The sequence below is a fragment of the Lolium rigidum genome, chromosome 1 (genome assembly GCF_022539505.1).
Source record: "Lolium rigidum isolate FL_2022 chromosome 1, APGP_CSIRO_Lrig_0.1, whole genome shotgun sequence".
Classification (NCBI taxonomy): domain Eukaryota; kingdom Viridiplantae; phylum Streptophyta; class Magnoliopsida; order Poales; family Poaceae; genus Lolium; species Lolium rigidum.
The window spans coordinates 65,535,146-65,604,745 of NC_061508.1; the positions used below are offsets into that span (position 1 = coordinate 65,535,146).

The window sequence follows — 69,600 nt, forward strand, 5'->3', positions numbered from 1 at the left end:
GAGGTTTGTAAAACAGCAGCAAGTTTCCCTTAAGTGAATCACCCAAGGTTTATCCAACTCAGGGAGGTAGAGGTCAAAGATATCCCTCTCAAGCAACCCTGCAATTACGATACAAGAAGTCTCTTGTGTCCCCAACACAGTATAGGTGCACTAGTTCGGCGAAGAGATAGTGAAATACAAGTGATATGGATGAATATGAGTGGTAATAACAATCTGAAATAAACATGGCAGCAAGTAAACATGTAACAGAACAGTAAATAAATGGAGTTTCGATATTCGGAAACAAGGCCTAGGGATCATACTTTCACTAGTGGACACTCTCAACAATGATCACATAAATAAATAAGTTCTCTTCTCTTATGCTACTTCAACACTCTCTTGTTGGATAACAAACTCCATTCATTGTGTAGGGCTACAAGAGCTCCCTCAAGCCGGAGTAAACAAGCTCCACAACATTCGGAATTCATATTTAAGTAACCTCTAGAGTGCATAATAGACCGTTGCAATTTAGACCGAGTACTAACATAGCATACACACTCGTCACCTTTAAGCTATGAAAGGGGGAATAGATCACATCAATACTATCATAGTAATAGTTAACTCCATAATCTACAAGAGATTACAATCATAACCTATGCCAAGTACTACATGATGCACACACTGTCAACATTACATCATGGAGGAGGAATAGACTACTTTTATAACATCACTAGAGTAGCACATAGTAATAGTGATACAAAGCTCATGATCACATAAAGATCACATGGGAGAGAGAGATGAACCACATAGCTACCGGTACAGCCCTTAGCCTCGGGGGAGAACTACTCCCTCCTCATCATAGGAGACAACAGCGTCGATGAAGATGGCGGTGGTGTTGATGGAGATGCCTTCCGGGGGCAATTCCCCGTCCCGGCGGCGTGCCGGAACAGAGACTTCTGTCCCCCCGAATCTTGGCTTCGCGATGGCGGCGGCTCTGGAACTTTTCTCGTATCGTGGCTTATTATTTTAGGGTTTTCGAGGCGGAGAGAATATATAGGCGGAAGGGCAGCCTCGGAGGAGTCCTGGTGCAGCCAGACCATAGGGGGGCCGCGCCCCCCCCTTGGCCACGCCGCCAGGTGGGGTGGGGCCCCCCAGGGCTCCCCTCTGGTCCCTCTCTGGCTCTCTGGAAGCTTCCGTGAAATATAAGACCCTGGGCGTTGATTTCGTTCAATTCCGAGAATATTTCCTTTGTAGGATTTCTGAAACCAAAAACAGCAGAAAACAGGAACTGGCACTTCGGCATCTCGTCAATAGGTTAGTTCCGGAAAATGCATCAAAACGATATAAAGTATGAACAAAACATGTAGGTATTGTCATAAAACTAGCATGGAACATCAGAAATTATAGATACGTTGGAGACGTATCAACTGGCTTTATGCAAATGCACTTAGAGCTTAGCACCCCCTTACCATAGTTGATATTACTTACACTAGTATTAGTTTGCGAGTACTTTAAAGTACTCATGGCTGTGTCCCTGGCTATTCAAATGGCCAGACTATGAAGATGAGCCCCAGTACCAGGATGAAGGACAGCAGGACGTCTACGACAACTAGGACTACTCCTGACGTCAACAGTTGCCTGTGGAACAGATGGACCTCTACTACGTATTTCCGCTATGTGTTATGTAATTGATCATTAGATCAAGTGTTGTAATGAGACTGGATCATGTGATCCTTTTTGATGTAAGACTATTATGGTGTTGTAATGAATGATGTTCTGTGATATCAATCTATTATGTCTCGCAAAAACAATATTCCTGGAATTGCGATGAATGACATAATAGGCATCTGGACTTAAAAATCCGGCTGTTGACATTCTTCCACTACAAACAGTGGAACGATGCCTCCTCATCTGATAATGAGTTTCACGACCTAAGGGATTCTGGCGGGGTCGTTGGTCATTACGCACCCGTGGAGCTGGAGTCAGAGTAGTGATTTAGTCACTTGGCTATTGTGCTCATTGTATATAATGACTTGGTCACTAGCTTGGTAGGCTTTAGCTAGTGTAATGATTGGATCTATATATTATGCTCAATGCATGTAATGACTTGATGCCTTGCGACGACTTTGTAGTGTTATTAATGATTTGATTACTTGGTTATTATATATTTGTGTATCTGCTGCTGATTGCTAATGGTTATATATGTGTGCAACCTGCTGTGTAAATCAGGGGATAGGTAAGAAGCAATATACAGCGGGAGATGCGGAATACTAGTCGTGTGCCATCCCGTGTGCTGCCAGTATACTAGTGGCAGCGGTCGGCCGGCGCACGCGATCGGTACTGGAAGTACTAGCCGCGTGCCGGTCCAGCATGCGACTAGTAGCTAATACCGCTGGCGAGTTACCAATCACTCCAATTTGGCACACGACTGGTAGGTTTTTTCCTACTAGTGTGTTGTAATAATAATTAGATAATTTATTTATTATAGATTCATTTTGTCTGTTTGATCTTGTTGAATCTATATTTGTGTTTGTCTGTTGTTGAATCTATATTTCTGTTTGATCTTGTTGAATCTATATTTGCGGCTGCGATAATTGTAAATATACTAGGACAATGCCCGCGCGTTGCTGCGGAAGAGACCAAGAATATTGATTTAGAAAAATTGAAATACCAATTAGCAACATATATCCAGAACATTTTGCAATTACATATTATCATCAATCTTTATAATTCACAAAGTGTCGTCGGTCTTTTTAACAGTTGATACGTTTTCATTATAACATTTTACAATTATATATTGTTGTCCATCTTTATAATTCACATAGTGTTCGTCAGTCTTTACAAAAGAAATTTTAAAAAGTATCGTCGATCTTTACAGTTCAATGTAAATACATATTTTGATTCTTTTCTATTATGTACGCTAGGTAAAGGGGCTCTCTGATCAATAATGCTGTGCTGCAGTGTATCTGTCTAGGTACATTCTTTTCTTAGATATATTAATATTTTCATATAATAGTTGGTACTCTCTGCATTTTAATAGGATGCCTATAATATTTTGACAAAGTTAAATTTCATAAAATTTGACCAACTTTATAGAAAGATATGTCAACATTTATAATCCCAAATTAATCAATGTTTTCGGAACCATCATGAAATATATTTTCATAACACATGCAGTAGATTTTGTAGATGTTGATATTTTTTGTATATATTTGATCAAACTTCAAAGCATTTGATTTTGACAAGATATTATAGGGTGATGTTTTAATAATAGGAATTATCTCCTGATTTTCAAAACTCATACATGTTTTTAAATATTTAAAAATACTTCCCAGTCAGCAGTCTAGCGGCTGACCATGGCCCGTCCACAGGGCCCTGGCCGACCAGGCCTAGTCGGTTGACAGCCAGCCGACGAATTCATATTTTTTGCAATTAATTAAAAACATGTATTGTTCTTAAAATTTAACAAGAAGTTTGTATTACGAAAAAAAAAATCTCGCAATTGTAGGCACCCTACTCTGTGAAAGAGTGAGTATTTATCAACTCTTTTTTCTCGGTAGACACCTCTCCCTTCGCTATTGAAGAAACTCTCGGCGAGATGGTCAATCTCAAATTCCAATCCTCGACGCCGGAGGCAAGAGACCCAACGTACGCGTCCCCGCCGGGGGCCAAATTTTCTGTCGACGGGGTTATTCGGTCGGCAGCCTGTGCCGCTGTGCGCCGTCATCGGAGCTCCCCAAATCCTCTCTCGCCGGCTATTGTTCAGGCAGCCTGTTCATCCCCAAATTCTCTCTCGCCGGTGATTTCTTGGCAGCAGCCCGTTTCTATCCGCTCTCGAGACTCCCACGGGCTCTCATGTTCCTCAATTGGATAGAGGCCAATTCCTCACAGTTCCGACCCGTCCGCATATGCAATCTTGGCTCTTGTCTCTCACTGCCATTGGTCCATCAGCTCATGTGATTGCTTGGTGATGGTTGCAATTTCGAGCGTATATAAATCGGAAGAAATCGCTATAAAAGGTCGATGTGGGACTATTCAACAGAGAATATCAATAAACCTCTCTGTTATGTTCTTAGGCCGGGAACCACCCTAGTTAATTAAGCCCAGATCTGACAGCCAAGTCGAGGCCCACGAACGCTCCCTGGTCTGCGGCCACGCATCGGCAGCGTCAAACCCACGGCCTCGGCCAGCATGCTCCCGTATTGCTCCACTCCAAGCTCGACACCGTGGATGGTGGCCATGGTCCGGAATATCTCCTTGGTGATGCCCAGGAACCCGCCGCCCGCGTGGCGCACGCGTTGAGGACGCAGATTAAGGTGTGACCTCGTGGGGGCGCACCCCTCGGTCCTGCATCCGGCCGAACAGGCCGACAACCTCCCTGCAGCGGCCGTGGTCCGACAGACCGGATATCATGGCCATGTAGGCGAACACGTCCTGCTCGCGCTCCGGCATGGCCGCGAACACCTGCGTCGCCGCCTCCGGGCTCCCACACTTGGCGTACATGTCCACCAGCGCGGTGGCCACCACCACGTCCATCCCGCTCCTCTTGAGAGAAGCGACGAGTGCGTGCACCCAACGACCCTGCTCCAGCGCCCCGAGCGCGCAGCACGCGGCCAGCGCGCCGACGACGGCCGCCCTTTTAGGCCGCACGCAGGCTCTGAGCATCGCTCTCCAGGCGACGGGTGTCCTGCGGGGCATTCCGTCGAACAGGGCGCGCGCTTCGTCCAGCTGCCCGGCCCTGGCGTAGGCGGTGAGGAGCGAGGTCAAGCAGCAGGCGTCCCTGCTGCAGGCGTCATCTAAGGCGCGGCGCGTGGAGGCGAGGTGGCTGCGGGCGACGTAGGCGTGGATGAGGCCCTTTTGAGACGTAGAGGTGCGCGTCCCATCCGAGCGCGACGGCGAGCGCGTGCAGCGAGCAGACCAGCCGCCGCTTGGAAGAGGGAGGAGCAGGGGTGCAGCGACGACAGTGAGAAGGAAGGAAAAGGTGTAGTTGCTGGGTAGGAAGGCCGGGAGGATGCGGCGGAGGCGCGGGAAGAGCGTGAGTGCGCGGGGAGAGTAGAAGGCCTTGGAGAAGAATGTTGGGCAGAAAGCGGTTGGCGAGGTGGGTTGAGGAGGTGAGCAGGTGGGCGTGGAGTTGCCGGAGTTGCGTGGCGGTCAGTAACGGCCGACGGGTGCAAGAGCAGCTGCATGCTGCAGCCACGCGACATGGCGAGCCGCCCGCAGGAGCAGCAAAGACTTTGCGCGCGTGGTGGATAGGGAGGTCGGCTCCGAGCGTGCTAGTCCACTTCGACGGGACGCGGCTCATGCTCCCATCCCGCCTTCCCGAGCAGGCGGAGCTCAGCTCGCCGGCGACACACGCCTTAGCTCCCTTACAGACGCGCGCTGCCGCGTGGACCAACAGGCTTGCCTAGCGAAACGTTATAAACTGAACCGGTACGGTACGGTGGCAATTGACTGTATTATGCGATTTGGTGGGAGGGCAAAACGGTCCAAAAAAAGCGTTGACGAAACTTTTTGGCAGAAATCTTAGCTCCTTTATTATTAGGTATAGATTTCTGCTAAAACAAAAAAGCACACTCAAAAATGAAAGAAGAAAAGAAAAGAGAAAAAAAGCTCACGCTCACCGCACGTGAGTGGCCTCAACCTTCCTTCCCTGCCAGCAGCCTTCCTCCTCCGATCTGCACGACAACTCCAACTTTCCATCATTAAACTAAGCTCGCAATCAATCGCAGCCGCAGCTCGCTAAACCCACTCCGATCACACCACTCTCTGCTCCTTCCTTCCCACCCACGCAGCTGGGGCTCGCTCGATTCCCACTCCCACCAAACCCGAGATCCAAATCCGCCGCTGCGGATGACGGAGGCGCCGCTGCTCCCGCCGCCGGCAGCGGCGAGCTCACCGGCCGCCTCCGCGCTGCTGCGGGCCAGGCGGCGGCGCAGGCCGTGGCGCCGCCCGCGCGGTCTGCTCTGCTGGGGGGCCCTTGTCGCCTTCTTCTTCCTCATGAACTGGTGGATGTTCTCCCGCCTCCAGGACCCCGCCGCGCGCCCGCGCTTCCGCCTCCGCCGCCACCCGCCGTCCCCGGCCAACTCGTCGCTCTCCACTCTGGTAAATGCCACTGCTTCGTGGCCTTGCGGGCGTGAAAGCTTAAACTTGTTGCTCGTCTCCGCAATCTGGCTTTGGTACAAGAGTTGTTTTAGGCGGTGGACGGATTTTAGTCTGTTGCAGTGCTACCTAGTAATTCATATGCTTTGAAATCAAAGTTCTTTTCGTCAATAGAAACTTTGTAATTTTATATCGACTGTGACAAGCTTACAGTAATGTGCTTTAGGAGTACTGAGCCCTGAAATGTGCCCTCTTAAGGTCATCAGAGTTTCTGGGGAAGGATGAGAGCGTTTCCGGAAATGTTTCCGCCATGCCAGAAAAATTCAAATCTTTATTCAATCCACACATTGACAAGGAATAAAAAAAAATCATGCTGTCAACAGAATCTATGCGCTACTTATTCAAAGCCAATTTTGAATTAGACACTTTCCATAACATGATTTGCCTTTCTTACTATCATTGTGTTGTCGAATTCGGATTTGAATCAATTTATTTACATGTTATTGTAGATGCATGCTGTATTAATGTCGATTTTTTCCCAACTGTTTTTAACGACCTTTAGAAGAACTTTCTGGGATTTTGGAGTATAGGGAGTACTCTAATGCCTGGAGTTTTCAGTTACTGGCATAGATTTGTATTTTAAGATAATGTCATTCTGGAAGGACATATAAGGTACATCTTGTTTGAGGGAATAAAACTTTTTTTTGTAAAGAAGATAAATATGTACTCTGTTGGATATAGTACCGCATCTCTGAGGAATGACTTTTACTGCTCTAATGTTTCAAGGAAGAGGTGCGTGCTGCTGACAAAGGGAAGAGGCCTCATAAGGTCATGCTCACCCGCCTGCTTGCTTTAGCAGCCCATGCATTGGCAGAGGTAGTGTTCATAAATGCAAATGTCTGTTATTTGCATCTTCACAAAAGCTTGTTGTTTGTAATGTATAATGTTAATTACCTAGGCAGAGAGTAGGCCGGAACCCAAAGACTTGTGGAAAGAGCCGATAAATGCTACTTTGTGGAGACCTTGCTCTGACCAAAGGGATTCAGAAGTATCAGGTAGAATCAGTTTGTCAGTTAAGCTTCACTGTTGTTGTTTTACAATTACACACACTAGTATCGATTTTCTGTATTTACACCCATTTTTTATTGTTCTGTTGTTTTATTATACCTCCTTTTTGATAATTGCAGAGGGAGTCAATGGTTACATCATCATCAGTGCAAATGGCGGAATAAACCAGCAAAGGGTAGCGGTGAGTAGCTTTGACTAATGTGTAACATCAGGTGTGTTATATTTATTCCTTGATGCTTCTTTGTACTATCAGGAGAAGATTATGTTCTTTTTTCTGTTCCTTGATGAAAGCATGGTCATTTATTTAAATTCTAACATTCTCTGGTTGATTCATTAGATGAATAATGACAATCAGTATCATACTACCGTCATTCAGTTCAGAGGCTCATATATTTAATTCATATATTTTCCAGCTAAGTAATCAGTTATGATTTATGACCTAGGTTCTGTACTTATATTTTTTTTATAAAAAAGGTTTTACATAAATACTATGTCAGAGCTTGTCCAAGGATGGCAAACATTCTTATTGGCATAAATCCCAAATCCAAGGCTTTTAATTGACAGTGATTTGGGGCAAGAGGATTCAAATGCTAATACTAGAACATGTTTGTATCTTATGTGATTTGGAACGACGCTGGCATAGTTTAATCAAATTTCTTGAAGTGAATTGCAGATGAAGTTTAGATATTTTTGAATTGCTATTCAAACTTATTTCATTAATTTAATTGCATTTCATTTTATCTTTTAACAGATCTGTAATGCTGTTACTGTTTCCCGATTGCTCAATGCAACTCTTGTCATTCCCAAATTCTTGTATAGTAATGTTTGGCTGGACAAAAGGTATATATCTTGGTCTTGTGTGTTGATAGATTGTTCAGTGATTGAATAATTCTATTATGTCCTAAAATGACAAATTAAATTCAATATCTTAGCCAGTTTGGAGATATATATCAGGAGGATTATTTTATCAAATATTTGAAATCTGATATTCGGATTGTGAAGGAGCTTCCTTTGGAGTTGCAATCATTAGACTTGGAGGCGATCGGTAGCCTTGTAAGTAATCTAAATTTTGGTGGAAGGTCTAGAAAGGTGGAAAAAGGGTTTTGGTACTCATCTTTTATTGCCCAACTCTCTTATTCTTCTGCAGGTCAATGATACAGATGTCATGAAAGAGGCAAAGCCAAGTATATATGTAAAAAAGATACTACCAATTTTACTGAAGAACAGAGTTGTCCACTTTGTGGGATTTGGTAATCGTTTATCTTTTGACCCAATACCTTTTGAACTTCAGGTATTTCCATTTTCTATTGGTTGCTTCTATTTACCTGTAAAGCCACGTGCATGTGAAATTCTTTGACTTATCTTCAAACTTTGTTACTCTAGCTTGCATATATACCGGTAGTGGGCAGTGTATTATGACAAGACGCATACCACCTACTTGAGCTATGATATGAGTTGAAACTTGAAACTCATGTGTGGACTGAGATATTATAAAGAAGCTATAACTATTCCTGTCAAAAAGAAGAAGAAGCTATAACTATGTTGTTCGCTAGGTTTCTTGTTGCTCTGTTGCCGATTTAGCTACATATACAAGAAACATCTATAATGCATTAGAATTTCACTATGTTGCTAAGAAAATAATAATTCAAAAGCATGTTCTGACTATGTATGCTTACTGTTTTACAGAGACTGCGATGCAGATGTAACTTCCATGCTCTTCGGTTCGTACATAAAATACAGGAAACTGGTGCATTACTTGTAAAGAGACTGCATGGTCACATGCCCCATTTGTCACCTTTGGAAGATAATCTCTTAGGTCACTTTGCTAGTAAATCCATCCCCGCTGGGAACAGGAATGAGTCCTCCAAATATCTTGCTGTTCATCTCAGATTTGAGATTGATATGGTTGCATACTCATTGTGTTACTTTGGTGGTGGTAAAGACGAGGAAGAGGAACTAGAGATGTACCGTCAAATCCACTTTCCTGCACTGACTGAACTTAAGAAGGCAACAAAGTATGTTTTCCATCCAGTTTTTTTTTCATGCTCCTTGGGTATTCATGACTGTGAAATGGACAGATGTTCTATGCCAAACCAATAGGCCATCCAATCAAATTTATTGTTCATTTTAGAAAAAGTATTTATTTCTGAAAGTCCAACTGCTCTTTCAGGTTGCCCTCAGCTGCTTTCTTGCGATCTGAAGGCAAATGCCCCCTTGCACCTGAAGAGGCTGTGCTTATGCTTGCTGCTATTGGTTTCAAGCGCCGCACTAGTATATACATTGCAGGTGCTGAAATTTATGGTGGGAGGCATAGGCTGGCCGCCATAAGTCGTCTGTATCCTGCTTTAGTAACTAAAGAAACACTTCTCTCTCCATCGGAGCTTGAACCGTTCAGGAACTTCTCATCGCAGGTAACTCTTATAAGATATTTATTTTGATTCTGTATAGGTAGAAAAGAAGCAAATACATTGTTGTCAGACATGAATATGAATTATATATTAGTAAACATGCTTGTTGAAGTTGTCAAATTCAGATGGGTACGAACTACAGAACATCATGAGAAAAAAAGTGTTTCTTATATTTACCCTACTATTTGATAAAACTGAATACAAGATTGAATGCGCAACACTAGACATGCTCTAATTTTATGTGCTCCGCTCTGAAGGTGACTCATGTGGGCACGAAAGTATTTGAGAGAATAGCCACAATACCATTAGTCAAAACCAAACTTGCCAAAATAGCACCGGAAAAACCACACTTGCCAAAATACCACACAGTTTCGGTTTCTTGTGCCAAAATACCATTATGCACTAACTCAGACAAACACCCACAAAAAAAGACTTACATGCCCTTGCCTCTTCAGACATGGTCAGCAGCAACAATTTCAGCACCAGATCGTGTATTCCAGAAGCATTTGGACAACATCAGTTCAATAACATTGAGCACCATTTGACATCTATTTCTACACTGAAATCGTCCATCAATTCACGCTGAAACACACAAACAGCAAAATCTGAATTTTCTGGGTGCAGTCTACGAATAACAGTACTCTGTAACCTAAGAGGGTAAGAGAAGGCTGAGAAGAAGCAATACCGTAGAGGATGCAGCAAAGGAGCGTCGGGCAGAGCTGGGAGGGGCGGGGAGAATCGCGCGCTGGACGAGCACGGCAGGGCGCGGCGGAGGGCGCCTTTCCTCGCGTTGCCTGCAGGTCGCCTTGCCGTGCCCTGCGTCAGGCTTAGCCACGACGGGATCGTGGGCCAAGAAGGAGAGAACTGGCAGTGGCGCTAGGCTGCAGCGGTCGGGCACAGGAGTGGAGCTGAGTGAGGGATTCCGAGGGGAGAGAGCCACGGCCGGCGCTGGGATTGAGCTGCCAGGCGCGCTGCCATGGTCGGCCGTGAGAAGGAGACTGGAGAATTTTGGTCTGGTCCGGTCGGCCATGAGAAGGAGCTGATCTTTTTTTGCTTGGTCTAGATGAGGGTAATTTGGGCATTCCAAATAAACTGACAACTACCACTCAGTTTGACTAACGTAATAACTTTGACAACTCACGGTAGTGGCATTGTGGCATCAAAAACCTAAACGGCAGTGGTATTTTGGCAAGTGTGGTTTTTCCGGTGCTATTTTGACAAGTTCGGTTTTGACTAATGGTATTGTGTCTATTCTCTCAAAGTATTTTGTTATGTACTTATATTTATTTATTGTCAGCTCCGTTCTAAGATGACTCATTTGAGAAACACAAGTTCCAAGTTTGAACTAGTAGAGTAGCATACGGGACAAGGAAATATCAGAATTTGTGTTATACTTCCTCCGTTCCAAAATGTAAGCCTGTTTAGAAAGTTAATTTTTTTTAGAAAGCTAAATTAGCTTTCTAAACAGGCTTACATTTTGGAATGAAGGTAATATTTGAGAAATTCTGATTTTACTTCACAGAATAATTTCAATTTTGCTCTTGCCATTTGCAGTTGGCAGCTCTGGACTTTATTGCATGTGCATCAGCCGATGCATTTGCTATGACTGACCCAGGCAGCCAGTTTTCTTCTCTCGTTCAAGGATACCGTATGTACTATGGTGGTGGGGACCTTCCTACAATAAGACCAAACAAGCGGCGCCTAGCCAGCATACTTGTGAAGAACGCCACAATACAGTGGAAGGAATTTGAAACTAGAGTAAAGAAACTCATACAACAAACTAAGCAAGTCCATGAGAGGCCAGTTGCAAGAAGCGTATTTAGACATCCACGTTGTCCAGAGTGTATGTGCAGATCAGATAGTTGAAATCTTTTCATAGTTTCTTGTGCCTACAGCAGTATTATGCAGCTAAAGCTTATTTTTGGTGCTTTGGCTGATACACATGGCTTGCCCCGGAAGTACTGTCGGAATCAACTTAGGAAATGGGGTGGCTGAGTTCTCACTTGAGATGAACAACAACTGTGCATTCATTAGCCGATCGCCCTTGTCAGCTTGATATCATCTTGGATTTGGATTCTCTGGCAGATTTTTGCCTCCTGTGTGATGGGAGTAGATCAAGAACTAAAATTTTGCAGCCAAACTACGGTGTTTTTTCCAAGAAAATGCAAAGGTCCTTTGCGTGATAGGTCTCAGTAGGGAAAACCATTGCGGCTGAAAGTGCATTACCTGTATCTGACCAAAGGAAAACCAACTACATTATTTCTGCTATGACTTCAGGGTTAATCTACCATTTGACAAGTCAGGCTTCTAGCTTTCTGCATTGGGGTTGCCATATCTATTGTGGTTTCGGCTGCCATGTGGTGAATCATATTCTGAAATGTCAACTTGATGCAATTTTGCTCACATTCTTCCTCAGATGAGTAGTGCTGTGTTATAGGAGCCGAGTACATACTTTGTAAATTGTAACTTTTGTACCAAAGAACAAACTTACAATTACAACGAGGGCAAGGCTATCCTTTTTGTGTGTGTATGAATGTTGTATCATCCAAAGGCAGACTTGCAGAGTTATGAGTCATGCTTGTTTCTCTTTTAGAATTTCCTTAACTGATGTTGGTGGCAAAAATACTGTTGAAATTTCTGACCATTCTATCCGATCTACTTACCAGCCATTATTCTTCTTTTTCTAACTTGTACATCTGCATCTCCAATTTGGTATGTTCAACGATTGTCTGAATTGCTGCAGCCTAGCAGAATCCGCCCCTTGATGCATACTACTTTGTGATTTCCATCTAGCTAAGGGTGCATTTGGTTTTGTTGCATTCTGAAAACGTAGCAGAACTTAGCATTTGGTCCTCAGGAATCTTAACAGACACAATCAAATCCAAGTCAAACCACATGAAATGGTACAATTAGACTGCTATTATGCTGCTAAAGTCTTCGATCTTGTACTTAGCGCGTAAAGATTCTTAAAGGGGGTCAAGTGAATGTTTTTCTGGGGTGCATTCTTTTGAACCAAAGGGACGAATAGTGGCATGAAATGAAACAGTCAATCATCTTATAAATAGTAGAAATTCATATCTCAGCAGTTGATCTCTCTATTATTGGCAATCAATTTCTCGTTGGAGGGAGGTGTTGAGCGGGAGATGGAAAATAATTTTATAAGACCTAATCCACAAATTTGAGACCTGGTCCACAAGTTTATCCCGGTAGACCAACTCTACAAAGAAAAACGTAGGATTTTTTACTTCCTCTGTCTTGGGAAAGTTGTCCAAAATTTGTCAGATTCGAATGTACCTAGACACTAAAGCATCTATATATATCTAAATTTTGATAAACAAATTCGATGGAACGGTGGGAGTATTTTGGATCTAAATTGCCACACATGCCACGCGTCAATGGCTGAAGGTGGTCCATAAAGATAAATGGGAGATAAATTCATGGACCAGGTCCTGTAAAATTAATTTCCGCTGGACATCCAGGCGAACAAATTCCAGCGAAGTACTCAGTAGAAATTCATATCTGAGCAGTAGATCTCTCTCTTATTCGCAATCAATTTTTCATTTTTTTTGTTTCAGGAAGTGTGGGTTGCATCTGGGTTCAAAATTTGTGTGCGCCCGGTCGTTAGGGCATCTCCAGCGACGCGACGCAAATCAGTGTCCGCGAGCATCCGTTTGTGTCGCGCGGCGGACGCGAAAAAGACCGTTTTCGCGCGTCCGTTTGCGCGTGGGGGTGCCTCCAGCGGCCCGAAGCATTTCCGCGTCGGCATGAAATATGAAGTTTGAAAACAACAAAATAAAGAGATTCAACTAAGTTATAGTCCTTATTACATCTAAATTTTAAAAAGTCTACATGAAAATAAGATGGTATTCCTCTAGGCATGGTCTTCATGGCCAGTCAATGCCCACTGAGCCGTTTGCGCACATTCTCGTCAGTGATTTCAACATTCATATGCAGATAGTTCTTCCAAGATAAAACCCGAGGGAGTGGCACAACTAGCTCACCTTGAAAGTCCCAGTGGTTCTCATTGCGGCCATTAGGACGCTCGTTCTCAACTATCATGTTGTGCATGATCACGCAGCATGTCATCACCTCATGCATGGTCTTCAGCGACCAAGTTCTTGCCAGGTGATGGACAATTGCCCACCGAGCTTGGAGCACACCAAATCCGCACTCCACATCTTTCCTGCAAGCCTCTTGCATCTTGGCAGACCTCCTCGTCTTCTCGGAGTTTGGATTACAGACAGTTTTCACCAGTGTGTCCCAGTCAGGGTAGATGCCATCAGCAAGATAATATGGCTTGTCATATTCATTTCCATTGATCTCATAGCTCACCTGGGGAGTTTTGCCTTGCATGAGCCAGTTGAAAACGGGTGATTGGTGCAACACATTGATGTCATTGTTGGAACCGGCCATGCCAAAGAATGAATGCCAAATCCATAAATCTTGAGATATGACAACTTCAAGAATGACAGTACGTCCCTCCGCATACCCGCTGTACTGACCCTGCCATCCAAATGGACAGTTCTTCCACTCTCAGTGCATGCAATCTATGCTGCCAATCATTCCTGGGAACCCTCTAGACTCGTTGATAGACAACAACCGCCTTGTATCCGAACACGGCAATCACGGCTCGGTAAAACCGGTACATGGACTCAAGGCAGGTCAAGGCAGGTGCTATCACCCATTCGAAGATACTCATCGAATATATCAGCAGCCATTCCATATGATAGCATGCGAATAGCGACGGAGCGTTTTTGGTAGGAGGTGAAGCCTAACACACCTGTTGCATCGGGCCTTCATTGGAAGTACGGGTCGTAGTCTCTGACGCCCCGAAGAATGACCAAGAATAGCTCCCTTGACATCCTGTACCGGCACCGGAACATTTTTTCCTTAACACCGGATCGGTGAGGTGAAAGTAGTCCTTGTGGAGTCGGAGCTGCCCTTGCACTCTGTTGCGCGGCAGGTTTTTTGAGCGGCCCTTGACAGAGTCCGGGTGCACCGGCCCCTCATTTGAAGTGAACTCGTGGATCATGGAGGCCGCATTAGTTGCCAATGTCTGCGTCGACTTATCGGACTCCTCGTCGGAACAGGATTCAACGACCTCGGCGTGGAACTTCTGCAACATCTGTCACATGTCCATCTGCGTGGGTACGAACCGTGGATCAATGGCCGCGCACAATAGCGCCGGAAACAGGAGAACAAACCTACCGGCGCAATTGACCGAACAGGTCGTGGGCGGCGCGGAAGGGCGGCGCAACCGGCAACGTTTGGCCCCAAAACAGCCGGCAGGTTCGCGCCCGAACCAATCCCGAGTACGATCCTGCTTTCCCGCGCGGCGACAACCGAGCCGGACGGCGAGTACTGCGGCCCCGCGGCGGGACGTCGGCGGCTGGGGTTGGGGTGGTGGCGTCACACTAGGGCAGCGAAGAGGGGAAAAGAAGCAAATCGAAGCGGTCGATTTCGCTGTCCCTGACTTGCAGGACCGGGTAGGAAAAAAATGACGCTCGGCGCGACCGCGCAGCGTCTACAGAGATACAAACCGTCGATTTGTATATTTAAACTAGGTTTGTGTCGATGCGGACGGCCCAATCACTATGCGTCGCCCCGCTGGAGGAGACCCAGACGCATTTTCAGTCACGGCAGACGTAAACGATGGCTCAGCATCCGTTTACATCGCGCCCGCTGGAGATGCCCTTAAACCTATGTGCCGGTCCGGCCAAGGGATGCACAAAGTCGAGTAGTCGACCATAGGATATGTACGAATTTCGACCATTGGAGAATCCACTACTACTACTACTAGCACAAGGTCAAAATATTCGGCGAAATTTATTCCCTCAATCAAAAAGAAAAGATTCAGCGAAATTTAAGCAGATCACGCCGTCGCTACGGAGCCGACGAGACGACGACTCCCACGTTGAAACCGCATTGAAGCCAGGGAGGAGATCGGGGCCAACAGATTCCATCGCCACCCCCGATGGAGGTGGCGTCGCTGTACCGGCGGGTGCTGCCGTCGCCGCCGGCGGTGGAGTTCGCGTCGGCGGAGGGGAAGCGCCTCTTCGCGGAGGCGATGCAGGGCGGGACCATGGAGGGCTTCTTCAACCTCATCTCCTACTTCCAGACGCAGTCGGAGCCGGCCTTCTGCGGCCTCGCCTCCCTCTCCGTCGTCCTCAACGCGCTCGCCATCGACCCCGGCCGCACCTGGAAGGGGCCCTGGCGCTGGTTCGACGAGTCCATGCTCGACTGCTGCGAGCCCCTCACCAAGGTCAAGGCCGAGGGCATCACCTTCGGCAAGGTCGCCTGCCTCGCGCACTGCGCCGGCGCAAGGGTCCAGTCCTTCCGCGCAGACCAGACCACCATCCACGACTTCCGCGCGCACCTCAGGCGATGCGCGTCCTCGCAGGACTGCCACCTCATCTCATCCTACCACAGGAGGCCCTTCCAGCAGGTAGTAGTGTACCTGAATTATTATTATCTCCCTTCAGCAATTCATTCCCCCAAATCCCCTAATACACCGGATTAACACTGGTTGATGCAGACTGGTACTGGCCATTTCTCACCCATCGGGGGTTATCACGCCGGCCAAGACATGGCGCTCATCTTGGATGTCGCGCGATTCAAGTACCCTCCTCATTGGGTTCCACTGCCGCTGCTCTGGGAAGCCATGAACACCACTGATGAAGCTACTGGACTTCTCAGAGGGTACATTCCCTTCTAAATACTAGTCTCTATAAGATGCTGTTGAATGTACTAGTTAAGATTGCTAGTAGTATCTTGTCACCTCGTACCTCTTGGATTAAGCAACTGCATTTGGGCACTACTATTCATGTTTGATTTTCATGTATTTTTGTGTGGCAGTTAAGTTTGCAACATGCCCTGTGAACTGAAATTCCATTTATTAGGCTATAGAGAATTGTTACTGCAGCGAGCTTCTCGATTTATCCACTTGCAGTTGTTCAGTTCTTTTCATTTTTGCCTTCCTAGTTGGCTCAAAATGCAAAAAGATCTTTGTGTTTCATCTCATTTCATTGAAAAGGTAGACAGAGTTTGCTCTAGCTCCGCTACTTGACGTGCCTGCTCATTTTGGTTGTGATGTATTCTTATTACTAGTTTAGATGAATGATAGGACAATTGTAATTCTTATTTCTACCATGTATGTGTGTTGTTTCCGTTTTATTCCTTCCACTTTAAGATGATGGTTTCTTCATATTTGCTAGGTTCATGCTTGTCTCAAGGCACACTTCATCTCCTTCATTGCTCTACACAGTGGTAAATATGCCAATGCTTTGATGTACCAAATGCAAGTGGACACATTCAGCATTTTCTATTTTCTCATTGCTTCCAATTTTCTGCAGAGTTGTGGGGATGAAAGTTGGAAAAGCATGGCGAAGTATTGTGTGGAGGATGTGCCCAATCTTTTGAAGGATGAGAGTCTAAATGATGTTGCAACACTTCTGTCCCACCTAGTGGAATCTCTTCCGGCCAATGCTGGAGATTTGATCAAATGGGTTATTGAAGTTAGGAGAAAAGAGGAAGGTGAATCGTCCTTGAGCAAAGAGGAGAAAGAAAGGCTTGCTCTCAAGGTAAGTTCCTTTTTTGTTTTGCTTTTCTTGTCCTGATTTACCATTTCCCACTTTCATAACACACAATATGATCTGTTCGTTTACAGGAAAAAGTACTACAGCAAGTACGTGATACTAAGCTTTTTAATGTAGTCCATGAGCTGCAGTATCCCAAGGGACCATGTTCTAGTTGCTCATCTTCAAGTGATGAAGATTCCCTCTCCCAGATTGCAGCCAATGTGTGCTGTCAAGGAGCTGCATTCCTATCTGGTAACCTTGTTTCTAGATATGGATTCTGCTGCCGAGAAACATGTATCAAATGTGTAGAAGCAAATGGTGATGGGCTAAAGACTGTTATCTCAGGCACCGTGGTATCTGATGGGAGTGAGCAGGGTGTTGATTTGCTTTTACCAACATCCCCATCAAAAACAAGCTTATGCAATTCAAACTTGAAAAACAAGGTTGTCAAATATCCATCAGGCGCAGATGTTCTAACTGTCCTACTGCTGGTTTTACATCCGAACACATGGTTTGGCATAAAAGATGAAGGAGTGAAAGCTGAATTTCAGAATCTTGTTTCAACTGATAACCTTCCAGATCTTCTTAAGCGGGAGGTGCGTTGATTCAGTCCAAGTATCTTATATATCTATTTACCGTTGCTCTTTAGCAACATGTTTTTGTGTAAACCAGATTCTTCTTCTTTTTTTCTTATGCAAATCTTATTAAGCTTTGTGCTAAATGGATCATTATCCTGTAAATACATACTATGAAACCTGCCATAGGTATCCGAAACCACCACTACAAACCACAAACAAATAGAAAGCACCAAGGGGAACAACAACAGAATGGGATTTTTTTTTCCAATTAATGATATTTTGTAAACCTCTTTACATCATTGAAGTTAATATTAGGTACTCCCTATATAAGGTGTAGTAGTCTGGGATAATGCAGGTTTTGACACTGCTGAATGTGTTAGTCTAGGATAATGCAGGTTTTGACACTGCTGAATGTGTTAGTCTAGGATAATGCAGGTTTTGACACTGTTGAACTGGGGTTATCGTAGGCACTGATAGTCTGCTACATGAGTCTCACAGCTTGCACACCCTATTCTAAGTTCCTTTTGTTTTCCTGATATGGACTTTGGTTTTCAGTGTATCTTTGTTGATGTCTTTTATGTAAATTTATCTCGCCACATTTTGCACTTTGAGCCTGCTGATTTTTACAGATGCAGGAATTTGTCGACATGCCTTCATATAAGATGTACATTCTAATTATATCACTTCTACATATAAAATTCAAGAATGACTTGTGAATCCAAATGTTATGGCAACATACATGAATTTCACCTTTCCGGAAGAATATATGTATGGACATAGGTTATTATCAGCCAGTTACTGTCTTATTGGTCCTTTATGCATTTTTCTCGTCAAAGTGTGTGTTTCACTGGTGATTTATGAGCATCGGCTTCAAGGTTTCACCGTGTTGAAACACCTCTTTTCATACCGGTACAGCTGTACCATCAATTCAATTTTCCAGACAAATAAACCCAAAGAAGACTGCAATTTTGTAGCCATCTTTGTACATGTTCCCCGTCCTGGGATAGGCCTTCATTCCATGGGACAGTTCCATTCATGCCATTAAAGAAAATAAAAAGAACAGCTCATTTATCATGTAATGTTGCTTCCTCTTTTAACACGTGAATGCCAAAAGCCTCTTTCAACTAGACTCTCTTTCTTGTTGACAGATACTGCATCTAAGGCGACAGATCCATTATTTGACGGGCTGCAAAGGAGAGGAGGCATGTCAAGTGCCCATGCCACCATCTCCTTAGCAATGATGGGTCACGATCAACTCACTGACTACAAGAGAAGCCTTCATAGAGAGTTAGAGACCACGCTGGCCTGCTATCTCAATGGATGTCGAAGGAAGTACACGATTCAGTGAACAAACTTACTTCCCAAGGCAGCAAGGCATTCTAATGTTCAAATAATAACCAGACTACTGGAGCCATACTGATGGCTGGCAATTGCTTGGTTATAGGTCTATTTCAGTTCCTTGTATATGCAGTTTTTTTTTTGCTTTTACATAGTATTTTCCTCGGAGTATGCAATTGTTTGGTTTTAAAACTATTAGCTCCAAGATTTCACTGAAGCTAGTAAGCAACATTTTTTGGCCTTTATGAATTCTGGAATGGCTTGCAAGACAATTCTGTCAGTGCTTTTGTGCAATACTGTTCGATTTTCAAGTAGGAAACTGAAAAAAAACTGATTAAGCGAAGAATTGGAAAGTGGCATTCGCGGGAGTAGACCCTGAATATTGCCCTCATCCTGACATCATGCACCAGGGCCAATCTGTTCATTCATTCTCACAGCGCTTGTGCTGGTTTGGCTTTACGCAACACATGCTTCAGAGTTCAGAAATTCAGACTATGCTTATTTTTCTTGGCAGCTTACTATGCTTGGTTGGTATCCAACCGTCAAACCAAAGCTAACATGGATATAGTAGTGCTGGTTAAATGATATTGTTGATTGTCACTCAGTCTCCCACTACCTGGTCTACTTGCCGTGCAAGCACTTCTTGATCCCAGCTTATCTTGTAGAGGTAGCATATCAGAAACCTGATGCATATAAGAATGTTGTTGGAACCAATTGCCATGCAGCAGTTAGCAGCTCTTATTAATGCACTGGCATAACAAATTCTGGAGTGCAGCTACTTGTTGACCAAGGCAAAGAAATCGTCAGGTGCTGCCTTTTTTTTGACATGTCAGGTGCTGCCTTGTGGAAGGGGTATCGAGATGAATCGACTTTTTTTCGCACTGGTCAGGAGGAAACGACTTGTTATTTACTTGCTTCCCAAGAAGTTGGTCCATGAGCGATCCACTTACTCTGTACTTCTATTTTAGTACGTAGTAATAATGTTTTAGTAGTTGAATACAAACAGTTGACCCTCCTTCTAGAGAGCACATTCACGTACTCATTTGAGAAAAGCACACAGTTATTCATCTGAAAATTCTTGAACCATGAAGGCTCCATTTTTTTCTCATAATCTCCGATATTTTCTTGAACAAATAGCTCCGATATTTTCGATACTCTATTCTGGCATGAAACCCTTAATTCTGAAATTTCATTTTCAAAATTTTGAAATGCTGTGCGTCAAAACATTACTCAAAAGTTCTTATCTGGAAACTTGGAATCTTATGGAAGCTATATACAAAACAATTACATTAATGAAATTTCAGTTCATAATTGTATTACTCCATCCGAACCAAACTAATTGATGTCGCTGAGAAGTACATTTGTACTTGGACCGAGCAGGAATAATTTTCACTTATCTCCTTCCTGGAGATGATTTTGAACTTCAAATATCAAATATTTCAATATCACCTTCCTAACAAACCATTTTTGGGATATTTTATTTGAAAACTTTGGAATGATTGTTGTTCCTAGCAGGTCGTCGGGTCCTTTCTAAAAGTGAAAATCATTTAGAGCATCTCTACTCCCCGAATAGAGCTATTCTGGCGCCGAACTGGAAATGGGCTTCTAGCTGCTCAACGACATGGCCCAATAAAGTGCCCCACCTCCCACGGCGGTCCATACCCATAGGGTCGCAGACGAGAGACTCCTCTCCTGCCCACCACCGTTTTGATGGGTAGGCGCCGCCATCACCGCCGGCGGCGGCGGTAACGACGGCCAAGATCGATGCGAGGGAGGGGGCTTAGGGTTCGATAGGGGGGGGGGGGGCTCTGGAGTCGCCCAGGAGGGAGGCGACCTCGGAGGATCCGATGCACTTCATGATGTGCTTTTGTTTCGTGACTGAATAATCTAGGATAAATATTTATGGCCGGAGAGGGAGTATATGTTTACTCTGTCGGACCCAAAACGAGGTTCATCTACTCTCCAACCCATAATAAGTGTCGAAAATTTAATTTAAATTTGAAGCTGGGACACTTCTTATGGATCATAATAGGACACAGTACCCTCCACGTCACTACTTATGCACGGCCGCGCGTACAAAAAGACCTCGCCGCCTCCGACCTTTCCGCAAACCGCTGCTACACACCAGCTGCTCGACCAATTGCTCCGCGCCTGAACAAGGCCACTACACCCGCCGCCGCCGATGAGCTTTCTCGCGGGGCGCCTCGCCGCTCAGGAGGGCGCCTACTTCCTCCAGGAGTCCAAGCTCGCCGCCGGCCGCCTCGCGCAGAAGCTCCCCGCATCCAAGCTTGAGCCCCGGCCGGCGTCCCCGCCGCCGCCGTCGCCCGACGTGCTCCCCGAGATCCTCCGCCACTCGATTCCCATCAGGCCGACGCCGCCTCCGTCCGACCCCTCGCTCTATGGGTCCACCCGCTGGGCCCTCCCACCGGGCGGCGCCGAGGCTGTCGGCGTGTCCCCCGACGTGCTCAACCCGCTCAGCTCGTACGTCTCGCTGCCGCAGGCCACCTTCGGCCCCAAAAGGTGCGGCTCTCGTCCCTTCAGTTTTGGCCCCAATTTTTGCGCTCACACACAGTATGTGTTGAATTGGGGAAAGAATATACGATCACTCATGCTGGATACTCCGTAACACACTTGAATCCCATTCTTAGAAGATTGGTGGAGGCTTGTATAGTAGGACTACTTCTATTTAAGGGAAATTCTATTGAATATTTAAAGTTGCTAGTAGCGTTCCCCATGGTCTCGGAACCTCAGCTAGTCAGCTATACCGTGAGGCGACTAGTTTATGCTGTAAAACATAAATTGGTTATGCATTTTCATTTATTTTATGTTTTTTTTTGTTGTGGATTTGTTTACAGATGGCAACTTCCAAATGAACAGACTTACTTCTCGTCATCAACCGCCAATGAGCGCCGGCGTGATATGCATCCTCCTCCCATGGACCCTGAGAAGTTGAAGGCTGTAATTGCTGGATACTCTCAGGGTACGTATGTTTGCCAGAATATTTTTGATGTTGTGTTGGTAAAGATATGTGTCCTCACCTTTTCATTGATGCAGTTGGAAAAGCGTTTCTTGCTGGGACTATATTGGTGTTTGGAGGAGCGACAGCTGTGCTGCTGTACACGGCGAATAAACTACAGTTGCATTCAGTAAGTCATGCAATAATGTACTTCCTATCTTCAAGAAAAAGGAAAATATTCTGTATCAGATTTGTTAATAGAAAATATAGGTGGTTGGCTAGTGCATGCTCTTCACCCATTTTGTTTGAGATCTATGATTTGTATCAAAGCTCTACAATTTCGTTGGTTTTCCTCTTATCGGATTTTCATTGATTAGCTAAAATAAAGGTCTTAGTTTGCTGTTATGCTGTTCATAATGTTTCAGCATTCTTAATTTAGAAATTAAACACAATATTTTAGCTCTTGGTATAGTTTTCATGGCTATTACCCTTGTTTGTTCCCTTGCCTCATCTTTGTTTTCATTCTGGCCATGTATGGTAAAAAATTGTTGCATTACTTGCTTGCGAGTTTTCACCTTGCAACACAAAAAAAAAGTTTTGAGTGATCAAGGTGCTTAGATCAGCTGGGAGAACCTTGAGAATGTCAACGGGTTCTTCAGTTCAGTTATAGCTGTGAGATCAGAAATTTTTCAATACAAAGAATCCCAATCCGATGATGCAGCAACTTGTTAAGTCTTCAATCCACGTTCCCATGGAATATACTACTGAAGATCCCACTATTTTCGTGTATAGATTTTCTTCACAAATAAGTTCACCAATAAATTCAAATGTTTTTGTTCACTTTGCTTCATCTCATTCAAGTTTCAAGCAATCAGGATAACAAGGCATCCAATTAAGGATGGGAAGGTTTTGAGATGATTCAGTATGATAGTATGACAGTACCAACTTGAAATATGAGGCATTAGATTCCAGTGACCGTACTTCTGTAAATCAAATGAGGGATCATAGTGGGTTTAACATGGTAAAGAACCAACTTGTCTATTGAGATGTTGGTACAAATAAAATATTTTTGGACAAACTGATTTTAACATCATAAACTTTAAGTAGGAGTATTTGGTATGAGGATCCTTGATACACATGAGTTAAAAAAGGATCCTTGATAAAAACAATGATTAGGACAAGAGATAAATTTGAAATATCTGACATACAAACAGCCAAACATGCTCTCCGAAATAACATTGATCTCTCCTTTCAGATAGAAGATGTCAGAGCTAAAGGAAAAGATGCAGCGCAACCACACGCTGATATGATTAAAGAACAAATAGCTCCACTAAGGAAATGGGTAAGAGAATTTCAGAACCCTTCTTGTATTTCTGGCTATTGTACTTGTCCTCTTGACTTTGGGTTGATCCGATTGTACTTCAGTCTGGTTTCTTCTGATTGGTGTAGCAAATTTGACGCATTTCCACATTCTGAAACTGTAGGCTGAAGACACATCCCGAAAATGGCATTACGAAGGCGAGTCCAAGGAGAAGTCTGTCCTTGTAAGAGAGCTTTCCAGAGCACTTGGTGCTAAGACGCGGCCGAATTGATCGATACTGACGGCTGGTTGTTGTTGTAACCTGTAAGTCCAGTATTATAAAGCTCCTCAATTGCTTTACGCTTTTACCTTGTAAATATGTGTAAGACTACAATGTACATATGTTACCCCCTATGCTAAAATAAATCAGAGTCCATTTTGATCTTGGAAGTCTCTAGCTGTATGGCCGAATCTGTGTTTGTCATAACTGGAGCCCTTAGAAATTATACTGTGAGCGGCCAGGCCGGCCACTTAGAAATTACTCCGGCTGGTGATTCTATACACGCACGGTGATGTACTCCTCTGTGGCATTTACTCACTGCATATATGACTTTTTTGGGGCGAGCCCATTTTGTAATCCTATACGGTGATGTATATATCACATTGTGTTGTGCACGAAGAACCCTCCACCGGTGAGATAGCTGCGCTGAGGGAGTTCAAGATCTCAGATGACTGGTTATGTAGTCTCCTGGTATGTTGTGAAGGATGCATGTCCGGTGCCCGCTTGCCACGGCCGGTGTCTGTTTGTCTCGGCACCAGTGGGCAGCGAGGCACGACCATGTCTACCTAATACTGTTGGCGTTGTGTTTTTCGAAGCATGAGGCTGGCGGCAGAAGGTGAAAATGTCTGCAGAGATTTTTAGTTTTGCTTAGAAAAATGGAGAAAAGCATTCAGAATCACCAAGTACGTGGAATTACAAATATTGACTTCAGAACAACACTGGCTGCAAATCAAGCACCACCACTGCAGAAGCAAAGTAGGCCGGCTTCCCCGGAACCCTCTTCTTCTTCAAGTTGCAAAATCATCTTCTTCTGAGTGGTGACGCAATGAACTCTTCTTGCAGAGCACACCCATGGATCACACCTAGATTTTCTTCAAGGTTAGGACGATGACGTTAAACTTGGTCTTCTCATTCTCGAGGTGCCCGTCGACGCGGCGTGTGTACTCCTGGAACAGCATGTCGACCATGGCTTCTCCGAAATGGCTTGTAACCAGGGACTCCATCACTGATCTGATGCACTTAGCGGCATTGACGCTGCTGGAGGCGCGGTCAAGCACACCATCACCTTCTGAATCATCTTGAGGATCCCAGTTTTGCTCAAACAGTTCGATATGAGCCATGTCAAACATGCTACTTTCCTTCAATGATGCCAGTCACTTCACCAACCGATGGCCCATAGACTGGTAAATTGAAGGAGCTTAGCTTTTCCTTCTCCACAAGGCCCTATATATTATTATTATGACCAAACTATTTAAATTCACTTGACAGTTGTTTTTCCTCTCAAATTTAATTTCTTTCACAAAAATCAAGTGAACTGAAACATTAATCTTGCTAACTAGGAATTCATGTTGATATACTTTACTCTTATTTACCTTGATGACAAGAGATTGCAGTGACTCTGAAAGCAAGCCAAAGATATGGTTGAGATCTCCACTGTATACATCCTCATTCTTCCTCCCAAGAAATATATTAGTACCATTTGCCCACCAAACACAAGTTCTTCATGACGAAGCCTCAGGAATAGAGAGAAATCCTTCCTAAATTGCTCTTGGAATAGCTTTACTACCAACGGTGATGTATTGACTATTGTTGGTGATGTACATGTTTTCTTCATTTAGGTACACTTCTCTTTTGCCCTCATGACCGTCCGGCACCTATTTATATATATAACATTACACTAGTATCACAAGTATGCTCTGAACATAGCTACGAACGATCTTTAATTCCATATTCTCTCCGATTGAGTATTTAGAAAGTCCCAGATATACCACTAAAATGTTGGAAATATAAGCAAATTATCATATGATTTAATCCGAACTAATACTTGACAAATCATGACTATAGAAATAGCAGATGAACTAATTATGTAAATCAACAGAGTAAATGAACAAATAGTATCTAGACAAGATAATCCTATCGTATCTACTCCAAACAACAGTACTAAAAACGGTAGCAGGATTTGAAACGAGAAGGACAAGTATATGTACCTTCCAGCGTTGACCGCCGCAGCAGCAGCAACAGCGATGTTGGCAGCAGCAGCAGCAGCATCGGCGTTGTTGTCGCCCATGTTGAGATTGCCGAAGAGGTTGTCGATGTCCAGGAACAAGTTATCGTTCGGGAACTCGTCGTCGGACGATGTCGTGTTGCCAGTAGTCGCGTGTAAGCGCTCCCCAAAAACCTGATTGCCCCTCACCCGTACATGTCTACGAGAGGCGGGGTTCCGGAGGCCTACTTGTCCCGCCGCTCGGTGCACGCCGAAGGACGGGATGAGGAATACGAAGGCGGCGGTGCAATGTACTGGAAGGAGGCGGTCGCATATGGTGTCTCATACAGGCTAGGGTTCACCTTCGCGCTTATATAGTGCGGTTTGGGAAGGTCGTGGGGCGCATCCCACGTTCGAGTCCACGATCCAGAAAAACCGGAATGAAACGGCTGCGTTAACACGATCGTTAATGACTCGTAATTAATCACACAATTAGTTTCCCGAACAGCAAAAAGATAAGCTCGGCTCGGGGAGATTCCCTCAACCCGCGGCGCGTCGTGACGTGTCATGACGAGGCGAGGCGGGCGGCGGAGGAGGAAGAGTGCGCGATGGCTCGTTGCCGGCGACGAAGTCGGCGAACTTGCCCGACAGCCTGTGGATGCCGAGTGGGTCGCCCTTGAGGACGACGACGAACTCGAACATCACTTCCTGCTCCTCATGCAGGTCTGACGATGAAGACGACCAGCCATGGCGTCGATTCTTGAGATGGTGGCGGCTAGGGTTGGGGAGATATGTGCTAGGGTTTGTGTGTGACGATGAGAGAGCGCCCTTTTTATAGGCCGGAGGGTGGTAGGGGAGCGGTGGCGCTCATTAACGCTGGCACGCAGAGCTAGGCGCGACGCTTCACTTCGCCTCTACGGGAACTGCACTATCGCTGCGCGCCAATAACTTCCGTCGCGCGGTAGGCGACGGTTAGGTTAAACTTGAATGTGTCGCTGACGCATCAGCCCCGCCACTTTCTGCCTCACTTTTCATTGTGTCGGACGTGTCTGGAGCGTCCCCTGTGTAGTGGAGACGGGCTCGGGGCGCCGGACATAGTATTGGGCCACGCCGGACGGAAAGGGCCTTTGAGGCATCCGACTGAGAACGATTTTTAGTCCGGCGCGCCCCAAATCCCTGTAGGGACGCCGCTAGAGATGCTCTATAACACTGTGTTTGGTTGCGTAGAATCTGGGCTCGGAATTAAATTGGACTAAGATAAATCCTAGATAGAAATGAATTGACTTCTAATTCAATTCCGTTGTTTTAATGTGTATGGAAACTGCTGTCAGAATTAAATCAAAAGGGTGTAACCAATTCCAAATCTTGTTTCGATGTACAAACTATGGAATTTGACGTTTTGTTAAATTTGTCTATTTAAATTTGTGTTTAATGTTGAGTTTATGTCTACACCTAGCTAGCGCACACAAAATAATTTTCTAGGTTTGTTTAGGTAAAAAGGAAAGCAAATAATAAAAAAAAAAATCTCCATTGCCTCCACGATTTGGAGAGACAGGGGAGCCGGTGAGGCCGCCGTTGACCGCCATTCCCTACCACCGCTCACCGCCATGCCTCCTACCGCCGCTCACCGCCGAGCCCCTACCTCCGTCAGCCGCCGTTCCCGCTGCCGCCGCCGGCCTGTGAGGACGACGCCATGGAGAGGCTCGGAGGAGGGCAGACATGGGGAGTGGTCAGCGCCGTCGGAGAGGCTCGGGCGAGGGAAGATATGGGGGAGAGGACGACACGATAGAGAGTCTGGGAGGATGTATTTTTGACTTGAACTTGATCCTTTCTAGAAGGAAGTGACGCGCTGACGTCATCGTTGCTCCTTTGACTCCCGGAGCGAAAATGGTTTGCATAGGCCCACGTCACTCGTTACGCATTGCCGCGCCCGCGCGTACAAAAGAGGTCGCCGCCTACGACCATTCCGCGAAACCGCCGCTGCACAGTGCACACCACCTGCTCGACGAATTTCGCCCGCCCGAACAAGGCCGCCAGCCCCGCCGCCGCCGACGCCGATGAGCTTTCTCGCGGGTCGCCTAGCCGCCCAGGAGGGCGCGTACTTCCTCCAGGAGTCCAAGAACGCCGCCGGCCGCCTCGCGCAGAAGCTCCCCGCGTCCGCGCTTGGGCCGCGGCCGACGTCCCCGCCGCCGTCGTCGTCGTCGCCCGACGTGCTCCCTGAGATCCTCCGCCACTCCGTTCCCATCAGCCCGACGCCGCCTCCGTCCGACCCCTCCCTCTACGGGTCCACCCGCTGGGCTCTCCCACCGGGCGCCGCCAAGGCTGCCGGCGTGTCCCCCGACGTGCTCAACCCGCTCCGCTCCTACGTCTCGCTGCCGCAGGCCACCTTCGGCCCCAAAAGGTGCGGCTCCACCCTGGTGCCTTCTGTTTTGCTCTCGCTCACAGTATTTTTTCAAATCGGGTGGTATCTGCATGCGCTGAATTGGGGAAATCAGCGAGGAATTACGTATTCATGCTTATGATAATGCATCTCCTGATCTGTGCAAGTAACTTTTAGTTTGTTGGTCGGTATACGTATACCTGGAAAATCATGACTGATACACAGATTGGAATGAAGGCGGGCTTAGGAGTTTGGAGCTTATGTGGGGCGGTGGGTGTGCTTTCGCATGGAAACTATTCTAAAAAATTATTCTACTCACTCAATGCACAAAGCCGCATGTGATTTTCAAAGGATCACTTCAAGATGCCAAGAATGATAAATTAGATTTATGTTCTGTATGTGCAACCTACTTAGATTCTACTATCAATACTGCACCGTAAGCACTGCAATATCTGAAACAAACTCTGTCTGCTCCGCTGAGCCTCTAGAGTGGCTTTCAACAGTAAAAAGCCAAGCCCAGTGAAGCAGCCAGGAGGCGCTTCCAGCAACAAAACTAGCGTCTGCTGAGCTCCATTCCGAAAGATGACATTTCTCTAGCTATCGTTCCAATGCTTCCAAAGCATCCAGGGCAGTAGCAATGCTGCCGACCCGAATCCCTTGCAAAGAGGTTTGTGCGTAGCAAGTTTTGCAATCGAGGGGCAGATGAAGATGAATTCTTCTGCGTCATTCGGCACGCGGCAAGACAGGCGCAGCCAGCCAATGCATCATGCCAGCTGTGTTCGTGTAAACCATTGGCCACAGTCCTTGCTTTACTTCTCCTCTTGTGAATGCATGCATATATCAGAGGCGCAACCTCATTGATTGAACTCCTTCTCTTGCCGAGGTTCCCACAAAAAAAGATGATCTCCTACTGTCGAATAGAGAATGTACACATGAATCCTATCATTTGAAGAGTGTTGTTTTTATATAGTATTTTTGTTTAAAGTTTCTAGCAGAGTATAATGTTCAGTCCCTTGGCCATTCCGTAGGTAATCAAGTTAATGCTGTAAAACATAACTTGTTGATTTATTTTCATTTTTGTCATTGTTTGTTGTGAACTTGTTTACAGATGGGAACTTCCAGATGAACAGCCTTACTACTTGTCATCTACTGCCAATCAGCGGCGGCGTGATATGCATCCTGCTCCCATGGACCCTGAGAAGTTGAAGGCTGTAATGGCTGGATACGCACATCGTATGTTTGCCGGAATTTCTGTGTCGTTGTGTTGGTAAAGATCTGTTGTTCTCACCTTTTCATTATACAGTTGGAACAGCGTTTGTTGCTGCGACTATATTGGTGTTTGGAGGAGGAACAGCTGTGCTGCTGTACACGGCAAATAAACTGCAGTTGCACTCGGTAAGTCATGCACTTGGCTCTAGGTTGAACAACATACAAGAGTAAATATACACTTTTTACCTTCAAGAAAAGGAAAAATAAGCCATATCAGATTTGCAAATACAGATTATGGGTTGTGTGGCTACATCATTCTCTTCACCTGTCTTCTTTGACATTTATGATTTGTATTCATGTTTTGTCATTTCGTTGTTTTTACTCTCTTCAGTTTTTATTGATTAATTCCCCAAAAATATGGTCTTTAGGTGTTTGCTCTATGTTGTTTATAATGTTTCAGAATTTTTATTGGAATTAGTCACAGTATTTTAGCTATTGCATAGTTTTCCTGACAATTCGCCATGTTTGTTCCCTTATCTTACTTTTCACTCTGACCAAGTATGGGGAAAAATGGCTGCAATACTTGCTTGCCAGTTGCCACCTTGCAACAAATGAAAAAGTAATGCTTGCGTGATCAAGATGTTTCCAGCTTACACGCGAGGAGAACCTTGGGCATTAGGTTCCGGTGACCGTACTTCTATAAATCAATTGATGATTCATAGATTCACAGTGAGTTTACATGATAAAGATCCAGGCTGTACCTTTTTAGATGGTGGTGTAGATAAACCAAATTTGAATATTTTTCAAGGTTTTAAATCGCATTTTCCGTGGCTTGACAGCTAGGTCCAAGCTATAGTTATGGTATTGCGGAGCTACTTCAAATGGAGTTTCAATATTAAATATATAAAAAATGTAAGATACGTACAAATGTGAAAGAGTCACTATAATTTTTTTAAGAAACCATAGTAATATGGTTGTACTAATACATCTCCATAGCACCATTTATCAAATCTAGAAGCGCCAAATTAGGCAATGTATAGTATTATAACCAGTCAAGAAAAGCATCCGTTGTGGTAAGACTTTGGATAAAATCCTATTAGGCATTTTACTTTTTCAATTGATTTGGTCATATACTCATATATGTAGTCCCAGCATAGCTTTCAGGCTCTAGAAAAGCTACAAGTATTTTGGACAAATTGATGTTAACATACTAAATTGTAAGCATTGGGTACGAGCATTCTTGCTTAAAAAGCAATGGCGAAGACTAGGGGTGTGCAAAATACCAAACCGTAGAAACCGGCTGATGGTGGCCTAGTTCATTCCCTTTTACAGTTTTAATCACTCCCCCTGAACTAGTACAAAAAAATGAACTAATCTAAACCATGCAAAGCTGCGGAACCGTTTTTGCACACCCCTAGGCAAGGCAATAGGTGAAATTTGAAGCATGAGATTGGCAAAAGTCCTCTCTGAAATACTATTGTTATCTCCATTCAGGTAGACGACATCAAAGCTAGAGGAAAAGATGCGGTGCAACCTCACGCTCATGTGATCAAAGAACAAGTAGCTCCACTAAGGAAATGGGTAAGAGAACTTCAGAACCTGCTGTTGTACTGATCCTGACTTTAAGTCGGTCGCATTTTAGTGTTGGTTGAACACTGGGTCCTTCTGACTTGTGTAACAAAATCGACCAACTTTCCCATTATGAAAATGTAGGCCGAAGAAACATCTCAAAAATGGCATTTTGAAGGCGGCAAAGTGGCCAGGGAGAGGTCTGTTCTTGTTAGAGAGCTTTCAAGAGCACTCGGTGCTAACTCACGACAGAATTGATCGGTACTGAAGGCTGTTGTTGTTGTTGTTGTTCTATGTCAAGCTCCTCGCTTGTTTTACGCTTTTACCTTGTCTATATGTTTAAGCCTAAAATGAATTAAATCAAAGCAAGACAGATCTATCTGTCAGCGTTGTATGAGGCCGGTAGCAGTAGGTGAAGAAGTCTGGATATGTATTTTTTTTCTTCAGGAAAATGGACAAGAACGTTGCAGAATCACTCTGGCTGTGGAATATTGTGGACAAGAGATCATGGAATTACAAATATTGACTTTAGAACAGCACTCTGTGGAGCTTCATCTGCAAGATGAAACATCCTTTGATCCTAAGAATCTTCTTCTGAATGGTGACGCAAACTAAGGGTCAGCTTGCAGAGCACACCTATGGATCTCTGCTACATTTTCTTCAAGGTTAGATCAATGACGTTAAACTTGGTCTTCTCCTTCTCGAGGTGCTGGGCGACGCCGCGCTCCATGAACAGGGTGTCGAGTATGGTTTCTCTGAAATGGCTTGTAACCAGGGACTCCATCACTGATCTGATACACTTAGCGGCATTGACACTGCTGCAGGCTCTGGCAAGCACGCCACCACCTTCCAAAATCGTCGTAAGGATCCCACTTTTGCTCAAACAGTTTGATATGAGCAATGTCAAACACGCCGCTTTCCTTCAGTAATGCTGTCACTTCACAAACACATGGCCCGTAGGCAGGTAAATTGAAGGAGCTTAGCTTTTCCTTCTCCACAAGGCCCTACATATTATTTCGAGCAAACTATTTGTTCACTTGACAGTTGTTTTTCCTCCCAAACTTAATGCTTTGTTACAAAAATCAAATGAACTGAAATGTTGATTCTATCAACTAGGAATTTGTATTGATATACTCTTATTTACCTTAACGAGGAGAGAGATCCAGTGACTCTGAAAGCAAGCCGAAGAGATGGTTGAGATCTCCACCATATACATCCTCATTATCCACGTAGATAGGTATGGGTTCCCCTTTCTCTTCCTCCTCCCCCGAAACTCCTTTTTCCTTGAGAGTCTGCTGTTGGCCACCGGGCCGACCTGACGTCCTCCCCACCGGCGCTGCCGGCCGGAGATGGACTAGGGAAGGCGCCGGAAATAGGGCTGTACATAATAGCTGTAGATCTAGGTTGCTTTGGCGAGTTGCCAGTCGTTGGCGTTATGCCGGTAGGCGGTGGCTGCTGGATCTTGCGGCCGGGATCTGGTGCCCTCTGATGGTTCTCCTGCTCGTCGTGGTGCTCCGGTGGGCGGAGCCGAAGTCGATGGAAAGGGGGCCTGGAGTCTCCGCAAATAAAAGGCCTTTATCTCGCAGATTCGTTGCAGGTGCTCTTGATCTGGAGATTTCTTTCTCTGCTCGTGGTGAGCTTGAGTTGGACAATCTGCAATTTCAAGATTGCTTCGTGGCGGATTTGCATCTGGGGAGTATTGAAGCTGCATCCGGGAGTTCATCCGCGCCAGCACCGAGCTTGCTGTCGCTGCAGATGGTTGTAGGGCGACCGCTCCCACCATGCTCGTCTGCATCGGTTCTTTCCAGCCGGCGGACGATGGCGTTGTTCAACCTCCAGGCTGATTTGCCAACAAGGAGGCTCTTCTGCTTCACCATAGTTTGCTTCCGCCGGCTCATCCCAAGTGGTTCCGTCCCCGGTGATGTTTCAGTTGACTATGGTGAGAAGCTCTGGCGAGGTGGAGAAGAAGCAGGACCCAATTGCGTTTTTCAGTCTTCATCTAGGGTCCAAAATGCAAAAAGTGTGGGGTTTGTTGTAATTTCCTTTATCTTGTTGTACCCTGATGTAAAGTGTATCTCCACTGCTGATAAATGAGGGCCTATCCCTGTTTCAAAAAAATAAAAAAAATACATCCTCATTCTTCCTCCCAAGAAATGTTAGTACCATTTGCCCACCAAACACAAGTACTTCATGACGGAGCCTCAGGAATAGAGAGAAATCCTTTCTAAATTGCTCTTGGAATACCTTCACCACCACCGGTGATGTATTTTTTTTTTTGGTAATGTACATGTTTTCTTCATTTAGGTAGACTTCTCTTTTGCCCTCGAGACCCTCCGGCACCTATGTATATACATGACACAACACTAGTTTCACAATATGCTCTGAACATAGCTACAAATAATCTAGAATTCACATATATATCCAACTGAAAATTTGCACAATTCCAGATATACCACTAAAAAACTATGGTCGCATTTTGACGGACATCAATAACATAAATAACACAATGTAAAGCATGATATACAATAATTTGTTTTCTTTTCTTAGTAGTCATTACACGTCAGCACATAAGTAGAATTTCATAGATCTTTTCTTGTAAGTATAGCATCACTTACTGTATTTTTACGTACCTGAGAGCGCCAATGGAGGCAGTAGGATGAGTGGAAGAGATGGAGGCAGTGTATTTCCCTTCCGATCCATTGCAGCTGACCCCTTAAACTGTTCGAGTGACCGGAAGAGCTGGTTGAAGTCGTTTCCTGGTAGGTCATTCAGGAAGAACTGAATCTCCATGTAATTATCCTGACCAAGCTTAGTACAATGGTTGGCTATGGCGTTTATCACATTGGAGACGAAAATCAATGCGTTTGGTCCTGAAGAACAGCCTAGATCGGCAACAACCATAGTTTGGGGGAGAAGAGCCGTGTGCACCGAAATGAACTTGGGTGTAGATGCTCCTGATTGAACAAAAAATTAAAACAAACAGTAAAAAAATTAAAAAAATCTGAAATTTTTGAACAATGAACATAAACAAGTGTCCTAACTGCACACCAAAAATCTCCAAGAAATACATATATATTGGTATGTGCAAAAAAGACAAAATGCGGTGCTGTTTCGAACATCTAGATTTGTTTCTTACATCACTCCGATTTGTTTTTTTTTTTTGCACAAACCACTACATATGTCTTTTTCGGAGATTTTTGGTGTGCAGATAGAACACTTGTTCATGTTCATTGTCTAAAAATTTCATGTTTTTTGAATTATTTTGCTATTTTCCAAAAAAATAAAATCAGGAGCATCTACACCCGAGTTCAGAAATGCCTTGTCCCCTGTGCACTTCTTTTACAGCCTTTTTATTGACCGGCCTAATCTCTGAAATAACAATCTCCTGGCACCATGCACAAATATTGTTTTTGGTCTCAGGAAACAGTAAACGCAATGTAGAACATGGTGTAGCTAAACGTAGGCAAAATTTGATTGACCATGGACACCACACGTGATTTACAAGAGAACTTACGTGATTTAGAAAAAGTATCATATAAACTATTTAGATATGTATCTCACAGAACTACACATATTTTGCTTAAAGATGTTCTTCATAGAAGAAACAATGCAAGATTTGTGTTATATATAAATACCATATTAGAAGGACTAACATCTATATAATTCAAATGCAATAAATCAAATACCATATTAGGAGTATAAAATAAAATACAAGAAACTGGTGCTTTATGAAAGAAACGGACAGAGTGATAGTACAAGGCAATAGTTGCATCTATATGGATTATGAACACATCGATTTTACCAGCAACGGTACCTACCGGTATCACATCTATCGTCCACTTCCTGCTTTGAGATTGGTAAGCCTTTTGACATTTGTCTAATATAAAATTAATAATTGAAACACAAGTGAAACTTTTATGAAACTAAAGTGATACATGAAAAACATTGTGAAACATTGTGACAAAAAGTGAAACTGATTATGTCACTGCTGACGTCACTCCAGTTTGTTTCACAAAAATATTCGTGTTGCAGTTATATTTTAATTATGTTTCAAATCTGTTTCATAATTTTGTGAAAGAATTGGTCACCACATGGGTAACATCACTGCTGACGTCACTCCTGTAGGTGAAGTTGCCTTTAAAAAGAGGTAGGTGTCGTATGGATATCATTGCACCTCGTCCGTAGAGGCGTAGACATTGTACACGCAAGCACGAGACGAGCCGTTGGTTTGAAACAATAAGGAAGCCGCACACACTGGACTTGCGCGTCTCCATCTGGCGCTGTTCCAAGGAAGAGATCGGTCGCCGACCTCCAGGAGAGAAGGTGGGTAACTTTGAGTCCACCTGCGACTAAGGAGAAAAGGAATTCAGACTTCAGAGACACACTCAACATGCATGAGGCTGAAGATATGGTGGAGATTGTTGGTGATCGATAGCGGTTCCACGTACTCATAGGGATTCATTTCATGGATATTCAAAATTAAAGAGACTATAACTCTTCCAAACATTAACGCACAAACAAAAATGTCAACCGAATCCGAGACAAGGAGAAATAACAAATCGTTGACTTATAAAAAAAGGAAAGTAGCTGTCATCAAGTGGCATGTAAACAAGCTTACTTGTGCATCGGATTTCTCAGGTCAACCCAAACCAGGTTGGCCATGATGTGTTGATGTCGATGTTGCATCAGATTATCGTGTTTAATTGTCTTATTGCTAGATACATAATTGCTGACGCCAAAACAAAGGAAACTAGGAGAAGACTTTTTTCGGATCTGTTCCAGCCCTGCCAATATAAATGAAGGGGCTCCAGATGGCAACTGCGGTTCACAACGCACAGGCACCAAACTAGCCAGAGCCATACGCCCCAAATCATCGATTCACCACCAATGGCTACCGCTGACAAGGAGCAGCTCATCACCATCCCCATGGTCGACGCGGACGAAGCACACACGCTAGTGAGCTCCGGTTATGGCTACCTCGATGTGAGGTGAACACCTCCCCTCCTCACTCGCTCTATCTGTTTCCCTCCTCCTGTGGCAAATAGTTCTGATGGATGGGGTATGAAATGTCCAGGATGTCGGAGGACTTCTACAAGGGGCATGCCACCGGCGCTCAGAACATCCCCTACTACGTCTACGTGGCTCCCCAGGGTATGTTGTAAATTGAAAAGACATTTTTTACTTCCTAAATGTATGCCACATGATTTTACTTGCTTCTCTGTTATGATACCAAGGGAGGGAGAAGAATCCACACTTCGAAGAAGAGGTAGCTGCTCTCTATGGGAAGGAAAGCCACTTGATTGTGGTAACTCTCATCTCATGGTCCCTCCTTATGCACATGAGTCCCCTCATGTCCTGTGCTAGGAACTACTACCGATTAGTACTACCTGACCCGAGTTAATAGTACTCCCTCAGTCTATAAATAGATGTCCGAGGTTTGTCTAAATCTGGATGTATCTAGTCACTAAATAGCTTCTAGATACATCTAGATTTAGACAAATCTTAGACGTCTATTTATAGACAGAGGTAGTACATGTAATCTTAGATCTGTAACTGTCTTTCAGGATACACTTGAGCATATTTTAATTAAGATATGTTGTCACATGAATATATAAGGGCTTTGCTTCTTCTAATTATCTCAGTATAATGCTTATAAGAATGGTAATTCCTTTTTTCCCTGCACTGTCAAACATGATGATGTTTTACTAGCACAAGGAGTACAATATATAGCACTCCCAGCGAAAGTTTAATCTAGAGCTAATAATATATCATCTCCTGTGAAAAATAGGTAATATTTTAGACATTCACAAAGCCTCTAATCTTCATCATTGACCATTGTTGTCAATATACTTATGAAAATTTTACAAACAATGACCTTACCTCGAGTACTCTTCTCTCATTTTGGGTCCTTGTTCTTGTATAGGGTTGCTTCACAGGCACGCGATCCAAGCTTGCGAGTTCAGACCTTCTAAGCGCTGTAATTTAATTAAACATGCCCATCGCAATCAGTACTCAGATCTACTAGTAGTGTCATAATCGAAATTTCGATGTGCAGGGATTCAAGAACGTGAGGAATCTTCAAGGCGGCTACCGTGCCTTTCTCCAAAGTGCAACTCAGCAACCCACCAATGATGAACAGCCATCTGTCAATTGAGCTATCCAGATAGTTCCAATTTGTGATCATCATATAGAATTTAAGTGGAATAAATTAGTTGCTTGTGCGTTCTTCTTGTTGTCCATGTAAAGCCACCAAAGTGGTTCGAATTTACAAGTGTATGTGAGTTCAAGGAACATGATGTAATAAATCGACAAGGAATTTCTATCGCATATGTTTGTGCCCTGGTAGTTGAGTTTTCTCACTACAGATTAAAGTGGTTCGGATCAAAACGTAGAACTTTTCATCCCTAAACGAGATCACTACTGTCAGTGGCCTTATTGCCTGGAGGTGTCGTTGTAGTGAAACTTGCGTTATCCATAGCAAAGCAGATGGCAATATATAAAAAAGAGGGTGATATGCTATTGCAAATTTGCAATACTACTAATTCATGTTTTCTGTTCCTAGTGAAAGCGTAGCCCAGCTTAAGCTAGTAAAGCCATATCGGCTGAACAAGATAACATGGTGCTGACAGAAATCATCCAACAAAGAAAACCACAAGAGCAAGGAAACACAAAGTGGAAAGAAGCGCAGCTCAAATTCATTGCTGATAACGCCTCTGAATCATTTTGATGACATTTTTTTGCAGTAAGAAATGCATGTGCAAGTTTTACAGATGAATCATTCAGATGCGTACCAGGGTGTAAGTATTTCCACTTGAAAGGATCAAATATTTACCAGGTTTATTTCACATACAAAAAATGTTACATTGACAGCTGTATTCCAAGATTTCTGAATATTTCTCAGAGGAAAATTTTGCCTTTCAAATGGGATAACTTATTCTAAACTGTAAATTTCTTTTTTCCCGTATCTAAAATTCTAAGCACTCATTGTGCATAGTATGTGAGGAGAAACCTGTATAATGGCTGTACTTTCACTTGCAAGGGAAACTCTATTTTGGTATATCCAAGCTCTAGACAGCAAGAGCATTATTGGCATCACCGTTGTTCTGCTGTGACCATAGTTCAGCATATCGCCCGCCTTTTGACAGGAGAATATCATGCGGGCCTTGTTCCACTACCATTCCATTCTCCAAGACAACGATCTGAAAATCGACAGTCAACATGACTTCTTTAGGAATCACATAAGAGATGACTCCAACTGGTATTCATCACTATTGAATACACTGGAAAGATTCGATGTTCAGTAAGATCAATAACTTCAAAGCATGCTGAGATTTAGCATGTTCAGCCATTATTCGCACATCGGCACATGTGCCAACTTAGCAACAATCCTTGGTTTTCACAAAGTTCTCTGATAGTACTATTCGTGAATGTGCATACCTCATCACACTGCATTGCAGTTGTGAGTCGATGAGCGATAAAAATTGAGGTTCGGTCAGTGGATAAAGACTTCAAGGAATTAAGAATTGATGCTTCAGTAGTGCTATCAAGAGCACTTGTAGCTTCGTCACATAATCTGGTAAAAGTCAGGTAACAAAAGTAAACAAGTCAGAGGTTAGCTAGAGAAGCCCATTATTTGCAAAAACATGCTTGCTGAGAATATCTAACTTAGTTCAGAATCCATTCAGCAGGCCTATCTTTGTTTCATCTTATGAGTCCATAAATGATAACAGCATATGAGAATTAGTAGAACACAGTGTCTTGCTTAATAGATTAAGAACAATAAGGTCAGTTGACACAGAACTCCAAATGTGAGGAGGGAGCGAGACAGTAAAAGCAAGGGGTACTGACAGAATAGAAGGCTCCTTCAAGAATACACGAGCAATTGATACACGCTGCTTCTCACCACCACTCAACTGCAAAATGGCAGAACCAAAAAAAGAAAGATATGTGGAGCTGTAGGGTGTACAATAAGTTACAAAACTTCCCAGTTCCCACATGACCAGACATTGTCTCACCTTCAATCCTCGCTCTCCAACAACTGTGTCATACTTGTCAGGGAAGTTCATGATTACATCATGAATGGAAGCACGCCGAGCAGCATCATATACCTATATGTAAATGAACGTTAGCTTTCCAGAACAAGCATATGACTGCAACTCCAGAATGTATTGGAAGAAAACCATGCCTCCTCATCTTTTGCTGATAACCGCCCATATTTTATATTATGCTTAATTGTGTCATTGAAAAGTACCTGCAGTGAAATTAATGGGGTAAGCTCAGTTTTGGTATTTTCTCATTAAAATAGATTCATGGTTGGTTCCTAATAAAGAAATATCAGAAGATGCCCATCCATAACAGCAGTAGAAGCTTTAAGTTTACAAGGATATCTAGCCATAAGTGGTGTCATGTAATAAATTCATGTTTGGGTGCCTAATGAATAATCAGTGAGGAGAGTAGAAGTAAATTTGAGCATTGACGGAGATGGAATATCAGAGGCTAACGGTATCCTGTGGTACAACACCAATACAATCCCGAAGACTCTCTAGTGTGACGCTCCGGATGTCTTGCCCATCTATACATATCTAGAGGAAGAATATGACAAGAATCATCAGAATAGTGGAAGTTTGATGTATGTAAAATCATCAGCAGGAAACAGCTAGGAAGAAAGATGTTTTTGGGTACTTACCGATCCTGAAGTAGAATCAAAAAGCCTGAACAGAAGTCTAAGTATGGTTGATTTTCCTGTAGAAGAAGGTCAAGTTAATGAATACGCTCACTTACCTACACAAACTTGAGACACAAGATATGGACTCAATCGACTATGGCCCCTACTTCTCCTTTCAAAGCGAGCAAGGAAATTTTGCATTGTGTTGGGGCTGCATACTAATCTATCCAAGAGTACAGTCACACTGCAGTCTCTCACCGATGTCCTGCCTTGTAAGCTCAGCGAATACCACTGTACTTACCACGGCTTGCATCTTTCACTATGCAAATTGCCCAATTCAGAGGCTGCAGCTCCTATGAACATAAGATAACTAATAGGAACCTATTTTGAGGAGGAGGAGGGGGGTGGGGGTCAAGAAAACGTAAAGGAATCTTTGCGTTTATCTCGAGAGAGTTCTCTGTGAACTGGTCCGCTCCACCCCAACCCTAGGCGACGCGGAGGCGGCTGCGCCGGCGCCTCCAAGGCTCTCCCCCGCCCTCTCCCCTCTCCCCGCCGCCGCCAGAGGTCACCGACGGGCAAAGCCCGGGCGGGGACGGCGGCGGCGGGGCTTCTCCCCGGATGGCGCCTCCTTCCCTGCGGCGGTAGTGACGAGCTCCAGCAGTTCTGCGGCGGCGCGGTGCCGCGGCCCCCTGCGACGGGCTCGACGCGACGACGGAGGTCGGGGAGGTGGTCAGCCCGGCGGTGGTGCCCCTGTGGCGGCGGTCTGCAGATCCGGGTCCGGCTTGGGCCTTGGGCCTAGGCGGGCCTACGGGTCCAGATCTGACGCTGCGGGCGGCGTGGTGGCCTGGCTGCGGAGCTGCCTGGCACCGTGGTGGTGTCGGTGACGATGGGCTAGGCGGCGGTGGCCGAGGCTCTCCCGGCGGCGCGGCTGGTCCTTGGTCGTGCTGCTGTGGTTGAGCGCTTGGTGTGGTGCTCTTGGCGTGGCAACCGCTGCTCCTAGTCCTCTGGGCTGAGGAGTGGGGTGTGCAGCGCAGGGCGGCGTGGTGGTGCTATCCGTGGTCTTGGTCGTGCGTCTGCATCGACGGCATAGAGGTGTTGCAGCGGCGGCAGTGCAATTCAGCAAGGAGGATGTGCTGCTCAAGACCCAATGGGAAGGGATGACAGGTGCACGCTGCTCCGGATGAAAATCCTGCTCTATCTTCGATCAGAGCCGGTGATGACGGCGCTTGCGGGCGTCGTTCCCCTCCATGGAGGCATCGCCGAGGAGTGCCCGCTCCTTCCTTGCCCACTCGGGTTGGTGTCTCCGGGTGAAAACCAAGATCGGGCTCTCCGGTCGGCGATGGCGGCGTCTCCGACGTCGTTTCTTTCCTGAAAGCATCGTTTTTGGAGACACGGACTTGTGGAGCACATGGTTTCGGGCTTGATGTTGCTCTGGTAATGCTGATGCTCAGGTTTGTTTCCAGGGCGCTATGTACGCCGTCGCCGGCAACTCAAAGACGGCGACTTTCTCAGGGCTGGCCAAGTCCTGCCACCCACCTGCCGACTCTTGGGCGCTCAAGGGTGGTTGGTACGTCGATGAGGAGAGTTCAGAGGAGGTTGTTTTCTTTGGAGTTGCTTGGCTTCGGTTGTGACGCGGCTTCGGTTTGAGCTTGAGCGAGACCCCTGTATGTCTTCGTTGTAGTGTGTGGTGGCTAGTCTTCGGATTGGCGGTGTGTGTTGTAGCCATCTTTGGCGTTGTATCGGCCATCGGCCACTTCTTCTATGCAACTGATATGTCTTCCAGGACATATCCTTGAAAAAATCTTTGCGTTTCATTTCATTAACCTATTTTGAGGTCTAGTTACAGTGAAAGAGGCATTAATAGTTTTTTCTAAAATTTTGGTCAAACTTTATTTACCTCACTTTTCAAAAAAATGCCTTATTCATTGGAACGGAGGCAATAACATTATTCACTAAGTAAAGAGATTAGTTTTACCGCTGCCACTAGTTCCCACAATTGCCAGACTTTTTCCTGCAGGTACAGTGAAAGAGGCGCCATCAAGAATCTTTCTTTCAGGTATGTACCTGGTAGTCAATGAGAGTATGACAGTAAATAAGATTATTCTGCTTTACACTCGACACACTTCATTCAACTTAATGCCTTGGTGGACCTCCTAATGATGTATCTAGACTTAATTCTTCATAGTTATGAAAAATCGTAATAAACAATTTCTTAGCACTCTGTTTTACTTGCGGTCAGAAAAAACAGCAGCATCTAGTTGTATTGATGGTTAAAATAAAATAATCTTCTGAGCAGTGTGTTGCTTTGATACACACATTTGTATTTCTTTTAGAAAACCAACAACAATTTCATGGCATTTGACAAGTTAATGAAGGAAAAAATCTACCCAAAATGAACGTTCTCAAATTCAATGCATCCTCCTTTGAACTGCAATTGTTCTGCATGAGGTTCATCCTTTATTCCAGGTTTTTCCTAAGAAAACAAGAAATAATAGCCCTAAAGTCTGTCAGATCATCATGTATGGATAAATTAGAACTGAAAGTCATTAAGAGCAAAGCAATACTTATAGAGGATTACAAACTTTTACCTGAAGCAACTGGAAGATGGACTTCATATCAATAAGGCTTTGTCTAAATTCTCGATAGACACCCCCAAGGAAATTCAGAGGCCATGAGAGCTGGAATAGAAGTCCATTAACCATGACCTGTAGGCCAATATTTCATCACAATTATTTAATGCCATTACAAGATTACAGAAAAACAAAAGGTGGGAAGAACTGAAGTTTCACACTAAGTCATGGTGAAAATGGACAATGATTTTTTTTCAGTTCAGATACATCTTTTCACAATATCACTGATAAAAAAGTAATGGTAGAAGATACAAAACACAGATGGTTTACATAGAGAATTACCAAATCACCAACAGTTAGAGCACCACTCATGACACCATAGGAGCTCAAAACCATTGCCGCGGATAAAGCCGAGCTCAATATAACATTTTGACCAAAGTCAAGGTAGGCAAGGCTACTTTGGGTTTTGAGTGCAGCATCCTCATATTCTGAGCATATTGAAGAAGTACTTAATATATTGAATATATTTAACGAAATAAACTTATGGTGTAAGCCACTGCTACTCGCCAGTTGGGATCAGTCAAATATGTGAAGCACTTCCTATACAACTCACACAAACCCGGAACTATATTTGAGATTATAAAGATCATTTCCATAATGCAACAGTAATGCTATTTTTTTTTCTTTTCGAGAACAGATTTGAAAATATCCAGATGCGGATGATATACATCATAATTTTACCGTACGTAGGAAAACAGCGCTGCTTGTCTTAGAAAGGTGACCACAAATTTAACACCAGTGGGTCAAACAGAAGAAGAAAGGAGCATATGGATGTGCTTTCCAACTCTACATTGGAAATTCTCCCAAGAAACATACTTACTCACGTTTTAGATATTTGTCATACTTCTCTACTTCAAATCGTTCGTTCTTGAAGTACTTTACAGTCTGTATACAACCAAAGTAAGACAGGTAAGAAGTTGTTACAGTAACAATACAAGAGGGTAACTTGGTGTAACAGACATCAGAGTGATATAAAACCACGAGATGACCTCATAATTCAGAAGGGAATCAACTGCCACGGTACTAGAAGCGTTGTCAGCTTCATTCATGGCTGTCCTGAACTTAGTCCGCCACTGTTGTAATAATAATATATAGTTGTTATAAAGACAGGTAGACATAGATCAGAGTTATGCATTACTACAAAAACACCATTATAAGATAAACTGAATGTCTGTCATAACAGGAAGAATAGAAGACCCTAAGACTAAGAGGTCATGAGGATGATGACAGAATACAGTGTTTTCACCTGTGTGACAACCAAAGTGAAAGCAATATATGTAGCAACAGAAGCTGAAGTAAGCCAAGCAAAAGTTGAACCAAACTTGTAGGCCAGAATACTTGAGACCATACTAATCTGTCAATGAGAGGTAAAAATAGAAGCAAGGTGTGAACTGACAAAAAGAGTCCAAAGAACAGATGGCGTTACCAAAGCAAAGATACCAATATAACAGGCAACAGTTCAACTGATGGACTGGAACAGTCAGAGACAACAATTTAGAGTACCTCTAGTATCGTGGGGACAATATTGAATACCATTATCGTAAGAATGCTATTTATAGCACGGCTGCCTCGGTCAATTATGCGATTTAAAGCACCAGTTTGCCGGCTGAAGCACAAACATGTGTAAGGAAACATCAGAACTCAAATAGTCTCCATGCCGCTAGTGCCAAAACCCACCAATTATATAACAGCTATTAGTATTGGATTTCTTATAACTTGTTTCAATACTGACGTACAGGGTACAAACTAATCCCTCACTGAGTTGATAGTTTTAAAATAAGTGCAATCCTAAGCTAGGGTTCTCATCACTTCTTTAAGCATAGTATCATTGTATATCATTGGCCAAAGCAAACAAGTAATCTATAATTCATGAACCATCTAAATATTTGTAATGTTTTCGCCATATAATGTGTTGTGTGTCAGTACAATGAATAATTTATTCACTGAGAAACCAAGCATTTTCTAAGTACCTGAGATGATAACGAAGATCAAGCTCATGCAAGTGAAGAAATGCCTGCAATAAATGAGTACAAATTATGGTAGTATTTCAAGCATCTGCAGATCAATATAAAATTAGTATTTTATCACTAGTCAATAGTAAGCCAACAACTGGAACTGGATGCAAATGTTCAGATGTTCCTTTTATGGATATAAATATATTGGAGAACTATAGCAACACATATCACGAAATTCTTTTTCAAAATATATATGCATTAGAACATCTAGATAGCATGAAGAAACTAAAAATGATCGAACAACTGCACAAAGAAGTGGTACATGGAAATGAAAAAAGGTTCACAATTTACCATTCTGCAGACTGAGCGGGTGGCTCTCAAGGTCACTTTAGAAAATAAAGCATTGCGTAATTCTGGAAAGAGGGAATTTACAATAATAAATAAATCATAGCATAAAGAGCGAAATAATGTAAAAATATTGCATATTCCCATAATCACGAAAGGAGTTTCACTAGATTTTTGGAAAACAAGAGAATCAATACGAAAATTTTGTAACAAATAAGTATTACCTGTACATGCTGATGCTCCTGAACGCGCAATACCATATCCAATCAGAACAGCTGCTGGGCTTGCAAACAGAGCTAACATGGTGGCATTAGCATCTGTAAATGATGCCAGTGAGGCTTCAGTACCAGCAAGGGCTGCAAGCCAATCGACAGCAAGCTTAAACAAGAAAGGCACTTGAACATTTATAACCTGGTGTTCATTAAAAACAGAAAGGGTCAGGTAACAGAGTGAAAGCTTCAAATAGTAACTTTCCTCTTTTTATATCGTCATGCCATTGCCATATATATTAACGGGAAGGGGTTTTATTTTTTCATTGATTCGTAATGATGATGGTAGTTGACTAGTTGTAGCCACTGGTCTCCCGTTAACAAAGCATCCTCATTTATATTTTTTTTCTAAGTTTTTCATGTTAGTGACTCAGGGGGTTTCGGGGAAGGCCTATGTGGGGTACTTTTTGGATGTGGGATTCTCGTTTAACTTATGTATTCATCTTCCTTATTTACCTGGGTCTCAAACAGGTTGTATATAAATTGATGAGATTGTGTCATTTCCGTAAAGAAAGGAAATGGGGGATGTCAAATGTACTGCATTCCATCCATACGAAGTAGGCAGCTTTTATGAGAAAGATTGCAGCCCAAATGCGACTGCCAAGAAATTGCACATTGCAAACCATTAATGCCCTGAGTAGAAAATAGGTTAATGAATGTGTGTTGCCTTATCTTTCTTAGTGCTATAGGGATACTCTATATTTCATAATTCCGAAACAGCAATAGCAGCAAAGCCTTTAGTCCCAAGCAAGCTGAGGTAGGCTTAAGGAGGACCTTGATTCTGGGATGTTAGACTGGTTAACTCTCATCAGCTCGGTCCCCTGAGTTCGGTGTTGTGTCCAGTGTGTTTTGTGGTGGTGTCTTGTAAATATTTATGTATCCCTGTATATTTTTTGTTTATCATATTAATATAATTATATATACTGTCAACTCCACAGATTTCTTTTCAAAAGTAGTTAGTGTAGCCTTGAGAGTTGAGATGAAACCCAACAAGAGACACACAAACGAAACATGTTAGTTCACATTTTTCTAAACATGTAACGTTACCTTTGCGCCAACTAAGAGGCCCAGTGATAACACAAGCCTGAAACGGAAATCAGGGCTGTCATTCAGCATCAAGTACTTCACAAGGTTTCGGAGGATCTGTGTATCTGCTATCTGATCATCGATGTCCTTTTTCGGGGCATCTGCTGGCACAGCATTAGCTGATGTAGAGAACGCATGCCATCTCTGCAACCAGATATTAGACGAATCACCAAACCAGTATTTGACAAACAAGTACCCAAATAACTATCTTTTCAGATGGAAGTAAAAGGCGCGTTGCGAATGCAACAACACCTATACTTATTACTTCACAGAATCAGACAAACAATAATAAAGAGACAAACTCCATCTGCGCCACCCCTGTACTTCACTTTTATACTGATAAAACACAAACAAACTATCTTAAGCATATTAGCTTAATCGCAAATATCTAAACAGATAAAACTCCATACATATATACCAGGAAACCAAGATATCCTTAACCTTCTAAATTGGTTACCTGCAATGAAGTAGACAATTTCACTACTGCATCAAGAACAACAGGAACGAGGCACGGCAAGCACATTTTACCAGTTCGCGTGGAGGCCACGCGCCGTGCGGCAGATAGAAGCTGGGGCTAGCGAAAGGGGCGCCATTCCGAGGAAAGGGCAGATAATTTGGTCGGGTGCCTCCGAGGAGAGGGCTGCGCAGAGCCCTCGGCGAGGGCGGCCCACTGCCCCCCCAGAGCCGGCGGCGTACGGCTGCGGCCGTAGAGGTGCCGAAACCGCAGGCGCGGAAGAGGTGGAGGCGGGAGGAAAGCCACATGGCTGGCGCACCCCGGCGACGGCGGAGATCTCCGTCCGGCGGATTCAGCTAGAGAGAAGAATACTCCACTTGTCCACGATGCCCCCTCGCCGGTAAACTCAGCTAAATGAAATTATTTAAATGTTTTACTTTCGCCACCCAACAGTTATTGGACACGTGTCGACTGTGCTCCCCGAAGTTTGAAATTTCCATAACATTGGAATTTCGAACGGTCATCGAATTATCCAAAATTTCTAAACTTCTTTGGAATTTCATTTTAATCTATCAAAAAGATAATCAAAACCCACTAGTTTTGATGAATTTTGACCTAATTTTATTTTGGTTTGAAATTAGTTTGAATCTAGCCCAAAATTTCAAGATCACAAATATTTCAGTTGAAGTGGGGAAATCGGAAGAATTTTGTGTTTCTTAAGAGAAGACAGCAAGTGTTAGCGTGGAACATGTCAACCTTTAGTTGGGTGGGCCAGTGTGTTTATCTCAGTGTGATGTGAAGTAATGGTTATAGGATTAAATGGTGTAATATAATTCTAGTATGTAAAATCACGATTTTGCAACTCCGCTAGCTAGGATCATAAGATTTGATCCATAGAGGTTCAATCTGATCCATAATTTTGTCCACCTTGCTCCAATATGGAAAACTAAAACTTCTCTTCGATCTCTATTGTGTTTGTTGTTAAAACCCTAACAAGTGCTCAGGGTCCCCCAAAAGCTTCGAACATGTTGATTTTCTCTGGGAAGTTTCTGAAATTTGAGCCACCTCAATGTCTAAGTTCATAGTTTGGCTAGCCCTTTGTTGGAATAGGCTCAACGATTGGAAGGCTAGAACTTTAACCCACTGTGCGCTTGTGTCATCATGACCTCTGTAACAAATATTGAAGTTCTCCTCGGAGAAGTTGAACTTCATGATACATCATTTTCCTTTTCGTGAGTTATTTATATTTTTACCTTGCTTAGAGTGATTGTATGTAGCTTTCCCTACAATAGCTGGGCGGACTCTATCGATTTTAAACATGGAGGCACACACTTAATCCCCGTGCTCGCACTATGGTGGCACTTAAAAGCCACCGAGGGTACATGTGTAGGATAAAGTGCACACCCGACATGTTTTTTTGGCACGACAAAAAGGGTCCGCCGCGTGTTCTTAGTATGTGGGAAATGTGTCTCGATGACGTCCACGGATTCTCGAACCCGTAGGGTCACACACTTGGTAGAAATGGGATATTAATTATGGTTAGTCTGAAGATTGTTTGGAGTCTCAGATGGGATCAATAACATCACAGGGAGCTTCGGCATGGTCTGTATAATAAGATTTATATAAGGGAAAGCGTTTTTAGGGCTTCGGAAAAGTTTGGGATGTTTCCGCTATCGTATCAGGGAAGTTCTAGAAGGTCTGGAGGGTCCACCAATGGGGCCCACACATTTTGTAGTACCCACATGGACCAAGTGGGAGTGCCCAGGCCTACATGGGCCTAGGGCACCTTCCCCACAAGGCAAATGCGGCTGACCCAAGGGGAAACCCTAGGGGCCACCAACTTGGGAGGGAAGAAAACTCTCCCCTTCACTTGGCACCGGCCTTGAGGCTTAGATGGGGGTCAAGTAGGTCGCACCTCCACCCTGCCCCTATATAATGTGAGTGGGCGCTCAAACCCTAGCCAGCCACCTCCCCCCTCGTTCCCCTCTCCCTCCTCTCCCTCCTGCGCGTAGGCGAATCCCTGCCCATGGAGATCTCCACCATAGCCTCCACCGTCATCTCATTGTTGGCATCTAGATCCCATCTACCACTGCACCATACTTGCTGGATCAAGAAGGAGGAGACGGTGTTGTGCTACACATGTGCATAACTCGAAGGTGCTGATCGGATTGGATTGCGAGGAGTACATCTTCATCAACCACGTTAAATATGCTTCCGCTTATCAATCTACAAGGGTATGTGGGTTTTATCTTGCTCCTTGCATCTTCTTAGATTAGATCTTGGCTCTTCCTAGATCCGGTCTTGGTTTCCTTTGCATCTCGTAGGAATTTTTTGTTATCTATACTACGAATTCCATCACACATAGCAATGAGTGGAAACCGTTATGGAAGTTGTGAAAGGGTGATGCATAAAAACAAGATTTTCCCTGGTTATGGAAACACATATCGATATCGATCAAGAAGTCTCAGATATGTGGTTAAACCGAAATTAATAGCAGAAATGCATGCGTACTTCCATCTTGCGGCTGAGATTTTTCATGCCCGACATAGCTCTCATTTGGTACTCACCATCGCCCACTCAATAATTTCTATAGAGAGAGAAGAAAAGTGGCGAAAGGTTGAAAAATACGAACACGGTGGCCACATATTAAAAACAGTTAGGCCAACACTTCGGTTTTGGTGGTGAGCCTCACCAATCAGAGGGATGTTGTTATACAGCCACCCGCACCAAACCCACTATACGTGCAGGTCCCATAGAATTCATGGCGTTGGAAAATATGCCTGCACCCATTCAATCACAGCCTCAACGAACACCGCTCTTGCCTTCCACCTACCGCGGCGCACTTATGTGCCGTTGTAAATACTACCACGGTGAAAACTACACGATGTTCTTGCTGCTCGCCGTGAAAGGTATATCTACGGGTAAAAAAATTTGGTGGTACTTTTATGATGTGCCACCTAAAAAAAGTGGTGGGTATAGCCATACGTTTTTTTAGTGTTTTCTACGTTGTGTATTGCTGCTAGATTTATCTCTTTGTCCTACACGATTGTATCACCTCGTCGCAATTTAGTTAACCATATCCCCAAAATCTCTAGAAAACTATAAAGGAAAATTGTTGCATATTCACACCCTCTACTTGAACATCCTCTCCCAATATAGCGGTTACCTTTCAAGGTCCCCAAATATCAGAATGGACTACTTTTAAAGAAACTTACATCTTTCATCACTACTTCAGGAAGACCTATAAAAGTAGTACTGTAGTTCAAAGTTTAAACCGCTCTCGGAGAAGAAGTAGGTCTCTAGGATCATGTGATTTGATTGGCCTGGAGAACTTTAGATCTCTATAAAGCTTCTTAGGTTCCCCTGCATACCACGTGACTGATGTTGGTCTTGCTTAATATGCCTCATTTTATGGAGTATCTTGCTGGCCTGCATCTTGTTGGACTTACCGGAAAAAAGATCTGCTCATCCAGACCTCAGCTACAGTTTAGAAGTTATCAACTTGTTCCTGAACATATTTACCCATAGAGCTTAACAACCACACCATGACACGCTCCTGATTTTGTTCCCATTGCTCAGCTGTTATTTCTTATGGTTTCTTCTCATCTTCATTTAGGTACTAGTGTAAACCATGGGATTCCAGGATCAAGGAGGCCTTACGTGCCCAACTGAAGTAATCACCGTGATCTGTCAGATTTTAAAAGAATTCAGTTCTAGCATCTTTTGAGCTTCTGAAGTACTGTCAGCGTTCACTTGTGCTTGCTGCATCAATTAAATAAGCATTCGCTGCATACTTACATGGAGTTTCTACACACTTGAATCCTTGTTGGGTTCTCCCATGGTTAAGCTAAAAAAATTACAGCAGCTTAGCACAAGGTTTAACAACCAAATAGACTGGAAAAACTACGGCCACTTCACACAAGATTCAGCAACCGAACATACTGAGAAACTACAGCAGACTTTGTTCTTTCTGTCCAATTATATTATCTTCTTTTCCATAGTGTTGTAATTTTCTAATCTGGAGCATTTTGCATGGAGGATTTTATCTGGAATTTGACTACGTATTCTCAAAATCTTAGGCTTGCTACTATGCATTTTCGCCCCTCTTAGATTTCGTTCAAGCTCCGTCACTGAATTCAGAAAAAGAAAAAAAAAGAGTAACCACGTCCACGTACTCCAAACGAAACGAATTTGACGTAAAATGAAATGGTGGAACAGATGCACTGGTAAAATCTCTTTGTTTCCAAGGTCCTCAGAATCTTGCGTTCGAAAGAAGCAAGCTAGCTCGCACGTGTTCACGTTAGTTAAGCATCACAACAGAAAGAAAAACGAAGGTAGCTGCGACAGGCGCAGGAGCACAAAATATCAACAGGGTCAAAATTACGAATGGAGGGTGCAGCGTAGCAGCTGGTAGCACTCTGCACTCATCAGGACAACAACAACAACGGCGACCCCACAACCATGACAAAGACATTGAATCTGCTGCTAGATCTGCCATTAAAACCAGCCGATGATTGCTTCTTCGGGATGAACACTCTCGACACTAAACACACACCAGTTCCCCGCGCCTCGTGGTCATCCAGCAAAGTGTTCGACAATGGCTCTCGCGGCGGCGACGCCGAGCTCCGGGAACCTGCAAGGCAGGTGCTCACCGCATCTAGTGTTCATCCCGAGCGCCGGCATGGGCCACCTCCTCCCTTTCACCCGCTTCATCGCCGCTCTCGCCGACACGGGAGGGGTGGACATCTCCGTGGTCACCGCCCTGCCGACGGTGTCAGCGGCCGAGGCCGACCACTTCACCGGCCTCTTCGCCGCCTTTCCCGCCATCCGACGCATCGACTTCAACCTCCTGCCGTTCGACGAAGCCGCCTTTGCGGGCACTGACCCCTTCCTCCTACGGTGGGAGTCCCTGCGCCGCTCGGCTCACCTCCTCGGCCCTCTGATCGTCGGGAACACCCAGCGCGCGTCGGCCATCGTCACGGACGTCACCTTGGCTTCCCAACTAATCCCGATAGCTAAAGACGATCTGCACCTTCCATGCCACATCCTCTTCAGCTCCTGCGCAACCATGCTGTCATTCCTCGCCTACTTCCCCACCTACCTTGACGCAGCCAGCACAAACCACCTTGCCGGCGACGTCAACATCCCCGGCATTGGACACATCCCGGTGGATTACCCGCCGCAGGTGCTGCGCAACCCCGACAGCCTCTTCACCAAGCAGTTCATCGCCAACGGCCGTTTGATCGCGGAGGCAGACGGCATTCTGGTCAACACGTTCGACGCCTTGGAGCCGGACGCACTCGCTGCCCTGCGCAGCGGCAAGGTCGTTTCCGGATTCCCGCCGGTGTTCGCCGTCGGCCCGCTCAAGTCGACGAGCACGGCGGGGAGCGACGAGACGGTGGGCGGCGCTTCATCACCTATCGCCTGGCTCGATGAGCAGCCGGCGCGATCGGTGGTGTACGTGGCGTTCGGCAACCGTAGCGCCGCGGCGCTGGACCAGATCCGTGAGATCGGCGCCGGGCTGGAGGCCAGCGGCTGCCGGTTCCTGTGGGTGGTGAAGACCACGGTGGTGGACCGCGAGGACACGGCCGAGCTGACGGACGTGCTGGGCGGCGGGTTCTTGGGCCGCGTGCAGGGGCGTGGCTTGGTGACCAAGGACTGGGTGGACCAGGAGGCTGTCCTGAAGCACCCCGCCATTGGGTTGTACCTGAGCCACTGCGGGTGGAACTCGGTGACGGAGTCGGCCATGTACGGTGTGCCGATGCTGGCGTGGCCGACGTTGGGCGACCAGCGGCTGATCGCGACGGTGATAAGGAGCGGCGGTTTCGGGCTGTGGATGGAGCACTGGAGCTGGGAGGGGAACGCGGTGGTGAGCGGGGTGGAGATAGGGGAGAAGGTGAAGCAGGTGATGGGAGATGAGGCGATTTCGGCGAGGGCGGCCAAGGTCCGGGAGGAGGCCACCAAGGCCGTCGCCCAAGGTGGCTCCAGCTACCGGAACATGCAGGAGTTTCTTGCCACGCTCAAGGCTACTTAGCGCTAGCTGTTGGGTACTCCTCTCCTCAATGGACTGTTTGTACGAGTACGAGCTGTTGCTCTCCTTCGATCGCTAGGTTTTTACAAAAGAACGTGTCACGTCTGTATTCGCAAAAATAAGTGTCACATCTGAAACTGACATAGGTCAGGTAGGGTACGGTGTTGCGGCCCTGTTGCAAATTCGAAACACAACACAATACACAAATATGTACGGTCGTACATACACTTAGGGTGTGTGTGATTGGTTGCTAGCATGGTTTTCTCGCCTCTGTGAGATATGGCTCCGTGAATGATGTATGAAGTTATGCAACCTCTAATTATTGTTGTGCAATTTATTTGGTTATAAATAATTTCTACTCTGCATTAGTTGTGAAACAAAGTCCTCGGCGTTTGCTTTCCTAAAAATCGTGTTTCAACAAATGGCACGGCTGTTTGGTTTACAGCTTGTTTGCCAGCTTGTTTGTCGAGTACATAACCTCGTCCCCTTCTTGGTGAGCTTGTATATGCCCATAAGGTGTTCGGCGCAATAGAAAATGACATGACGACTACTATAGATCACATAATCAGCAAAGCTAGCATAATAATAATAATAATAACAATAACAATAATAATAGTTCTACCAGTGGATCATAGTGTTGCACCACGAGTTTACGAACAACAGCTTGTGAGTTCATCAACCGAGGGGTTATATAAATACCACCTCGCAAAATATACAGACTTGTAATCAGTTCAGATCAAACCTAGCTACTCCCAAAATAACATCATGGATGCGATGTTCATCATCATTATCAAAACAAGCAAAGCAACAAGCATCCAATGCTCCAGCTCCTCAGAGTAATACTTCATCACGAAGGCAATGAACCAGTCCATGCTTTCAGCAGGGGTCATCGCAAGATACCTGTTATTCGTCTGTGCCTTGTGATCTGGCCATGAGGTGGCTCGGAGCACCGGGATGCTCATGGCGATGGCTTGTGATCTATGATGCAGTACCTATCCTGCGCTGGGATGTACCAGAGTGGCCGAGCCGGCATCACAGAGTTCGCCAGCAAATCGGGGGACTAGACGTCCTATAGAATAATCAAAGTATCAAAGTGCAAAAACAATGGTAAGCATGTTGGTACCAAGCTAATAGGCCAACATCATTGACAATGGTAAGCAAGCAAGCATACGTGGTAACAAGCTTCATGAAACTAGCAAACAACTTATGTGTAGAGACTATGAACAAAGACAATACTAATCTTCTACGCTGCTGCCATACATAAATGCAAAGCTAGTACAAGGAAAAGTTGCACACGTCGTAGAACCAATCTCCGTACCAATTATTGCACTTATACATGAACGACACAGCTTAGAAAACACAGAACAAGGTGTTCCATAAAAATACGCCGACTCGAAATCATAGCCATCCACTCTACTCTCACGGATCGAGGCGTAAACTTAGCAGAACTACTCGTACTCTCACAGATCGAAGTAAGAACTTAGCAGAACTACTCTGCTCTCACAGATCGAAGCAAGAACTTAGCAGAACTACCAGATTGAACCATGAACTAAGTGAAGTTGCTCTAGCCTTACAGATAGCAGCCGTCGTAGTCTAGATCTAAGCTAGGTTGGAAGGTACTCACGAGTAATATGACGATCGGTCCTAGCAAGGAAGAAGACGACATGTCGACGAGGCGTAGGAGGATGAACTGCCACGGTGGAGCTCCACCGGCCTAAGAAGAGACCGTCCCTTACCATGGTGGCCAACGAACAACTATGGAAGGGGAGCTCGAAAGGGGGGGGAATGGTGGAAGACATTGGGCAGTGAGGCGGAGAGGCGTAAATAGGAGAGGAGTATCAGCGGGAGGTGATCGAATTTCTCCCGTCATATTTTTTCGGCTGCGCACGGGCTCCCGCCATCCCTGCCTCGCACCAGTTGGGCACAATTTTTCCAAACAGGCGCGAGACAAGGGTGACTGTCGAGAAACAGCCGAATCGAGTGTTCCCCCTCATACAGCTTTCTAGGTGTGATGGCGTGTATTTCACACGTTCGTTGGGCAACCCCAAGAGGAAGGTATGATGCGCACAGCAGCAAGTTTTCCCTCAGAAAGAAACTTATCGAACCAGGAGGAGCCAAGAAGCACGTTGAAGGTTGATGGCAGCGGGATGTAGTGCGGCGCAACACCAGGGATTCCGGCGCCAACGTGGAACCTGCACAACACAACCAAAGTACTTTGCCCCAACGAAACAGTTGAGGTTGTCAATCTCACCGGCTTGTCAGTAACAAAGGATTAACCGTATTGTGTGGAAGATGATTGTTTGCGAGAGAGAACGATAAAAACAAGTATTGCAGCAGATTTGTATTTCGAGTATTAAAGAATGGACCGGGGTCCACAGTTCACTAGAGGTGTCTCTCCCATAAGATAAAAGCATGTTGGGTGAACAAATTACAGTCGGGCAATTGACAAATAGAGAGGGCATAACAATGCACATACATGGCATGATAAGTATAGTGAGATTTAATTGGGCATTACGACAAAGTACATAGACCGCCATCCAACTGCATCTATGCCTAAAAAGTCCACCTTCAGAGTTATCATCCGAACCCCTTCCGAGTATTAAGTTGCAAAGCAACAGACAATTGCATTAAGTATGGTGCGTAATGTAATCAACAACTACATCCTCGGACATAGCGCCAATGTTTTATCCCTAGTGGCAACAGCACAACACAACCTTAGAACTTTACATCACTTGTCCCGAGTGTCAATGCGGGCATGAACCCACTATCGAGCATAAATACTCCCTCTTGGAGTTAAAAGCAAAAACTTGGCCGCAGCCTCTACTAGTAACGGAGAGCATGCAAGATCATAAACAACACATATGTAATAACTTGATAATTAACATAACATGATATTCTCTATCCATCAGATCCCGACAAACACAACATAGAGTATTACAGATAGATGATCTTGATCATGTTAGGGAGCTCACAAGATCCAACAATGAAGCACAGTGAGGAGAAGACAACCATCTAGCTACTGCTATGGACCCATAGTCCGGGGGTGAACTACTCACTCATCACTCCGGAGGCGACCATGGCGGTGTAGAGTCCTCCGGGAGATGAATCCCCTCTCCGGCAGTGGTGCCGGAGGAGATCTCCAGAATCCCCCGAGATGGGATCGGCGGCGGCGGCGTCTCGGTAAGGTTTTCCGTATCGTGGTTTTTCGCCTCAGGGGTTTCGCGACGGAGGCTTTAAGTAGGCGGAAGGGCAGAGTCGGGGGGCTGACGAGGGGCCCACACCACAGGGCGGCGCGGGCCCCCCCTAGGCCGCGCCGCCTTATGGTTTGGCCACCTCGTGGCCCCACTTCGTATGCTCTTCGGTCTTCTGGAAGGTTCGTGGCGAAATAGGCCCCTGGGTCTTCGTTTCGTCCAATTCCGAGAATATTTCGTTACTAGGATTTCTGAAACCAAAAACAGCGAGAAAACAGGAACCGGCACTTCGGCATCTTGTTAATAGGTTAGTTCCGGAAAATGCACGAATATGACATAAAGTGTGCATAAAACATGTAGGTATCATCAATAATATGGCATAGAACATAAGAAATTATCGATACGTCGGAGACGTATCAAGCATCCCCAAGCTTAGTTACTGCTCGTCCCGAGCGGGTAAAACGATAACAAAGATAATTTACTGAAGTGATATGCCATCATAACCTTGATCATACTATTTGTAAACATATGTAGTGGATGCAGCGATCAAAACAATGGTAATGACATGAGTAAACAAGTGAATCATAAAGCAAAGACTTTTCATGAATAGTACTTCAAGACAAGTATTAATAAGTCTTGCATAAGAGTTAACTCATAAAGCAATAAATCAAAGTAAAGGTATTGAAGCAACACAAAGGAAGATTAAGTTTCAGCGGTTGCTTTCAACTTGTAACATGTATATCTCATGGATAATTGTCAACATAGAGTAATATAACAAGTGCAATATGCAAGTATGTAGGAATCAATGCACAGTTCACACAAGTGTTTGCTTCTTGAGGTGGAGAGAGATAGGTGAACTGACTCAACATAAAAGTAAAAAGAATGGTCCTTCAAAGAGGAAAGCATCGATTGCTATATTTGTGCTAGAGCTTTTATTTTGAAAACATGAAACAATTTTGTCAACGGTAGTAATAAAGCATATGAGTTATGAAAGTTATATCTTACAAGTTGCAAGCCTCATGCATAGTATACTAATAGTGCCCGCACCTTGTCCTAATTAGCTTGGACTACCGGATCTTTGCAATGCACATGTTTTAACCAAGTGTCACAATGGGGTACCTCCATGCCGCTCTGTACAAAGGTCTAAGGAGAAAGCTCGCATTTTGGATTTCTCGCTTTTGATTATTCTCAACTTAGACATCCATACCGGGACAACATGGACAACGGATAATGGACTCCTCTTTAATGCATAAGCATGTGGCAACAATTATTATTCTCATATGAGATTGAGGATATGTGTCCAAAACTGAAACTTCCACCATGAATCATGGCTTTAGTTAGCGGCCCAATGTTCTTCTCTAACAATATGCATGCTCCAACCATAAAGGTGGTAGATCTCTATTACTTCAGACAAGACGGACATGCATAGCAACTCACATGATATTCAACAAAGAATAGTTGATGGCGTCCCCAGAAGCATGGTTATCGCACAACAAGCAACTTAATGAGAGATAAAGTGCATAAGTACATATTCAATACCACAATAGTTTTTAAGCTATTTGTCCCATGAGCTATATATTGCAAAGGTGAATGATGGAATTTTAAAGGTAGCACTCAAGCAATTTACTTTGGAATGGCGGATAAATACCATGTAGTAGGTAGATATGGTGGACACAAATGGCATAGTGGTTGGCTCAAGGATTTTGGATGCATGAGAAGTATTCCCTCTCGATACAAGGTTTAGGCTAGCAAGGTTATTTGAAACAAACACAAGGATGAACGGTACAGCAAAACTCACATAAAAGACATATTGTAAACATTATAAGACTCCATACCGTCTTCCTTGTTGTTCAAAACTCAATACTAGATATTATCTAGACTCTAGAGAAACTAAATATGCAAACCAAATTAGCAAGCTCTAAGTATTTCTTCATTAATGGGTGCAAAGTATATGATGCAAGAGCTTAAACATGAGCACAACAATTGCCAAGTATCAAATTATCCAAGACATTTTAGAGTTACTACATGTAGCATTTTCCAATTCCAACCATATAACAATTTAACGAAGATGAAACTTCGCCATGAATACTATGAGTAGAGCCTAAGGACATACTTGTCCATATGCTACAGCGGGGCGTGTCTCTCTCCCACAAAGTGAATGCTAGGATCCATTTTATTCAAACACAACAAAAAAACAAAAACAAACCGACGCTCCAAGCAAAGTGCATAAGATGTGACGGAATAAAAATATAGTTTCAGGGAGGAACCTGATAATGTTGTCGATGAAGAAGGGGATGCCTTGGGCATCCCCAAGCTTAGACGCTTGAGTCTTCTTAGAATATGCAGGGGTGAACCACCGGGCATCCCCAAGCTTAGAGCTTTCACTCTCCTTGATCATATTGCATCATACTCCTCTCTTGATCCTTGAAAACTTCCTCCACACCAAACTCGAAACAACTCATTAGAGGGTTAGTGCACAATAAAAATTCACATGTTCAGAGGTGACACAATCATTCTTAACACTTCTGGACATTGCATAAAGCTACTGAACATTAATGGATCAAAGAAATTCATCCAACATAGCAAAAGAGGCAATGCGAAATAAAAGACAGAATCTGTCAAAACAGAACAGTCCGTAAAGATGGATTTTATTAGGCCACCAGACTTGCTCAAATGAAAATGCCCAAATTGAATGAAAGTTGCGTACATATCTGAGGATCATGCACGTAAATTGGCTTAATTTTCTGAGCTTCCTACAGGGAGGTAGACCCAGATTCGTGACAGCAAAGAAATATGTAACTGCGCAGTAATCCAAATCTAGTACTTACTTTTCTATCAAAGACTTTACTTGGCACAACAAAACTCAAAACTAAGATAAGGAGAGGTTGCTACAGTAGTAAACAACTTCCAAGACACAAATATAAAACAAAAATACTGGAGTAAAAACATGGGTTGTCTCCCATAAGCGCTTTTCTTTAACGCCTTTCAGCTAGGCGCAGAAAGTGTAACTCAAGTAACATCAAAAGATGAAGCATCAACATCATAATTTGTTATAATAATAGAATCATAAGGTAACTTCATTCTCTTTCTAGGGAAGTGTTCCATACCTTTCTTGAGAGGAAATTGATATTTAATATTACCTTCCTTCATATCAATAGTAGCACCAACGGTTCGAAGAAAAGGTCTTCCCAATATAATGGGGCAAGATGCATTGCATTCAATATCCAAGACAACAAAATCAACGGGGACAAGGTTATTGTTAACCATAATATGAACATTATCAATTCTCCCCAAAGGTTTCTTTTTAGCATTATCAGTGAGATTAACATCCAAATAACAATTCTTCAATGGTGGCAAGTCAAGCATATCATAGACTTTTTTAGGCATAACAGAAATACCTGCACCAAGATCACATAAAGCATTACAATTAAAATCTTTGACTCTCATTTTAATGATGGGCTCCCAACCATCCTCTAGCTTTCTAGGAATAGAAGTTTCAAGTTTTAGTTTCTCTTCTCTAGCTTTTATGAGAGCATTTGTAATATGTTTTGTGAAAGCCAAGTTTATAGCACTAGCATTGGGACTCTTAGCAAGTTTTTGCAAGAACTTTATAACTTCAGAGATGTGGCAATCATCAAAATCTAAATCATTACAATCTAAAGCAATGAGATTATCATCCCCAAGGTTGGAAAAAATTTCAGTAGTTTTATCACAAGCAGTTTCAGCAGTTTTAGCAGTTTCGAGTAATTTTGCGCGCTTTGCACTAGGAGTAGAAGCATTGCCAACACCAATTATTGTATCATTGATAGTAGGAGGTGCAGCAACATGTGAATCATTAGCATTGCTAGTGGTGTTAATAGTCCAAACTTTAGCTACATTTTCCTTTTTAGCTAGTTTTTCATTTTCTTCTCTATCCCACCTAGCACGCAGTTCAGCCATTAATCTTATATTCTCATTAATTATAAATTGGATGGCATTTGCTGTAGTAACAATTTTATTTTCAATATCCCTATTAGGCATAACTTTCGATTTCAAAAGATCAACATCAGAGGCAAGACTATCAACTCTAGAAGCAAGAATATCAATTTTATTGAGCTTTTCCTCAACAGATTTGTTAAAAGCAGTTTGTGTACTAATAAATTCTTTAAGCATAGCTTCAAGTCCAGGGGGTGTATTCCTATTATTGTTGTAAGAATTCCCATAAGAATTAGCATAACCGTTACCATTATTATAAGGATATGGCCTATAGTTATTACTAGAATTGTTCCGATAAGCATTGTTGTTGAAATTATTATTTTTAATGAAGTTTACATCAACATGTTCTTCTTGGGCAACCAATGAAGCTAATGGAACATTATTAGGATCAACATTAGTCCTATCATTCGCAAGCATAGACATAATAGCATCAACCTTATCATTCAAGGAAGAGGATTCTTCAACAGAATTTACCTTCTTACCTTGTGGAGCTCTTTCCGTGTGCCATTCAGAGTAATTAACCATCATATTATCAAGGAGCTTTGTTGCTTCACCAAGAGTGATGGACATAAAGGTACCTCCAGCAGCTGAATCCAATAAATTCCGCGAAGAAAAATTTAGTCCTGCATAGAAGGTTTGGATGATCATCCAAGTAGTCGAGTCCATGGGTTGGGCAATTTTTAACCGAGAGATTTCATTCTTTCCCAAGCTTGAGCAACATGTTCATTATCCAATTGTTTAAAATTCATTATACTACTCCTCAAAGATATAATTTTAGCGAGGGGATAATATCTACCAATAAAAGCATCCTTGCATTTAGTCCAGGAATCAATACTATTCTTAGGCGAGAGATAGCAACCAATCTTTAGCTCTTCCTCTTAATGAGAAAGGGAACAATTTTAATTTTATAATGTCACCATCTACATCTTTATACTTTTGCATTTCACATAGTTCAACAAAATTATTGAGATGGGCAGCGAGCATCATCGGAACTAACACCGGAAAATTGCTCTCTCATAACAAGATTCAAGTAAAGCGGGTTTAATTTCAAAGAATTCTGCTGTAGTAGCAGGTGGAGCAATAGGTGTGCATAAGAAATCATTATTATTTGTGCTAGTGAAGTCACACAACTTAGTATTTTCAGGGTTGGCCATTTTAGCAGTAGTAAATAAAGCAAACTAGATAAAATAAATACAAGTAAACTAATTTTTTTGTGTTTTTGATATAGCAAACAAGACCGTAAATAAAGTAAAGCTAGCAACTAATTTTTTTGTGTTTTGATATAAGTGCAGCAAACAAAGTAGTAAATAAAATAAAGCAAGACAAAAACAAAGTAAAGAGATTGGGAAGTGGAGACTCCCCTGCAGCGTGTCTTGATCTCCCGGCAACGGCGCCGGAAAAGAGCTTGATGGCGTGTATTTCACACGTTCGTTGGGCAACCCCAAGAGGAAGGTATGATGCGCACAGCAGCAAGTTTTCCCTCGAGAAAGAAACCAAGGTTTATCGAACCAGGAGGAGCCAAGAAGCACGTTGAAGGTTGATGGCGGCGGGATGTAGTGCGGCGCAACACCGGGGATTCCGGCGCCAACGTGGAACCTGCACAACACAACCAAAGTACTTTGCCCCAACGAAACAGTGAGATTGTCAATCTCACCGGCTTGCTGTAACAAAGGATTAACCGTATTGTGTGGAAGATGATTGTTTGCAGAGAGAACAGTAAAAACAAGTATTGCAGCAGATTTGTATTTCAGTATTAAAGAATGGACCGGGGTCCACAATTCACTAGAGGTGTCTCTCCCATAAGATAAAAGCATGTTGGGTGAACAAATTACAGTCGGGCAATTGACAAATAGAGAGGGCATAACAATGCACATACATGGCATGATAAGTATAGTGAGATTTAATTGGGCATTACGACAAAGTACATAGACCGCCATCCAACCGCATCTATGCCTAAAAAGTCCACCTTCGAGGTTATCATCCGAACCCCTTCCAGTATTAAGTTGCAAAGCAACAGACAATTGCATTAAGTATGGTGCGTAATGTAATCAACAACTACATCCTCGGACATAGCGCCAATGTTTTATCCCTAGTGGCAACGAGCACAACACAACCTTAGAACTTTCGTCACTCTGTCCCAGGTGTCAATGCAGGCATGAACCCACTATCGAGCATAAATACTCCCTCTTGGAGTTAAAAGCAAAAAACTTGGCCAGAGCCTCTACTAGTAACGGAGAGCATGCAAGATCATAAACAACACATATGTAATAACTTGATAATTAACATAACATGATATTCTCTATCCATCGGATCCCGACAAACACAACATAGAGTATTACGGATAGATGATCTTGATCATGTTAGGCAGCTCACAAGATCCAACAATGAAGCACAATGAGGAGAAGACAACCATCTAGCTACTGCTATGGACCCATAGTCCAGGGGTGAACTACTCACTCATCACTCCGGAGGCGACCATGGCGGTGTAGAGTCCTCCGGGAGATGAATCCCCTCTCCGGCGGGTGCCGGAGGAGATCTCCGAATCCCCCGAGATGGGATCGGCGGCGGCGGCGTCTCGGTAAGGTTTTCCGTATCGTGGTTTTTCGCCTCGGGGGTTTCGCGACGGAGGCTTTAAGTAGGCGGAAGGGAGAGTCGGGGGGCTGACGAGGGGCCCACACCACAGGGCGGCGCGGCCCCCCCTAGGCCGCGCCGCCTTGTGGTTTGGCCACCTCGTGGCCCCACTTCGTATGCTCTTCGGTCTTCTGGAAGGTTCGTGGCGAAATAGGCCCCTGGGTCTTCGTTTCGTCCAATTCCGAGAATATTTCGTTACTAGGATTTACGAAACCAAAAACGCGTAGAAACGAGAACCGGCACTTCGGCATCTTGTTAATAGGTTAGTTCCAGAAAATGCACGAATATGACATAAAGTGTGCATAAAATATGTAGGTATCATCAATAATATGGCATAGAACATAAGAAATTATCGATACGTCGGAGACGTATCAAGGTGCTTTAGAGTTCGTGCAATGTAGAGAATCTTTTTCCCGTGGCTATCCAAACGCCCGTTTTTTGTCTCCCTAGATGCGAGAAAACACATTGTTAGCGACCAAACACGCCCTTACAGACTTACCCATATGAACATTACCCACGCACACCCTACCTTGTGAGTCTTCAAGAGACTAGGTCTAGAAACTGACCCCACGGATTTTGAATTTACTAAGTCACCGCAAACGTCTCGCGATTGACATAACCGTCGTCTTCTATTGGAAGAATGCTTACAGCGAAGTTGTGGGCTAAGGGTGCGACTTCGGCCTAACCGGAAAATCCTATTCACCGCTCGATGAGGGTGCTATCAGGGACGCTGCCCACAGCAGGCGCTACATGGGCTTGGCCTAGTATAGCGGTTTTTATTTTGATTCGTTTTACCTTTTCTGGTTTTTTGGTCTGGTGATTTCTTCTGGTTTTCTTGGGGTTTTACTAGTTTTTCGTTTTTGTCGTTCTTTTTTTCAACTATTTTTTATTTTAAAACATTCTTCAAGTTTCCACTTTTTCACTTTCAAGCAAAAAAAAATTGAACTTTTTCAAGTTAGACCAAAAAAATTAAGAATTTTTATTTCAACTTTTTTTCAAGTTTGAACTTTTTTGTTTTTGAACATTTTTATTAACCTTTTTAAGTTTGACATATTTTTAGATTTAAATTTTTTTAAAACATCAATATTTTTTCAATCTGAATATTTATGTCCATGTGCAATGGTTAATAAGACCGTCTTATCTTAATATCGTCACGTAATTTAGATATTGCGATAAAACATGATGTACAATGGTTTAGTTTTTGGTATTATCTCCAGTAACCAAACATCCTAAATATGTGGTGAAAGAGATTGTGTTAAGAGGCAAATCCTTTTTTCAGCATTCTCTCTCATTCACCTCAGCATTTATCTTACGTGGCATTGCTAAGATATCACCATTGTACATACTCTAACCATCCAATCACACGTTTTGCGCATGAGAAAGAATCTGCTTACATGAATGAAAACCACTTATTCAAAAATAAACCCAGAGAAACACAAAGAAAAAGGCGTTCACGAAAAACAGAATCATGACATCGTGTGTGCCGGCCTTTGATATCCAATATTTCAAAATGATTAGTAAGAAAAATATTTAAATTGTTCTCCTACTATGATGATTTCTTTAATGAATTATACTCCCTCCGTTCTTTTATTGACTCGAATTTAGTACAAACTTGTACTAAATTCGAGTCAATTAAAAAAGAACGGAGGGAGTACATTTTAGGACTTCTTGAAAAGAATCTTGAGCTTGTTCGGAATGTTCCTGTGAAAGGATACAGAAGAAGATAGTGATAGCAGAGAATGTACCTAATCGTATTGTATTCATCCACAATGGGGTACTATTTATAGGAGTACATTAACACCAACACACACTCTAACCGACTAAGTGCAGATCCTAATCTACCGTGAGTGAGTGTGTGTTCAGCTGCATAGAGACCATGTCCGCCGCATGGATAACTATTGATCGTGGCTAAACACTGACGACGGGCCGCGCGGCGAGAGGCTAGAGAGGGAGCACTCGTGGAAGCCGCCGGTCCGGGGGTGGCGACGGCAGAGGTCGCCGGTGCACAGGTGGCAACGCCGGCTGAGTCGCCGGGGAGAGTCATGACGGTGGCGCTGACAGAGTGGTGAACGACGAAGCGGAGGAGTAGGATCGCTTAAACTGATACCATGAAAGAATACGAGGAAGATAGGGATAGAGAGAATGTAGCTGATCGTATTCATCCACAATGAGGTACTATTTATAGGAGTACATTGAACACCATCACACGCACTCTAACTGACTAAGAGCAGGTCTAACAGACCCCGTAAAAGGGGCAAACCCGTATAATAACCGCCGGTTTGAGGGTTTCGGCTCTACCCGGCCGTCTAGCACGCCCCGTAAAAACGCCCCCCGAATCGTTTTTTGCTGTTTTCGAGTACGGGGCGGGTCCTCGCCCCCTACTTGTGCGGGGTGGGAGCGGGGATAGTGGGCGAAGCCAGCATCCCAATTCCAAAAGCGCGCGCGGACATTTCAGTTCCCCCCACCCGCCACCCGCGCGCCGCCGCCGCCACCCGCGCGCCGCCGCCGCAATCCGTCAGATCCGTGCCCCTCCGCCGTCCGCCCAGCCTCGTCGAGGTTCTTCGACGCCCGCCGCACCTCCGCCGCGCCCCCGCCGAAGTTCCGCGTCCCTCCGCGCGCGCCGCCCGCCCTCCCGCCGTGGTCTTCTCCGCCGGTGAGTATTCCGCCGCGTTCTTCTTCGTTGCCGCCGGTAAATTGGTCGGATTTGGGGCTGATGTATGGTACACCGTGGTAGATGGCTTCGGAGGATGTGCACATGGCGGATTTGGTCGCGACGTCCACCGATTGGTCGTCGTCGGATTCCGGCGATTCGGATATCGACGAGCTGCTCAACGACGATGAGACGGAGATGATGCTGCTCCTGTTCGGCTTGAAGCAAACGGAGGACCGCATGAAGCTGCTGGATCAGCGGAAAGGATCCGTGATGGGGCGTATGTGCATTCCGCGGAACCGCGCGCTCGGCCACGAGCAGCTGATGAAAGATTATTTCGCCGAGGTACCGACCTATCCTCCCCGCCTCTTCCGTAGACGGTACCGAATGCGTAGGACTTTGTTCGAGAAAATCGTCAAAGATTGCGAGGCAAATTGCGATTATTTCAAGCAAAAAAGAAATGCTGCCCAAGTCATGGGATTTAGCCCATACCAAAAAAATTCTGCCGCCATGAGGGTTATTGCATACGGTATACCAGCAGATTATACCGATGAGTACCTTCGCATTGGTGTGCAAACAACCACGGATTGCGTGCGTATGTTTGCCAAGATGGTGATCAAGTTGTATGGAGAGAAGTATCTCCGAGCTCCAAATGAGGATGATACAAAAAGGCTCATGGAGATCAATGAAAAGAGGGGGTGGCCGGGGATGCTTGGTAGTTTGGATTGCATGCATTGGACATGGAAAAATTGTCCAAAAGCATGGCATGGCATGTATTGTGGCAAAAGCCGTGATGCTACCATTGTTCTTGAAGCTGTGGCCTCTCAAGACTTATGGATTTGGCATGCTTTTTTGGATTGCCGGGGACACTCAACGACATCAACATCTTGAATAGATCCCCTTTGTTTGCAAGACTAGTTAAGGGTGATGCTCCACCTTGTAACTACAAAGTTATGAACAATGAGTACACCATGGGGTACTATCTCACGGATGGTATTTACCCTAACTATGCAACCCTTGTCAAGTCCATAAAAGAGAAAAAGGACAGGCCTTTGACAAGAAAGGAAGCTTGCTTCACCGGAAATCAAGAGGCATGCCGCAAGGATATTGAGAGAGCTTTTGGTGTCCTTCAAGCAAGGTTTGCAATTGTCAGGGGTCCTGCTAGGTTTTGGGACAAGGAAACTCTTGTTGATGTCATGACATGTTGTGTGATTCTTCACAACATGATCATTGAAGATGAAAGAGGTTTAAACTTGCCATATTTCTATGACAATGTTGGCACCCGAGTGCATCCCGAGAGGAACCCTGATCGGCTTGAAGCTTTTCTTGCAGCTCATCGAGGCATTGAAAATGCCGAGACTCATCACCAGCTCACCCAAGATCTGATTGATCACCATTGGCAGTTGCATGGCCAATGAGTTTTTACATTCATTTCCCATTGTTGTATGTGTGGAACATTCATTTCCTATTTGTTGTATGTGTGAAACATTTGTTATTTGTTTAATTCTTTCATTAGAACATTTGTTGACATTTCCGAGAAACATTATTGTAATAATTAAGACGATTATTGTGTGATGTAAAACATTTATTTTATGTGAACGGTGTGTTGGTTATAATATGCAATTTGTCAAAAAACCCTGTTTTGAGGGGTCGAAAACTCGGACGAGCTAGCAGACCCCGTATCCCACCCCGTAAAACAGAATATTATGTTTTACGGGGTGGGATACGGGGTCTGCTAGCTCGTCCGAGTTTTCGGCCGGCGAAAAGTGAATACAGGGCCCTCTACTCGCGTTTTAAGGGGCGAAAAAATACGGGGCCTGTTAGACATGCTCTAACAACAGATCATAATCTACCGTGAGTATGTGCGTGTTCAGCTGCATGGAGACCATGTCTGCCGTATGGATAACATATTTTTGAAATGGGGATAAAAACTCCAGCTTCTGCATCATGATGAAGCATACGGCATTTTATTAATAAGTTTTAAATTTAGTAGTTATTACAACTCAAGTATCGCCAATAATTAATACAAAAATCAACCAGCGAAATAAACAAAGCATACTATCACTACACATCATTGTAGCCGCCTAGTATGTCGCCAGCCAGCCAGAGCGACCATCTGGAGCCGTATGCATCCAGAAGCCATGGCATCCCGCTGCCCCTCCGGCGAAAGGAGGGCCATAGCTAAACCCAATGTGCCACCATATGGATAACCTGCAAAAAGTGAAAAATGGTTTTTTGTTAAAGATAATATCATTTCGCACCCTTGATACGTCTTAAACGTATCTATAATTTCTTATGTTCCATGCTACTTTTATGATGATACTCACATGTTTTATACACACTTTATGTCATTATTATGCATTCGGCACTAACCTATTGACGAGATGCCGAAGAGCCAGTTGTTGTTTTCTGCTGTTTTTGGTTTCAGAAATCCTATAAAGGAAATATTCTTGGAATTGGACGAAATCAACGTCCAGGGTCTTATTTTTCCACGAAGCTTCCAGAAGACCGAGGGAGAAACGAAGTGGGGCCACGAGGCGTCGACACCATAAGGCGGCGCGGCCAGGGTGGGCCTCGCGCCGCCCTGTGGTGTGGGGCCCCCGTGCCTCCTCCGACTCCGCCCTTCCGCCTACTTAAAGCCTTCGTCGCGAAAACCCCAGTACCGAGAGCCACGATACGGAAAACCTTCCAGAGACGCCGCCGCCGCCAATCCCATCTCGGGGGATTCAGGAGATCGTCTCCGGCACCCTGCCGGAGAGGGGAATCATCTCCCGGAGGACTCTTCATCACTATGATCGCCTCCGGATCGATGTGTGAGTAGTTCACCCCTGGACTATGGGTCCATAGCAGTAGCTAGATGGTTGTCTTCTCCTCATTGTGCTATCATGTTAGATCTTGTGAGCTACCTATCATGATCAAGATCATTGATACGTCTCCGGCGTATCGATAATTTCTTATGTTCCATGCCACATTATTGATGATATCTACATGTTTTATACACATTATATGTCGTATTTATGCATTTTCCGGCACTAACCTATTAACGAGATGCCGAAGAGCCGATTCTTTGTTTCTCGCTGTTTTTGGTTTCAGAAATCCTAGTAAAGAAATATTCTCGGAATTGGACGAAATCAACGCCCAGGGTCCTATTTTTGCACGAAGCTTCCAGAAGTCCGAAGGAGAGTCGAAGTGGGGCCACGAGGTGGCGACACACCAGGGCGGCGCGGCCCAGGCCCTGGCCGCGCCGGCCTGTGGTGTGGGCCCCTCGTGACGCCCCTTTACCTGCCCTTCCGCCTACAAGTAGCCTTCGTCGCGAAACCCCCGATGCACGAGAGCCACGATACGGAAAACCTTGCGAGACGCCGCCGCCGCCAATCCCATCTCGGGGGATTCCGGAGATCACCTCCGGCACCCTGCCGGAGAGGGGATTCATCTCCCGGAGGACTCTTCACCGCCATGGTCGCCTCCGGAGTGATGAGTGAGTAGTTCACCCCCGGACTATGGGTCCATAGCAGTAGCTAGATGGTTGTCTTCTCCTCATGTGCTTCATTGTCGGATCTTGTGAGCTGCCTAACATGATCAAGATCATCTATCTGTAATTCTATATGTTGTATTTGTTGGGATCCGATGGATAGAGAATACTATGTTATGTTGATTATCAATCTATTACCTATGTGTTGTTTATGATCTTGCATGCTCTCCGTTATTAGTAGAGGCTCTGGCCAAGTTTTTGCTCTTAACTCCAAGAGGGAGTATTTATGCTCGATAGTGGGTTCATGCCTCCATTAAATCCGGGACGAGTGACGGAAAGTTCTAAGGTTGTGGATGTCTTGTTGCCACTAGGGATAAAACATTGATGCTATGTCCGAGGATGTAGTTATTGATTACATTACGCACCATACTTAATGCAATTGTCCGTTGTTTTGCAACTTAATACTGGAAGGGGTTCGGATGATAACTCTGAAGGTGGAATTTTTAGGCATAGATGCATGCTTGGATAGCGGTCTATGTACTTTGTCGTAATGCCCAATTAAATCTCACAATATTCATCATATCATGTATGTGCATTGTTATGCCCTCTCTATTTGTCAATTGCCCGACTGTAATTTGTTCACCCAACATGCTATTTATCTTATGGGAGAGACACCTCTAGTGAACTGTGGACCCCGGTCCATTCTTTTACATTGAATACAATCTGCAACACTTGTTCTACTGTTTTCTTGCAAACAATCATCATCCACACTATACATCTAATCCTTTGTAACAGCAAGCCGGTGAGATTGACAACCTCACTGTTTCGTTGGGGCAAAGTACTTTGGTTGTGTTGTGCAGGTTCCATGTTGGCGCCGGAATCTCTGGTGTTGCGCCGCACTACATCCCGCCGCCATCAACCTTCAACGTGCTTCTTGGCTCCTCCTGGTTCGATAAACCTTGGTTTCTTTTCGAGGGAAAACTTGCTGCTGTGCGCATCATACCTTCCTCTTGGGGTTCCCAACGAACGTGTGAGTTACACGCCATCAAGCTCTTTTTCTGGCGCCGTTACCGGGGAGATCAAGACACGCTGCAAGGGGAGTCTCCACAATCCAATCTCTTTACTTTGTTTTTGTCTTGCTTTATTTTATTTACTTTTTTTTTTGCTGCATTATATCAAAACACAAAAAATTAGTTGCTAGCTTTACTTTATTTACTGTCTTGCACTCTATATCAAAAACACAAAAAAATTAGTTACTTGCATTTTACTTTTGTTACCATGTCTAGTTCTGCACTTGTTACTTCTTCACCCGAGGAATTAGTCTTCACTTTTAAACAAGGGGATGAGGAGAGTTTTAAAGATGCTTGGTCCGGAATTTTTACTTCTTATCGTAAAACTGAACCTCAAATGACTCTAAGTTTGCTCCTTAGTAATTTTTATTTTGGTCTTATGTTTCGCTATAGATATGCCTTGGATGCTCTAGTGGGAGGAGATTTCCTTCATTGCAATGGGGATCAAGTT

General features: G+C 44.2%; 7 protein-coding genes and 2 pseudogenes across 9 annotated transcripts; 6 read left to right on the top strand and 3 right to left on the bottom strand.

The window, feature by feature from the left end:
* The first annotated feature begins 5,829 nt into the window (after nt 1-5,829).
* LOC124685442 (O-fucosyltransferase 15-like) lies at nt 5,830-12,119 on the top strand. The gene is made up of 10 exons (XM_047219794.1): nt 5,830-6,081; nt 6,865-6,954; nt 7,037-7,133; nt 7,266-7,327; nt 7,898-7,986; nt 8,079-8,199; nt 8,294-8,437; nt 8,833-9,161; nt 9,317-9,557; nt 11,109-12,119. Exons 1-10 carry the CDS (start codon nt 5,830-5,832, stop codon nt 11,418-11,420), a joined length of 1,737 nt encoding a protein of 578 aa, XP_047075750.1. The 3' UTR covers nt 11,421-12,119.
* Nucleotides 12,120-15,528: 3,409 nt separating this feature from the next.
* LOC124685443 (glutathione gamma-glutamylcysteinyltransferase 1) lies at nt 15,529-19,319 on the top strand. 2 transcript variants are annotated; one of them, XM_047219796.1, is made up of 7 exons: nt 15,529-15,999; nt 16,090-16,253; nt 16,769-16,820; nt 16,907-17,134; nt 17,221-17,383; nt 17,477-17,727; nt 18,858-19,319. In XM_047219796.1, the coding sequence occupies exons 1-7, from the start codon at nt 15,529-15,531 to the stop codon at nt 18,942-18,944; spliced, it is 1,416 nt and encodes a 471-aa protein (XP_047075752.1). In that variant the 3' UTR covers nt 18,945-19,319. The 2 variants fall into 2 exon arrangements, with proteins under 2 accessions (XP_047075752.1, XP_047075751.1); XM_047219795.1 differs by having other exon boundaries at nt 17,221-17,727.
* Nucleotides 19,320-21,192: 1,873 nt separating this feature from the next.
* Nucleotides 21,193-23,748, top strand: LOC124685444. The gene is made up of 5 exons (XM_047219798.1): nt 21,193-21,567; nt 21,903-22,027; nt 22,102-22,193; nt 23,259-23,345; nt 23,488-23,748. The coding sequence occupies exons 1-5, from the start codon at nt 21,230-21,232 to the stop codon at nt 23,593-23,595; spliced, it is 750 nt and encodes a 249-aa protein (XP_047075754.1). The 5' UTR covers nt 21,193-21,229; the 3' UTR covers nt 23,596-23,748.
* A 680-nt stretch (nt 23,749-24,428) lies between these two features.
* LOC124646485 lies at nt 24,429-27,153 on the bottom strand (annotated as a pseudogene).
* A 471-nt stretch (nt 27,154-27,624) lies between these two features.
* On the top strand, nt 27,625-31,244 carry LOC124685446. Its single transcript, XM_047219799.1, has 5 exons — nt 27,625-27,968; nt 29,056-29,180; nt 29,251-29,342; nt 30,651-30,737; nt 30,870-31,244. The coding sequence occupies exons 1-5, from the start codon at nt 27,625-27,627 to the stop codon at nt 30,981-30,983; spliced, it is 762 nt and encodes a 253-aa protein (XP_047075755.1). The 3' UTR covers nt 30,984-31,244.
* Nucleotides 31,244-33,626, bottom strand: LOC124685445 (annotated as a pseudogene).
* Nucleotides 33,627-35,570: 1,944 nt separating this feature from the next.
* On the top strand, nt 35,571-37,017 carry LOC124674733 (thiosulfate sulfurtransferase 18-like). 2 transcript variants are annotated; one of them, XM_047210785.1, is made up of 5 exons: nt 35,571-35,713; nt 35,800-35,876; nt 35,960-36,030; nt 36,649-36,702; nt 36,781-37,017. In XM_047210785.1, the coding sequence occupies exons 1-5, from the start codon at nt 35,613-35,615 to the stop codon at nt 36,877-36,879; spliced, it is 402 nt and encodes a 133-aa protein (XP_047066741.1). In that variant the 5' UTR covers nt 35,571-35,612; the 3' UTR covers nt 36,880-37,017. The 2 variants fall into 2 exon arrangements, with proteins under 2 accessions (XP_047066741.1, XP_047066748.1); XM_047210792.1 differs by lacking the exon at nt 36,649-36,702.
* Nucleotides 37,018-37,503: 486 nt separating this feature from the next.
* Nucleotides 37,504-46,459, bottom strand: LOC124685447 (ABC transporter B family member 25, mitochondrial-like). The gene is made up of 20 exons (XM_047219800.1): nt 46,204-46,459; nt 45,637-45,819; nt 44,545-44,731; nt 44,327-44,388; nt 43,991-44,034; nt 43,524-43,626; nt 43,267-43,374; nt 43,010-43,093; nt 42,845-42,905; nt 42,303-42,448; nt 41,979-42,095; nt 41,778-41,863; nt 41,366-41,454; nt 39,412-39,467; nt 39,227-39,307; nt 38,911-38,976; nt 38,741-38,833; nt 38,574-38,638; nt 38,163-38,298; nt 37,504-37,924 (listed from the first exon to the last, which is right to left on the bottom strand). Exons 1-20 carry the CDS (start codon nt 46,435-46,437, stop codon nt 37,793-37,795), a joined length of 2,133 nt encoding a protein of 710 aa, XP_047075756.1. The 5' UTR covers nt 46,438-46,459; the 3' UTR covers nt 37,504-37,792.
* Nucleotides 46,460-50,783: 4,324 nt separating this feature from the next.
* LOC124674747 (UDP-glycosyltransferase CGT-like) lies at nt 50,784-52,301 on the top strand. Its single transcript, XM_047210803.1, has one exon. It carries the CDS (start codon nt 50,811-50,813, stop codon nt 52,161-52,163), a length of 1,353 nt encoding a protein of 450 aa, XP_047066759.1. The 5' UTR covers nt 50,784-50,810; the 3' UTR covers nt 52,164-52,301.
* Nucleotides 52,302-69,600: the final 17,299 nt, after the last annotated feature.

Coding starts and splice junctions, on each gene's coding strand:
- LOC124685442 (XM_047219794.1), top strand. CDS start 5,830: ATGACGGAGGCGCCGCTGCTCCCGCCGCCGGCAGCGGCGAGCTCACCG. Junction 6,082..6,864: donor ACTCGTCGCTCTCCACTCTG/GTAAATGCCACT, acceptor TAATGTTTCAAG/GAAGAGGTGCGTGCTGCTGA. Junction 7,328..7,897: donor TAAACCAGCAAAGGGTAGCG/GTGAGTAGCTTT, acceptor ATCTTTTAACAG/ATCTGTAATGCTGTTACTGT.
- LOC124685446 (XM_047219799.1), top strand. CDS start 27,625: ATGAGCTTTCTCGCGGGTCGCCTAGCCGCCCAGGAGGGCGCGTACTTC. Junction 29,181..29,250: donor AATGGCTGGATACGCACATC/GTATGTTTGCCG, acceptor TTCATTATACAG/TTGGAACAGCGTTTGTTGCT. Junction 30,738..30,869: donor TAGCTCCACTAAGGAAATGG/GTAAGAGAACTT, acceptor ATGAAAATGTAG/GCCGAAGAAACATCTCAAAA.
- LOC124674747 (XM_047210803.1), top strand. CDS start 50,811: ATGGGCCACCTCCTCCCTTTCACCCGCTTCATCGCCGCTCTCGCCGAC.
- LOC124685444 (XM_047219798.1), top strand. CDS start 21,230: ATGAGCTTTCTCGCGGGGCGCCTCGCCGCTCAGGAGGGCGCCTACTTC. Junction 21,568..21,902: donor GCCACCTTCGGCCCCAAAAG/GTGCGGCTCTCG, acceptor ATTTGTTTACAG/ATGGCAACTTCCAAATGAAC. Junction 22,194..23,258: donor ATAAACTACAGTTGCATTCA/GTAAGTCATGCA, acceptor CTCTCCTTTCAG/ATAGAAGATGTCAGAGCTAA.
- LOC124674733 (XM_047210785.1), top strand. CDS start 35,613: ATGGCTACCGCTGACAAGGAGCAGCTCATCACCATCCCCATGGTCGAC. Junction 35,877..35,959: donor CGTCTACGTGGCTCCCCAGG/GTATGTTGTAAA, acceptor TATGATACCAAG/GGAGGGAGAAGAATCCACAC. Junction 36,703..36,780: donor GTTCAGACCTTCTAAGCGCT/GTAATTTAATTA, acceptor TTCGATGTGCAG/GGATTCAAGAACGTGAGGAA.
- LOC124685447 (XM_047219800.1), bottom strand. CDS start 46,437: ATGTGGCTTTCCTCCCGCCTCCACCTCTTCCGCGCCTGCGGTTTCGGC. Junction 41,455..41,777: donor TTTGAGAACGTTCATTTTGG/GTAGATTTTTTC, acceptor ATTGACTACCAG/GTACATACCTGAAAGAAAGA. Junction 38,834..38,910: donor TATCAGCAAAAGATGAGGAG/GCATGGTTTTCT, acceptor ATTTACATATAG/GTATATGATGCTGCTCGGCG.
- LOC124685443 (XM_047219795.1), top strand. CDS start 15,529: ATGGAGGTGGCGTCGCTGTACCGGCGGGTGCTGCCGTCGCCGCCGGCG. Junction 16,821..16,906: donor CTTCATTGCTCTACACAGTG/GTAAATATGCCA, acceptor AATTTTCTGCAG/AGTTGTGGGGATGAAAGTTG. Junction 17,728..18,857: donor CAGATCTTCTTAAGCGGGAG/GTGCGTTGATTC, acceptor TCTTGTTGACAG/ATACTGCATCTAAGGCGACA.